Source organism: Chionomys nivalis, chromosome 13 (genome assembly GCF_950005125.1).
Source record: "Chionomys nivalis chromosome 13, mChiNiv1.1, whole genome shotgun sequence".
NCBI classification, from domain to species: Eukaryota; Metazoa; Chordata; class Mammalia; order Rodentia; family Cricetidae; genus Chionomys; species Chionomys nivalis.
The window spans coordinates 72,252,078-72,323,668 of record NC_080098.1 but is presented as its reverse complement, the minus strand read 5'-3'; the positions used below and the strand labels follow the sequence as shown (position 1 = coordinate 72,323,668).

General features: G+C 46.5%; 1 protein-coding gene and 1 non-coding gene across 2 annotated transcripts; both read left to right on the top strand.

Annotated features, from left to right (window-relative positions):
• The first annotated feature begins 14,011 nt into the window (after positions 1-14,011).
• On the top strand, positions 14,012-64,765 carry Slc28a3 (solute carrier family 28 member 3). Its single transcript, XM_057787886.1, has 18 exons — positions 14,012-14,122; positions 35,010-35,099; positions 37,512-37,597; positions 39,542-39,633; positions 41,195-41,384; positions 43,422-43,566; positions 45,884-45,997; positions 46,678-46,755; positions 47,515-47,595; positions 49,197-49,277; positions 51,296-51,421; positions 54,325-54,455; positions 56,219-56,387; positions 57,236-57,433; positions 60,812-60,893; positions 61,419-61,517; positions 61,749-61,860; positions 64,239-64,765. The coding sequence occupies exons 1-18, from the start codon at positions 14,012-14,014 to the stop codon at positions 64,366-64,368; spliced, it is 2,115 nt and encodes a 704-aa protein (XP_057643869.1). The 3' UTR covers positions 64,369-64,765.
• On the top strand, positions 47,820-47,924 carry LOC130886300 (U6 spliceosomal RNA). Its single transcript, XR_009058273.1, has one exon. It is a non-coding gene; the product is annotated as a U6 spliceosomal RNA (small nuclear RNA).
• Positions 64,766-71,591: the final 6,826 nt, after the last annotated feature.

The following is a 71,591-nucleotide window of genomic DNA, read 5'->3' as shown; positions in this document are numbered from 1 at the left end:
TCCTGAAACCACCGCTATATCCGTCAGCATGTTTATCCCTAAAGTTCAGCTAAGTTGGAAGATCACTGTTTGAGGACATCGCTGAAGTCAGTTTATTCAGGCATGTGTTTGTGGAAGAGAAAGTAGCTCACATTCATTGAGTACCTAGTGTGTTTCAAGCTCTGTGTTAGGGTTGGTTTGCTTGTGTCTTCATTAGGGTTTCTATTGCAATGAAACGCCATAACCAGAAAGCAACTTGGGGAGGAAAAGATTTAACCAGCATACACTTCCACATTGCTGTTCATTACTGAAGGAAATCAGGATAGAAACTCAAATAGAGTAGGAACCTGGAGGCAGGAGCTGATGCAGAGGCCATGGAGGATGCTGCTTCCTGTCTTGCTTCTCCTGGCTTGCTCAGCCTGCTTTCTTATAGAACCCAGGACCACCCGCCCAGGGATGACACCACCCACCATGGGCTGGGCCCTTCCTCATTAATCACTAATTGAGAAAATGCCTTATAGCTGGTCTCATGGAGGCATTTCCTCAACTGAGGTTCCTTCCTCTCTAATGAAGGTTGTGTCAGGTTGACACACAAAACCAGCCAGTACTCCACGTCAGCCCCAAATGTGGTGTATCCAAGAATGACCTTGAACTCCTGCTCTTCTGCTTGTCTTCCAAGTGCTAAGGTCACAGGCACAGGCCAGCACGTTTGGCTTGTGTTGGAGTTTCAGATGTGTGACTTGGTTCACTGAGAGGACCAGGAGGTGCTAAAGCTAAGCTAACAATGGGTAGTTTCCTGTCCACACCATTTAAATTCCTGTCTGGTCACGTTCCTTCATCTTGGCGCCTGAGGGCTACATCTGACCTAAACTTCCTTCTCACCTTCTCTGCTTAGATGCCTCACGAGGACCTTAGTATTTCAAGAGTCTCCAGGCCTCACCCAGCCTACCCCACCCCAATGCTCATCTCTGAAGCCACTTATCCCAATAGATGGCAGCCATATTATCTCCTGTGGTTCCTGCTGTCTTTCCTAGTCTGTGTTTCCGCTCCCTGAGTCAATCATTCCGGTTCCTGCCTTGGACATTGCTGTTGTTGTTTCCATAGTTTTAATTTTTAATTAACAATTATTTATTCTAGGAAATCATATTTCATGATGACCCCTGCTCACACTCGCCCTCCACTGTCCTCTTTAGTGCTCTCTTCCCCTGCTGTTTCCCTTCTGTGCTAGGGTCAACGTCACCCTGACGGAATCTCGAGTTCCTTGGGACAGGGTGTCTGGGTATTTCTCTGAAGGATTCTCTTTCTTGATCAATGTGGGAAGGCCCCTCTTCACTGTGGCTGCGACCGTTCCCTAAGCAGGGACCCAGAACTGACGAATTAGCCTGTGTCTCCCCACCATGATGGACTGTATCTTGAATTGTGAGCCAAAATTAAAGCCTTATGTGGCTTTTGTTCAAGAATTTTATCATAGCAATGGGAAACTCTGATGCTTCCTTCCTTTTTCATACTCTCGCTTCTACTTTCATATTTTTTACATATAATAATCAAATATGTATACATAGAGTCTTCCTGCGAGAGAGAAGGTGTGATTCGCCTTTGGAGCCTGACTTAATTTGCTTGTGTTGACACAGAAGCACAACTTTTACCTCAAAGTGGGTACATAATGTATTCAGGAGTCAAACATGAGTCACTGCAACCCAGGAACACAGATTCAGACCGTCCCGATGATTCAAGGTAGTAGCGGCTTTGTTACGTTCTTACAGTGAAAGAATAAAAATTATAAATCGGGTATTTAAAAAACAAATTGATAGAAACATTTGGTGTGCAGGTTACAGTAAAGCAGAATCCACATTAAAGGCTGGGCATGGGGGATGGGGAAGCAAGAAAAGGAGGAGGAAGAGGAGGAGGAGGTAACGCCTTGGTGCAGTGGCGCACTTCAATCCCAGCCGCTGCAGAGACATCCCTGGAAGCCTGGAGAGACCTCTAGCCTGGCCCGTGCAGCAAAGTTCCAGGCCAATGAGATTTTATCTCAAACGAAAAGCGGAGGGAGGCTGAGGAACATCAGAGATTGCCCTTTGACTTCCACACACACGCAGTGCACACACACACACTTGCCCACGCCCACCAACACACACAGAATTGCAGCTAAGTCCCTATGGTCCCAGCATGACACTGTGGGGGTGAAGGTAGAAGGACCAATATACAATGGCAAGTTAGAGGCCAGTCTGGGTTACGTGTATTTTAAAAACATACAACATTCTAATAAATTCCAAAAGAACACACAATAGAATCAGCCACGGCCACAGGCTCAGACCCTGATTCAGCCTCCTCTCTGTGCCAAAGGCAGTGACTACCACAGGACCCATCCCTATCCTGAATACATATCTATGTTCTCCAGCCCTCTGGTCATTTCCAGCTGTTCTTTGTGTCCTGTTTCAGATGCTAGACTGTGACCTCTCCCCTCCACCAAATGCATCCCCCTTGGACCAGGGATGGAGGTGCATCCTCACAGGCACAGAGACCAGCAGAGATGTGAGAGACAAATGGTACCCCCAGGGCCGTGTGGGCAGGGGTCTTCCTTCTGCTCGCCTACCTTGGCTTGGCAGCTCCATCCAGGAGCTCATCACATTTCCTTTGTGATGTCAGCTCCTCTCCTGACCTCGTCCTGTCTGTCAGATCGGGGACCTTGTGCGGTGTGCTTGTCACAATGACTTCTAGATGTCCAATGGTGCTCTGCTCACAAGGGCTTTCAGGAAATATCTGAGATGCCCAAGAAGACAGAGAAAGAATAGGGAAAGCCCACGTCGTCAGGACAGACAGCCCTGGCTTGGGTTACCTGCTACCACAGGTTCTAGCAATACAAGCCAAGATACGGTTTAACTTATCTTCTGGGGGTTGAACCCGTCACAACAGTCACAGTAAGCAAGCACCCTAACATTGAACCATGCCTGCAACCCACAGGGTTTAACTTCTGAGCCTCCTGGCTTCTCTGGGTCTAAACAGGGTGATTCTTGGCTGCTCAGTGATTGGCTGAGCGTGGACACCTGTGTTAGTAGAAACACTGCCCCATCTGCTCAATCTGGGCAGAGCCATACACTAAACACAGTCTCCACTTCCTGAGCCCTTCTCCACCCTGCTGCAAAGAACTTGAGGTTCTGAGCCTCTCCTGGCTCCTTTGTGATCAGCCACACCCAGCTAAAATCAAAGAAGAGAGAGTCAGGGCGGGGGAATGAGGATTCCTAGTCACTTCCTGAAACTAAGCAGGCGGAGTGGCTTGGGGAACTCCGACCTTGCTGTGTGCCTGACAGGCCTCTCACCCAAGCATTCAGCTCTTTGGGTGGTGACAGATGTGTACAGCCATTCTGCAAGCTGCAGACCTATGCCCCGTAGTCGCTTCTTGTACTCAGGACTATGAGATCAAGTTAAGAGTCACGTCACACTCAGTGAACAATTTTTGAGCAATTGAATAAAGATTGGGGCTGGAAGCATGTAGTCCTGGGCTTGTTAGGAGATGGTGTTTAGGAGGCAGAGTCCAGTCTCAGAGCTCTTACATCTCAGGGGTCAGAGCCTTTGCCCAGCGTGCACCAGGCCTAGGGTTCAGGTTCTCTCCACCCTGCCCACCTATCTTCTAGTCCCTTAAGGACCTTCCACAAGGTGGCATTCTGGCTAGAAAGCCTGAAGGATGGATGCATCCTAGTACCTGCTGGAACCCTAAAATCCTGGGATCTGGGCCAAAATGGTTTGAGGAAGAAACATTAGTATTATATATGCTTATCATGACGATCACAAGCATTAATTTAAGAAATAGCAACATTTACGATAATAGTTGATTACTTTGCAAATACCAAGTCCCAATCTAACAATGTTTCAAATAGGATTCTCACTGGATCCACACAAGTCGTTAAAGGCTACAACAGGCTGCAGAACGACTCCAGACCTCAACCTGGATGTGCAACAATCCAAACCAAGCCATCTCTGACTGTCCTCAAACTTCCTACGTAGCCAGGGCTGGCCTCGAACCCTTGATTCTCCAGTCTCCTCTCCCTCCCTAAACATGCATTTCCGGAGACAGCTTTGGTCTTTGAAGTTCTTAAGGAAAATAAGAGGCAAACATAGAAACAGAAGGGACAGAATGGGCCTCTTGTGGCTCCATACTGGAGGCTCACTGCATCTGGGGACCCACTGGAAGCACATGACCCTCTTGAACTGTGACTCTCTGTCATCCGCGGCATGCTGCATCACCGTCCCTTGCATCTTGGCTCTAACAGCCACCTCACCAACGATACAGCCTCGAGCTTAACACCAATTGCTAATCCTTGCCAAGGAGTCCACACCAGGATCCCAGGACTCTCCAAGCTGAAGCAAAGTATTAAACAGTTTAAGGTAAAACTGGGCCACGCAGCAAATCATATATCAAAAAAAAAAAAATTAAACAACCATAAGTGTCCACATTCCCAATGTTCGTAAAGAATTCCTCACCTTGCACATGCTTTACTGCCAATCTGAGAGCCAAGACACCGCCTCATTCTTCTGTGAGGTGTGAAGTAATAAGACACCGCAAAAATTATGGTCATTCAAAATATGATTTGATCCATTTTCCTTTAGACCTACAGTAAATGGTCAGGGCCACTTACAGCCACGTAAGTACTTATCCCTTGTTTACTCTGTTTCCTTTCTGAAATGTTATGTTATGTTATTGTTATGTTATGTGATTGCTTGCCTGCATGTGCACCGTGTATGTGCCTGGAGCCTGCAGAAGTCGAAAATGGGTGTTGGATCCCTTGAAATGGAATTTCAGACAGTTGTGAGCTACCATGTGGGTGCTGGGAACTGAACCTGGGTTGTGGGCAAAAGCAGCCAGGGCCTAACCACTGAGCCACCTCTCCAGTTCCAATCCTTTTTTTAAAAAAATGTAATATCACTAATAGTGTGCTCATAGCTCTGAGACAGACAGCTTGAAAGACTGAGTATGTTATAGATAGGAATGATCCAGAAAAGGTCTCTCTAGAAAAGTTCCAAGAATAATTCACGCCCCCACAGCAGGTTCTCCATCACTGCCCAGCCTCATTGCTTCCCTTACTCTGTCTCAAGCTCATTCATGTCTGCACCATATTGCTATAGCTGCTGTGTTTACGACTAAACCATGTGGAAGCAAATCACACTGTTTCATTCATAAACACTCCAGGGTGTGTGTCCTAAGACCATTCAAAAAATACAATACAATTCTCAAGGTCAGGATGTTTAGCATAAATACATTACCAAAATCCAAAAGTTGGAATTGGTCATCTGACCTTATATTGCAATCCCCTTTTTTCTTTATTTGAGGCAGAATCTCTTTATATAACTCAGGATACTTTGAACTCATAAACTCCTGCCTCAGCTTTACCCACAAGCCCCTGGCGTAAGGTTCCAGGTATAGTCAGGTACCATCCTGTGCCTGCCAAAATACATTTTGTTTACTTGTTTTGTTTGTTTGTTTGTTTTTGAGGCAGTGTAGGCTGACCTGGAACTTTCTGTGTCGACCAGAATGGCCTTGAATTCACAGAACTCGGCCGCCTCTCCCCCTCTCCAGAGTGCTGAGGTTAAAGGCACTCCAGTTTACCTTGCAGTTTGAGAAAAAGTGTAGGTTCTTAGAAAGCGCATGGGTTTTACAGTTAGAATGGAGGATTTTTTTTCCCCTCATTCAGAGCAACTTAGGGAATAACTTAGTTCCAGTCTGCTCTCCTGTAAACTGGGACTACTGAGTCCTATGTCAGAGTTCTTCTGAGAAAGCGAAGTAAACGCAGTTCCTGTGCAGGTATCGAACATTCAGTAGAGGATGAGCTCACAGGACCATGGAGACCGAAAAGTCTAGCAAGTGCCTGCAAGCTGAAGACCCAGGAGAGAGGGTGGTGTCTGAGGCGTCCAGACTGAGAGCCTCTGCTCTGGCTTCCAGTCACAGCGTGAGAACCAGAAGTCTATGTTCTTCTTGTTGTTTCTTTGGTGGTGGTGGTGGTGTTTTGTTTGCTTACTCTTTTTTTTTTTTTTTTTTTTTTTGGTTTTTCGAGACAGGGTTTCTCTGTGATTTTGGAGCCTGTCCTGGAACTAGCTCTTATAGACCAGGCTGGTCTCGAACTCACAGAGATCCGCCTGCCTCTGCCTCCCGAGTACTGGGATTAAAGGCATGCGCCACCACCGCCCGGCCTGTTTGCCTACTCTTTTGGGTTTTTTGTTTGTTTGTTTTTCAAGACAGGGTCTCTTTGTATAACAGCCCTGGCTGTCCTAGAACTCACTTTGTAGACCAGGCTGGCCTGAACTCACAGAGATCCACCTGCCTCCATCTCCTGACTGCTGAATTAAAGGTGTGCACCACCACAACCCGGTATTCTCCTGTTTTTGTTAAAGTACATTTATTTATATTAGTGTATGTGTGTGTGTGTGCATGAGTGTCTGTGTGTTTGTGTGCACACGCGCGTGCATGCATGCATGTGTGTGTGTGTGTGTGTGTACAAGAATGCACGGGATGAGCTAGTGGAGTTGGCTCTGTCCTTCCGTGAGGACTCCAGAGACTGGACTGACATCAGGCTTGGCCTCAGGCACCTTTACCCTCTGAGTCATCTCACCAGTTTCAAATTGTCTTTTGTAATAAATATTTCCTTTACTCCAGGACCCTTACTGTCCTGTAAACCAGAAGTCCCTGCCTTGTTTGTCCCCAATGGTCTTACACACAAGGAATATGGGTCATGGCAGATGTCCCTCAGTAGTGCCCAGTGTCTCTTTATGATTACACTGTCCATTGGGAGGAATAACAGAGGATATGATTTTCAGCCACGACTGTTAGCATCCACTCATTCCTCTTGCTATAATGGTTATAAAATAGTCAATAAAACATGTATTTGAGTATTCACTTCTTTCCAAAGATGATTCTCCCCCCTCAGAAGAGCCAAACACCCAAAAACACTGAGAAGGGACGGTGTTCCCCACAGCAGAAAGGGTTTATATCTTTGGCTGTGAACCAAGTGTGTTCATGGATGCATGTGTTCCAGCATTCAAGATGCTGAGACAGGAGCATTGCAGAGAGTTTGAGGCCAGCCTAAGCTATACGATTCCTTCCAGTCTAAGAAGCACAGAGATGCCCTGTCTCAAAATAACTACAATAAAAAGAAAACAACTTTGGGGGCCTGGAGCGACAGCTAAGTGGGTGAAATGCCACACAGGCACGAGTTCAGGTCCCTGGCACCAAGATAAAAAAACCAGACATGATAGCACATAACCCAAAGTTGAGGAGACGGGGCAGGAGGATTCCTGGCTTGCTGGCTACCATCCTAGCCAAAGTGGCAAACTCTGGATTCCAAGAAAGATCTTGTCTCAAAAAATAGGGTGAGGAGGGATTGAGAAAGATGCCTAACATCAAGGCCTGGCCTCTACACTCATGCTAACAACATACATGTGAGTGCACACATGCACGTGTGCATGCACGCACGCACACACACACACACACACACCTTGGGCTGGGTTGCAGAGGTTTAAGTTACACACAATTGACACGCTATTGTTCCAGAAGAATGTAATGGGCCAGATTGCTAAGAGGCTGTTTTCCAGAGAGACTTCTACCCAAGGTGCGCATGTCTGCTGCCCATTCACAGAGCCAGCTGTTCTCTGAACACCACACACAAGCCATGATACTGTTGAAAGGAAAGGAAAGCCCTTTACCTCAGGACATCGTTTCTCAGAAGGGATTTCCTGGAAGGTCTTTATTGACCCAGAAGTTGACTGTTGCTAAGGCTTTCACCCAGGACAAGTCAGTGTTTGTTCTCCCCTGCTTTTGTCAGCCTTGTTTGAATAGATCAATATTTCCATTCTTCTGACACTGCCAGAATGGGAAGAAGCCCACGCCTCCTCGGGGACTGAGATGAAAGGCAACCACCCAAAGGTTTGTGTGTGGACATTTACTCCATGTGCCCAACTCTCTCCGTGAAGCAACCTCATCCGGTCTCCGACTCGGAGGCCAAGTGTTAACGATAATCCTCACGCGCAACTCACAGCAGCCAGGGCTGTGGCAGTCCCCTCACCTGAGACAGTTTAACACACAGGTAAAGCCCATGTGGGAAGCAGATTAAACCCATTGCTCTTGGTGGAGTGAGCTCAGCAAGGAGCCTCCCATGCCCAGTCAAAGCAGGTACTACTCATTCTCAGTGCAAAGCCTGCCCGTGACCCTGACGGTGACTGCTCCCGTGTGTTTGGGCCATCAGCTCTACAGTGACTTCCAGCTCAGGCTCTTGGGGAGAACTGGCTGCTGTGAACTTAGGTTCCCTAATCACTCATTCAGAAACTCACACCTAGTCCGCAGAACACACGGGAAGGTAAAGATGTCAGACTCACACTTAGTCTGCAGGACACATAGGAAGGTAAAGATGTCAAATGCACACCTAGTTCTCAGGACACACAGGAAGGTGATGATTTCAGAGCAGACCAGTGTTTGCCGTTATGTAGAGCATGGGAAGAAAGCTCTCTGGGGCTAGGCGGGATGGCACACACCTTTGACCTCAGCACTCAGGGGGCAGAGGCAGGTGGAGCTCTGAAATCTGCGGCTTCAAGGCCAGCCAGAGGTACCTAAGACCTTGACTCAAAAAGAAAAAAGAAAAGAGAGAGAGAGACAGAGGGAGGCAGGGAGGGAGGGAGGGAGGGAGGGAGGGAGGGAGGGAGGGAGGAAGGAAGGAAGGAAGGAAGGAAGGAAGGAAGGAAGGAAGGAAGGAAGGAAGGAAGGAAGGAAGGAAGGACTCTACTAACTGGACGTGGTGGTATATACCTGTAATCCCAGAACTCAGGAGCATGAAGCAAGAGGACTGTCAGTTTGAGGCTACTTTGAGCTATATAACAAGTACCAAGCCAGTCAGTGCTGCATAGGGAGATCCTATCTCAACAAACACACAAACATGAAAGGCAGATTAGGAAGGCGGGAAAGAGGGATCCCACCACCGAGCTTCCCCCTCAGTCTCCAGAGTTCCTAGTCCCTTCTTCCCTCACCTTTGTTCAGTCAGTAAGTTCTTTATCACGGAGCCCACCCTTTTCTAGAACTCTCAAAGTTCTGCAGGCAGAGCAGGAATCTCAGATGTGATTTCTGCCCCCTGTGCCTCTGTGGCCCATACTCCAAGCATTCATTTCCGGGGGACCGAGCTGGCTAGTAGTACCTTGCGCTTTGACTAAACACTAAGCAGTTGAGGGTTTCAAAGTGCGTGGACAAACCAGACTCAGCCCCCCTGAGAGGTCTGCCGTTTCCGAGTTTTATTTTCCACTGCTCATCCGCCATGCTGTGTGTGCAGCTTGCTTCCTGCACGGGGGGAACTTGGGGCAGTCTTTTGCTTCCTTTAGGCACTACTTCTTTGTGGAGCCTATGAAGATGTCAGAGACATGAGCCCAAATTCTGACTTTGTGACTTGTTGGCCTGGCTCTCTAAAAACTCCCATTGTCTTCTTGGTTTGGAGGGGTGCCTAATGGCACCCGGTGTGCTCAGTGTATGTTCTTCGTCTTCTTCCCTTGCTTGCTCCAAAACTGTCCTTTTTGGGATTCTAACTGAAGTTAGACTCAGACAACCAAATAAGCCACACAGACAGGCCTCATTCCAGTGCCAAGGGCATTGGCAGGGCTCTACCAGCACGAGCACTCTGCTGCCACTCCTGGGACCTGGTGGCAGCGTGTGCAGTGAGCAGGGAAACCCAGATGCGTTGACGATGCTGCTGAGCAAAGCCTGGAGGTGGTCCAGTCTAAAATATATATTTCCTTTTCTCTAAAAGTTATTTTAGTTATATTGGTTGGTTGATTGGTTGGTTGGTGGCTACAGGCTGAAGGCAGGGCCTCATACATGCCAGCACATTCTCTACACGTCCAAGCAGCTTTATCCCCAAATAATGACGCCTCAGCTGCTGGGTAACCTGGAAATTTAAAGTGGGTCAGGTTATGCCATTTATAAACCATGCAGGAGTACTGTTTTTGAGACAAAAAAATCTCACTGTGAAACCCAGTTTAGTCTCAGAACTCATGATCTTCCTGCCTCGGCTTCCCGAATGTGTGGGTCTCAGGCATGTACCAACACACCCGGCGCATTTTATTCTAGCTTCAGCGTTGATATTACTGTTAATAAGGTTCTTCATCCTGCACAGACAGATGATGGTGTGTGCCACGTGAGGAGTTCCGAGAACAGCAGAGGCAAATATGGCCGCAATGCAGCCCTGACGCCCTGGCTCATCACGGCACACATGTTACACACAGTAGCCTTACTTTATTTTTTCCTTTTGAAAACGCCTTCATAAAGAGGGACTTGGTAACAGAATGACATAGGCAGGAAGAAGAGTGTGTTCTCTGGGTCTGCTTTTGTACTTTCAGTGCAAAGGTTGGTTTCAGTGGACACACACAGGGATCCTCAGCCATCGTGAGGCAAAGGGCATAGTTATCGATTGATTAAAAAGCCCACTGGTTAAAAAAAAAATCCACTGATTTGGTTGCATGGTGTTTTCAAGGTTTAAAAATGAGATTGGGCTGCCTGGTGATAATGGTGCACACCTTTAGTCCCAGCACTTGGGAGACAGACGCAGGCGGATCTCTGAGGCCAGCCTGGTCTACAGAGAGAGTTCCTGAACAGCCTAAGCTACACAAAGAAGCCTAATCTCAAAACAAACAAACAAATAAACAAAAAATTCAAACAAACAAAAAAATGAGGTTGGAGGACTCCAAGATGAAAACCGTCCAGAGGGGTTGAGAGACGCAGCTATTCCTAACCAAGCAGGACTTGCCGTGACTCTCGAGGAATAAACGCTCCTAGAAAACTGGGAAGCCCTCCATCTCTTTTTCTGGTTGCACGGCTTGTTTTCAGAGTGAGAAAAACAAGCCACACTCAGCTCACAGCAAGACACCCCTCTCTGGCGATACCCTCATAAACCCAGTCAGCACTGGGGCTCCCATCAGTTCTTAGTTAAATCTGCACAGGCTCCAGATTGCACATGAGATCAACCTGTCGTCTGGAGGAGACCATTTGAAGCATGCTAGGGTCATGGTTGTATATGCCACTTCCTCAGGTTGCAAGTTTTCATGGTGTGGTTGGGAATGAGAAGCAGTGATCACTGCGTTTGTCTTTGTATGTGTCGGGGGGGTGGGGGATAGGGCCTTGGGACACAGTCCCGTTTGATGGTGAACTCACAATCCTCTCTACCATCTCTCTGGTGTGCCCCACTTTATCCAATGCACTGTATTTTATAATCAAACTGTACACTCCTCTCTATTGCCAGAGGATAGGCTCAGACATATCCATGTATCATGTCTTTAGCCAATGGGCAGAGAACACACTGGATTGTGGCTTACTGCTCCAACTGGGGATTGAACCCAGGGCCTTTTGCTCGCTGTCCAAAAGTCCTACCACTGTGTTACAAACCTAACGTCAGGACTGCCGCATTTAACAGACAGTTGCAAGAATGTCAACCATCAGTCACCTGGCCGCAGTTGTCATACAACAACTCTAAACCATGCAGCAAACAGGCATGCTTGTGTTCCAGGCGAAACATTTTGGACACTTCAATTTTAGTTTTTAAAAAACTCCATTATTGTGGGAGGGGGGAAAGAGTCTGAGAACCAGGGTGAAAAGTCAGAAGACAGTTTTCAGGGGTTGTTTCTCTTCTTCCAACATCTCCAAGACCAAAGCGGGGTCCTTAGACTTAGCCTAAAGTACTTTGATCAACTCTCCCATCTTTCTGCTCCTTTTTTCTTCTAAGATGGTTTTACTACTGACTCTGGCTGAGATGAAATGCACCTGTCCAGACCGTGTCGGCCACAAGCTTGCAGCTACCCTGTCTCTGCCTCCTAACACCAAGGCTACAAGAGTATGCTGCCACACCCAGCTTAAAATTAGAATCTCATATGACTTTCATGTGTCATAAAATATTCTTCCCTATATGTAATAGAAAGTTCAAGAGAAAGATAACTGGAGAAAGGATGGCAATCAGCTGGAGGGTGGATGGCACAATGAGGCCGTGGGGGGAGGGTAACTGTCTTAGTTAGGGTTTTTATTGCTATGAGAGACACCATGATCACGGCAACTCTTATAAAGAAAACGTTTAATTGAGGGAGTCCCTTACAGTTGCAGAGGTTTGGTCCATTCTCATCATGGTGGGGATCAAGGCAGCGTGCAGGCAGACATGGTGTTGCAGGAACACAGTGAGAGTCCTACACCTTGTAGGCGTTAGGAAGTTGACTGAGACACTGGGCAGTATCCTGAGCATAGGAAACCTCAAAGCCCACCCCACAGTGACACACTTCCTCCAACAAGGCCACACCTACTCCAACAAATCCACACCTGCTAATAGTGCCACTCCGTATGAGATTATGGGGGCCAGTTACATTTGAACCACGCCAGCAATCAACCAGGACACCCTAGGACACATGCATGTAAGGGTGTAAGGGTGCAAGCCCAGTACTTGGTGTTCAAGTCTAAAAACATTGATTTAAAATAAAAATAGTGGACTGGAGAGATGGCTCAGCGGTTAAGAGTACTGACTGCTCTTCCAAAGGTCCTGAGTTCAATTCCCAGCAACCACATGGTGCTCACAACCATCTGTAATGAAGTCTGGTGCCCTCTTCTGGCCTGCAGGCATAACGCAGAAAGAATATTGTATACATAATAAATAAATAATATTTAAAAAAATAAATAAAATAAAAATAGTGAAATATTCTTCCCTTTAACTATTTTTCAATTATTCAATGACCTAAAACACACCCTTAACTCCTAGGCCATCTGAAAATGGGCAGTAAGTTGGATTTAGCTCTTAAACTGCAGTTTGGTGACTTGAGAAAGGGGCAGCCAGGAACTGAAGCTACACAATAAGTTTGGCTGGCCCCCTAAGCATTATCTAGGGTCTATCTGTGAAAATAAAAGCCATGGACTCCTTAGAAAAATCAACGTCATGCAAAGGACAATTTAGCAATGATTCATAAAACCCCATCTATATACGGCCTCTAGGAAGAGTTTCTCTCCAATTCTTATGTCCACTGTCTCCCAGTATTAAATTTTATTTTTATTTTGCTTTTTCAAGACAGTGTTTCTCTGTATAGCTTTGGTGCCTGTGCTGGAACTCACTCTGTAGACCAGGCTGGCCTTGTACTCACAGAGATCCACCTGCCTCTGCTACCCGAGTGCTGGGATTAAAGGTGTGTGCCACCACCACCGGGCAGTATTAAATTTTATAATTCTAGTTTTTCACTCAGGAGAAACTACATGATAAGAGTAATGCAGGAAGCTGGGCGGTGGTGGCACACGCCTTTAATCCCAGCACTGGGCAGAGGCAAGTGATCTCTGTGAGTTCAAGGCCAACCTGGTCTACAAGATCTAGTTCCAGGACAGGCTTGGGCAGTCTCCAAAGCTATAGAGAAACCCTGTCTCGAAAGAAAAAACCAAAACAAACAAACAAACAAAAGACTAATGGAGGAGGAGGAGAAGAAAAGGAAAAGGGAAAAGAGGAAGAAGCTATACAGTGAGTGGTTCATTTAAAACACTAGGAAGGGTATTATCAGGGAGGGAACAGTCAGTCCCCTTCCACACAAGTGGCACACCTCTGCATTTCTGTTCTTGGGGTTTTGAAATCCTCAGTCCGAAGCAGGGGGCAGTGAGAAAATTTTCAGGCCAGACCTGCACCTACTCTCCTCATCCTTTTACTGTCTTTCTTGATATTGCACCTATCACGTGCCTGTGTGCCTGGCATTGATGCAGCAACACCTGCCTAGGCCCCAACGCCATCCACAGGAAGTGGACGATTTTGCAAAGGGCTACAGAGTAAATGGAGGTTCCCGTTTGTGATGGAAAGTCAATGCTGGGCATCCCTGGAAAGAGGAAGGTGGTGGGCGTGCTCAAAGAGAGGCTTCACCCCGCCCTCCTGCCCGCCCCGCCTGCCCCACCCCAACCAGGTTACAGCTCAAATCATTTAAAAGGTTGCTGGAAGGGTTTCCAAACTGAGGCAGCAGCAGGTGGCCCTGTGGCATAGCAGAGGCAGTGTTCACTCTCAGGCAGAGGATGTCCAGGTCAGAACAGGGAAAGAATTCTGAGCCCAGTGGCCCCGAAGTGAGCTTGGAGTTGAGGCCAACAGCCCCGGGCAACCAAGGACGCAGCAACGCAGCCTTCCAGGTGAGCAGGGCTGAAGGGGGACCAGGGAACCTGCTGTCTTCATGTCTGGCAAGTTCAGTAACAGGAGCCGTGGACTCCCTGAGCCACAGCGAGAATGTTAGTTCTGTAATGGGCACGCTTTAAGCCCATTGTTTCCCCCCACCCCCGACTTGGACTCCTCTAGTTGGTAAACCTGAAGTGTCTCTCCAGGTCTCCTGCTGATCTGGACTGCTCCCGTCACTCGGGAAACAAGTTCTACCCTCCTCCCTTTTTGCCCCTGGACTCACACCAAGCTTCAGGATTTACCCTTAGGGTCCTCCCCCAAGATCTGGACAGGGGAAGAGCAGGGGCCTCAGACCCCAGGGAGGTAGCAGAAACTTGAATGGGTCCTGAGCCCGGGTGGAATGTGGCCCAGGAGCCTGCCCAGGACAGCCTACTTACGCAAATCTGTGTCCTCAGCCAAGAACTGAGTGATTAATACTCTTAGTCTCAGGGCTGGGTGCCACAGGTGGCCAGGGAGCCAGGCCAGTCCCTGAGCTTGCTTCAATGCTCTGCCTCCTGGGAACCTGGGCTTGAGTCCTCCTTAATTGGCACGGGGCACCGAGAGCTTTGAAAGACAGGAAGCCTACCTGAGCAGGACTCAGTAATCCTTGGGCTCCACGGTCACCTCACGAGCAGAACACACCTTTGGAGCTAGCACAATATGGGGGAGGCAAGCGAGCTTGTTAGCGTGAGCCTGCTCTCTCCCACCACCAAGTTACAGTAAGTTCCGGAAGCCCTGGTCTGATTGTCAACAGTCACGCTGACGTCCATCCCATGGTTTATAGGTAGGAGGAGGCCTGCAAACTAAACTGATAAAAGACAGGTTGGTTGGAAGAGGGGAAAGAATATAGCTTGTATTAGTATTTTAACTTTGACATGCACGGTGTCCCAGAAGAAAAGAGGAGTGGTGTGCGAACTCCGGACCCGTGTATCGTTTTATCCCGCGGCTGTGTACCATAGAGAAGCGACCAGAAAAGACAAGGGGCGGGGCTTTAGGGACCGTAGATCTTCGCAGCGACTAGAACTAGATGGCCAGTTAATGGAAGATAAGCGTTGTGTTTTGATGTTTCTTTATGTGGACTTCTCCGCTGGCGGACTGGCTCGGGTCTCATCCCTGAGTGTGTGTGGGAGGGAAATCCGTGGGCCGCATGTAGAGTCTGTCTGCTCTTCCCTCAGAACCCTCAGTAGGACACATTCATAGGCGTCACTGGCATAAGCACAAAGGGAAGGGGCCTTAAACAAGGGAGCTGCCATTCAGAAGAAAACAAGGTTGGTGCAGGATACAGTCAGAGTGAATGTAGCAGTGATTTAGGCAGAAGGGCTGCAGAAGGTCTGTGTCACCAGCGGCTGGTGACAGAATGTGCAGTGGGGGCTCCATTTTTGTTTTAACCCTTCCTGTTCTCTCACAGCACAGACACCATCCCTAGCAAACAGAGTTCAAATTACTCCTTCCCAGTTTGTTTTACCAGGGTTTGGGGGCTTTTTGTAGGCCTGTATTTACTAGGCTGCCCCCCTAAATATGGCCAGCACTAAGGAAAGGCTAGCTCAAGCAGACGGCCACAGCTTTTGCCCTCAAGAAGCAGAGCAGGGCAACGCCTCACAGAAAGATGCAACAGAAAAGAATGACTTGAAAATGAGGGCGAAGTTGGAGCTGAACCTCCTTGGAGCCACGAGGGCAACGTAGAGGACATGAGGACTTCAGGTGGGGCCATCTGAGGAGCAGGAAGGGGGTCAGTGGAGCATCAGGGACAAAGAGCTGTCTGGGGCATATGAGGAATGCAAGTCTGCTGTGGAGGTGGGCAGGAGCGCAGGGCGTTGAGGAGGCCAGCGACACCAGATGATGAGGTCTCCATGAGCTAAAGTGCTCAAGAGAAAATCTCCATTGATTTAAAGATACATCTTGTGGCCACACCGAAGGACGGACATGTGAGTGGGACTCCAGGGAGGAGGCCAGGCCACACACAGAGGGCGCAGGTACTGCAGTCTCTGGACTGACAAGGAATGAACTGCTCCAGGGTGAAGACTCAAGGTGGGGACAGGGTGTGAAGAGTTCTCCTGCTGAACTTCCAGTTTTCCTGTTAGACAGGATCAGAATGCTACGTACGCTGGGATTGTTGAGAAAGTCCAATGCGCAAATAGAAAGAAGTACGCGTAACACACACGTATTTGTGAAAACCCGTGTCTGGCTCACAGCAGGAACGTAACAGCAGCAAGGGCATTTGGTATTGTGGCAGTGGAAAGTGAAGCTGTCTGGCCCAGGATGTCAGAGATTCCTTTCATTTAACAAGGACATCCAGAGTAAGGTTGGTTCAAGGAAGGAATGAATTCCATCCGAGGCCTGTTGGTTAAGATTCCAAGTGTCTCCACCGAGATCCACTGAGGCTCAAAGAATGGAGAAGCTGGAGGATTCAGAGAAGGAAGCAGGGAGAGCCTCTAGGGCAGCTGAGCGGACCCAGGCAGGGTTGAGGGCAGTTGAGAAAGAGCTGCAGGGTCAGTAGAAAGAATGCTGAAAAGCAGAGAAGCTGGGAGGACCAGGACCTGGGATCCCTAGTGCCCAGTCCCACATAGAGCTGATCCAGGCCAAGCCCTTCTCCATTGACACCCTTAACCTCTAGCTATGGATCCCATACAGCATCCATGCTGCTTTTAAACCTTACAGCCAGAAATGCAAAAAACACATCTTTCGCTCTCATCACACGTCTGTGAAATCAAGCAGAGTGAAGGTTTTGTTCTGATCTTTGGGGGGCTTCCTAAGAGTCACTGTGGTGTTTGAACTGCTCTTCAGTCCCCACGGATGCACTGACATAAGTTCTCTGTCCCATAAATATCACCATGAATGGCCATGTGCACTATCGTGCTGGGGATTTTCTTGGCGCTTCTACAATCAGTGTAGGACTGGGCACACTTGTACACCCTCCTGGAACACCCGGGGCATGCTCACGACATTGAAATGCATCTGTACTGTTTGTTGTTGTTGTCTTGGTGCTTTGGGTTTTGGTTTTGTCTTGAGGCAGGGTCTCATGTAGCCCAGGCCAGCTTCCTCCTACCTCTACTTCCTGAGGCTAGAATGGAGGATGTAGGTGCAGCATGCCTGGATTAGGTGGGCCTGGGAACCAGAGGGAGGATGTTTGTGCATGCTGAGCAAGCCGTCTTCTAACTGAGCCTGGATACTTTCAACTTCACTAATAAGGCCAAACTGGCTTCCTACGTGATTACACCAATTTAGAGCCGTCAGAAGGGTGTGCGTTCTTGTTTCTCCTCCATGGCTTCACCGGTTTTCAGTTGGCTGTGTAAGTTTGGCCACTCTGGTGGGTGTGTAGTAATACAATTATCAATTAACACAGCACACCGAGAAATGCATCATCAGGCAATTTTGTTGAACAAATACCCTCTTTACACAGAGCTAGACAGTATAGGCCAGCCTCTGGGCTCACCCAGGTGAGATGAGGTGAGCAGGAAGTGATGAGTCCTTGCCGGGGTAAACAGCCTCCCTCTGTAGATTTAACCACAATCTAGCAGCGCGGTGTGCCCTGGAGGGGCCAGAGAGATGGCTCAGCAGTAAAAGGGGGCTGCTGCCATCCCTGGTGACTAAGTTCCATCAATAGTAGGAGAAAAGTGACACAAGCAAGTTGTCCTCTGACCTACACACACACACACAAGTAAATAAATAGAAAGTTGTTTTTTATGTATGTGGTGACCCAAGGCTATAATTGTCATACTCGGGAGACCAGGATAGAGAATCATCACATGTGTAAAGACTATCCTGAGTTAACAGCAAGTTCCAGACCAGCTAGGGTCACACAGGGGGACCTTTCGAGTGAATGAGTCTCAAAAGTAGACATGTAGTATAAATGGTCGTGGTGCCACAGGCAAATCCCGGTATTTGGGAGCAGGAGGATCATGATGAATTTGAGATCAACCTAGACAATGTGGTATAATCCTATCTAAAAATTGTTTCAGAAAGAAAGGAGGGAAGGAGGGAGGGAAGAGAGGCAGACCGTGGGCTCTTCTATAGCTCAGTGGTTTAATGCTTACTTAGCCTGCATAGGGTCCTGGGTTCCATCTCACTGAGGTCTCTAGTTTCCCAGGAACTGAGTTTAATGTACACTGCAAACAGGAAGTTGTTTCCGACCCTCTGTTTCTTTAAAGACCATCTTTCCCCCGCTCCATAAACATGTTTGTCAAGTGTCCATACTTGGTACAGTTTCTGGAATAGGAAAACAGAAAGATTTCTCCAAATTCAGAGGAAATGGGAGACAATTCGGGAGAAGACAAGCGAGGTTGACACAGGGAAGCCACACAGTGCTCAATTTCCAAAGGTGACAATCTAGGCAAAGTTTTGACAGATCACGTTTTTTAAAAGGAATCCCTTAGAACCCTAATTCAGCTTCCTTCCTCCTGTGCGGGAGCATCAGCCTTGCCACAGCCGACTTCAGACCCTACGCACCCAACACTTGCTCTGAAGTCATCTGAGCCAGGTGTGGTTGTGCGAGTCCTCAGTCCCCACACTCAGACGCTGGGGTCAGCCTGAGCTACGTGGATGGACCTGTGGTTCGTGGTTGAAGGCTTGCCTGACACACACAAGGCCTGAGTTCCGTGCCCAGCCTCACAAACAACAACAATACACAAGCAAAAGTCCGCTGGGTGGGACCCGCTTAGGCAAGGCTTGGGGCTGGACCAGAGTCGGGAAATCCAAACACCGAGCAGGGCCTGAATGACTCAGTGAATGGGCCGTGGACCCAGCCAGGCAGGTTTGGGAAGCCTGCTCAGCAGAGTCCCAAAGGCAGAGATGGCTGGAGAGTGAGTTCTGCCGGGAGGAGAGCAGCTGGGGAGCAGGTGCAGATGAGTTCACGGCTGGGTGGAATCACACAGAGAGGAGGGGTGCACCCTATCCTAACGGGTCGTGTGCAGGTACTCAGGGCTTTGTCCTGGGGCTCAGGACAAGCTTGGCTCCACACTTGAATTAAAATGCATAAAATGTGGAGGAATGACTTGCTTTTCTTGTTTCTATCTTCGTTTGTTTGTTTTGGAGACAGGGTTTCTCTGTGTAGCCCTGGCTGTCCTGGAACTCACTCTGTAGACCAGGCTGGCCTTAAACTTAAATCCTCTGGCTCCTGACCAGTGGCTTCTGGTAAAGGGAGTTTTCTTAATACTTTTCACTTATCTTTGGCAGTTTCACTCACACACTCTTGACCTCCCTTCTCTGCCTCCTCCCCTCTGCCATAACATGTCAACGTGTCCCCGCTCATCTTCATGTTCATTTTATCTATTTATTTATTTATTTATATTAGTAAAGAAAGTTTTTAAAATATCTACTCTACTGTTTCCTAAAATAGGCATGAGTGTGTCTATGCTAACTTTCATCTAGGGAGAAAGCCCAAGAGACTGAAACCAAAATCCCTTCCATGAGGGCCTCAGGAAAAGCACTTGGGGTCAGACCTAGTAGGCTCAAACACTTCCAAACAGTTCCTTAAGAGAGGCGCTCTTGCTCCCAGTGACGAAGGCCTGGGCAGAGAGCACAGGGCAAGCTGTTCTATCCGACACAATTGCTCAGGGTTTCCTTTTGCTCTGTATTTCTGTCATATGGTGACCTCACTTGCATCCCCGACTCTAGATGTTTCTGTTTTTGTCAGCCTACTGAACAGTTGTCAATTTTGTTCTTTTTAAAATACCAACTTTGGATTTTATTACTTACTCTATTTTTCTAGTTTCTATCTCACTATCTTTATTCTGATCCTATTTTCTTTGGTTTGCTTTAGCTTCTTGTGCCCAGGTCCTTCTGTATGTCAGGCAAGCATTCCATCACAGTCAGACCCCAGTCCTTATTTTCCTTCTTCCTTCCAATTCAGTGTGCTGTTCTTTTTCTAGTTCCTTTCTGTGAACGGTTAGATTATTGGTTAAAGATCTTTTTTATGATTGACTTTTATTTTGTGTGTGTTTGCATGTCTGTCCGTGCGCCATGTGCATGCTTGCTGTCCTCACAGGCCAGAAAGGAGTGCCATTTCCCCTCAGTTGGAGCTACAGACAGTTGTGAGCTGCCATGTGGTTGCTGGGAGTCAAACCTGGGTCCTCTGGAAGAGCAGACAGTGCTCTTAACTGCTGAGCCATCTCTCCAGCTCATGATTTAAGATCTTCTTTGTAATGCAAGCCATTACAAGTTCCGAATTTCCCTCTAGCCCCTACTTTATCTCAAAAGTTTTGCATCTTTGTCTTTGGTTATTTTGAGACAGTCTCTTAGTTAGGGTCACCATTACTATGATGAAACCTCGTGACCAGGGAGGAAAGGGTTCCCTTGGCTTACACGTCCACCTCACTGTTCATAATCGAAGGAAGTCAGGGTAGGAACTCGAACAGGAGGAGCTGGAGGCAGGAGCTGATGCAGAGACCATGGAGGGTGCTGCTTACTGGCTTGCTCAGCTTGCTTTCTTATAGAACCCAGGACCACAATGGTCTGGGCCCTCCTACATCAATCACTAAGAAAATGTCCCACAGGCTTGTCTGCAGCCTGATTTTATGAAGGCATCTTCTTAATTGAGGATCTAATTGTGACTTAACTGTGACTCTAGCTTATGTCAAGTCAACATAAATCCAGCCAGCACAGACGGGGTGTCACTATGGAGCCCTGGCTGGACTGGAACTCGTTATGTAAACCAGGCTGGCTTTAAACTCATAGAAATCCACCTGCCTACACCTCCAAATGCTGCCATTAAAGGCATGTGTCATCATGGCCAGTCACAGATTTTTAGACAGTCCCTTTTTTGAGACAAGGTAGCCCAAGCTGGCTTTGAGCTTGCTACGCAGTTGAAGATGACCTTGAACTTCTGACCCTGTTACCTTCCCTGGAGTTCCTAGCTGGAACACAGGACTTCCAGGTGTGCTGAGAAAGCACTCCGCTGGTGGAGCTGCGTCCCCAGCCCTCTGAGTCTCTTTGCTGATATTCTCTGGTTGGGATATTCTTCTAGCACATACTCGAGGCTTATTTTCAGCCTAATTTCCTTTAGCTTTCAAACACACTGAGAACAGACACCAAAGCCTGTTCGTGAGTCCAGCATCCTCAGTATGACCCATCTCATGTATTTGTGTGGCTCATCACTTTTTTTTATTTAAAATTGAACTTTAAAAGTCTAGAGTGGCAGTTTTAGGAAACAGATTACCCACTCATCACTAGAGTTTGTTTGTTTGTTTGTTTGTTTGTTTGTTTGTTGTTTTGGTTTGTGTTTTTGAGACAGGGTTTCTCCGGGTCACTTTGTGGAACTCAGGCTGTAAACCAGGCTGGCCTTGAACTCATAGAGATCCTCAGATTAAAGGCGTGAGCCACCACTGCCCAGCTTGTTTGTGTTTCTGACACAGGGGCTTCCTTTGCAGCCCTAACTGACCCGGCTGGCCTTGAACTTGGATTGAACTGGCTTCTGCCTCCTGAGCAGTTCATTGGTTTTGCCATTTGGCTGTTGTTCTCGGTTGTCTGGTGACTTGAGTAACTTTTTTGTAATTAGTCTTCTTGGTCACGTGCTCTATGTGACAGTTCCAGGATTTCTGCAGCTTCTCTAAGCCTGTGGGCTGGGAAGAGCACTTGCCTAGCTCTGGAAAGGCCCTGGTTTCAATTTACAATAGGGAGGGAAGTGGGTTTCAGCCACACACACACACACACACACACACCTTCCAACGCCCTTTTTGGACAACTCTGGATCTATTAAGAAACTTAGAGACAGATTAAATACTGGCAGTCTTCTGGGGGAGATTTAATGTGATTCAGCCCTCCGTGGCTGCTCGGTTGCCAGCTTTCTCGGTGGCTGCAGATGTGTTTTCACAAGACTGCCCTGTGTCTTGAAGTGAGACTAGAAGGAGGGGTGGGGAGGGATATAACGTCCCTCAGAGCTGGTTGCACTGACATCTTACTTGATAAATGCCCTTTAGGCCTCAAAAACTTATATATTTTTTCTGAAAGAGTAATATTTATAGTTTGCCCGGAGTGCAGAGGGGTACTGAACATGTTTATAGGTGGGAACACATGGGTACTGGTCAGGAGGGTGGGGGCGGGGCTGAGGTTCAGAGTCATCTCTGCCACTTCTTACTGAAGAGAGACAGACTTTAGCCATCTAGTGGTCACAGGCAAAGGAAAAGGAAAGGCTGGGTGAGAGAGGTGCCCTCCTGAGCCCAGGGAACTTCTTGGGGTGGCAGTATCTACATTTGGATTACATGGCACAGGCCCCAGTTTGTCACCCATCCCTGAATTTAGCTGGACTGACATACAAGTGTCAAGACAATCCCTAGTCAGCCTCAGGGCCAGCAGCTGTGACTGACTCAGACGGCCACGCGTCCACAACCATCAGGGTGTGCTGTAGAACGCTAGAGAAGACAGGCAGGACCCAGAGGAGTTCTGGTTTTAGCTTTCCCTCACAGCTCACAGAAACTCCACTCCAGGGTCTCTGCCAACCAGTCTCATCCAGACACCCTTGGTGAAGGAGGAGTCTGGGATCTGAACACTAACGGAAGAGTTACTTGTTAGATTGGGTTGAGGGAGGATTGGTGTGCATATCTGGAATTTTCTATATAAAAGTTCTTTGTGAGCAGGGACTTCCAGTCCCCACACCTGAAACTCAGATCAGAGATGGCAGATAGCAGTAGCTGTCACTCAAAGCCAGGATCTCAGTCTTTGATGACTTCACTTCCACCCCTTTCCTGGATGAGGTGGTTGACACACAGAAGCAGCTCAGGGCCTCGCTATGACTGATGCTCGTACTCTGGGAAGGGACCGAGAATGATCATATGCAGCCCTGCGTCCTTTGGCAGTAACTGAAATAGAGCCTTTGTGACCTTGTCCCAGAACAGCATCCGTGACTCCCGGGAATGACCGAGGCAGGACCTGCAGACTTCACAGTCTGCTCTCCAGTCTTCGGCTTCTGTGATGCGGGCCTTTGTCTTTGAAGTATGTACATGTCTGTGTGTGGGTATGAACATGTAAGTGTCCACAGAGGCCAGCAGTGTCAGATCCCCCTGGGCTGGACTTCCAGGCAGTTGTGAGCCATGCTGCATGTGCTGATCCCACTGAGCGAGAATGAAAACCACCACCCAGTTTAAAGTCAGCCAAGCCAGCTTTCCTCCCGACGGCCAGGACTGCTTCTCAAAGCGGGACTGGAGAGAGTGGTGTGCGGTAACTTTTCAGGCCTCTTTTGTGGGGAAAAAAAAGTACACACTGGGGATTTTCAGAGGAATTTGGTGACATAGGACTTGGCAAGCAAATTTTACAGAAGCAGACAGCAGACTTATTTGGCAGATCATCCTGGCAGAACATCTCAAGATATCTTAAGACTCCTTGGCAGAAAGCCTTATCAGGATAGGGTAGGTGGAGGTACGAGTCAAACTCCATAGGGTAGGGAGCATGTCAGATTCCAGAAACAGCTTAAAGCACTGTCAACTTGAAATTTGCAGCAAATAAAAATGACGTTACTCAGACCTTATAACAAAATGGCTTTTAACTCGAGATGGAGTCAGGTTAGTCCATCACATAGACACTAGGAGCCGAACTCCAGCAAGCTACAAAAACTGTGCGTCCTCTTAGCTGAGCCATCTCTCCAGCCCTCAAACCTTTGTTTTTGTTTTGCTTTGCTACTGAGAGCCAAAACTGTTTGACTTAAAGTGTGACCTACAAATTCAACAGGAGTTTATTGAGCCCTGACCCTGTGCTAGGCGTTATACTAGGAACCTCAAACAGAAAGCCACTGTTTGGTTATCACCAGTGACAAACTAGTACTACTGTGTGTGTGTGTGCGTGTGTGTGCACATGCGCGCACACACACGCACACACACACACACGATTCTGTTCCCAGCATAGGTGGGACCTTCACCTTGTCTGGGAATCAGGGAGTCACTGTTTCTACTTGTGCCAAATGAACATTTTATCTAGGATTTCCTTCTTTCATTTAATCAAAGTATCCTAAGAGGCTGCCCAGTGCTAGCCAGAAGGAGAACCCTGGCTAGGATGCTATTGCCTGAGCTGTTTTCTATGTTTTATTTTACAAGGAAGAATCAGCTTTGGAATGGGAAGGTGGGAAAAGTTTGGTCCTGGAAATGGACATGGTGGAAAAGGGAGGCAGAGAGCAATGCAACCCACATCCTTCAACTTCCCTCAAAGCGCCTTGCTGACTGAGTACAAACTCCTGGCCGGAAGGATCTAAAATCATTAACCGCGTTAAAACTGAATTTATGTCCGCTACATACTCGAGAGCATTTTAGGATAAACTAGCAAGTGAATGATAAAGAGTTAGAACTAAAGTCACCGTGTGACTTCTCATGAAAAGGGTCAGAGAGCAGTTAGTCCGCTAATGCGAGGTGAGGCTCTGTCTGCCATGGTGAAGGGTCAGCCACAGTGGGAAAGGGACCAAGATGCGCAAATCCGTCGCACGTTCGCCTCACCCCCTGTCTTTGGGAGGGTACCAAAGCAGCAGGAGCTATGAAGTTGTGCGGTTGTCACCTAAGAGTCCCCCGCTTTCCTTCGGGGTACCTCCCTCCAGTATCACAGCTTTAAGGTTAGGTTAGCTTTACAACATTTACAAGGTTTCTCTGTGTGGTCCTGGTGGTCCAAGAACTAGCTTAGTAGACCAGGCTGGCCTCAAACTCAGAGATCTGCCTGCCTCTGCCTCTCGAGTGGCCCCCCCACCCCGTCTCCTTGCTGCACCCCCCATGCCTTCCCATGCTGGGATTAAAGATGGCACCGCCACACCCATCTTAAAAATTTCTAATTGAAGGAACTAAACTCAGAGTTTCCAATGGATCATATTGTGTCAGGAATACTCACACAGAGGAAATTAGAGGACCTTGGCCTCGTGTGTAGGGCCAGGAAGCTTTGAAAGGGGAATGTGTTTCCCTGAGACCCCAGCATGCACAGGTAAAGCCAAGGGATAAAGCAGCGGACGCTTGGTGAATGGTAACAGATCCAGCATGGGACACCGAGAGACAAGCAACACCCACATCTCAGGAACCACCAAACGCCAGGCTTCCTCTTGGTCCACATGCTACTTCCTCATCCTCTTTCAGGTTGGAGAAAAGGAAGAGTAGTCTGGGAAGGTGAGCCAAGGCAGCCCAGGAGCAGGAAAGGCCGCTTTCAGTGCTCCCGGTGCTGACTGTACTCAGTGTGGCAGAGATCTTGGCTGGATATGACAAGTGGCCTCTTGCCAACAGGAAGACAGTGATAAGCTTCTGAAACAGGAGGCACCACAGGTGGGAAAGAGAAAAGTCACACACTTGTGAGGCAGGAAAAGCAAAGGTCGTGCAGGCAGAGTTGAGTCAGGCTGTCTGGATCTGCAGCTTACATATACACACATACACTCACATGCACGCACCCACATATACACACATATACATATGCACACATGCACACACAAGCATGAACATGTATACACAAGTATGAGCATACATACACATATGTGTACACACATACTCGTGCACACACATACACGTGCACACACATACACGCACGCACACACACACACACACCACTCAGGCAAGTTTTCTCACTTTTCTACTTCTTTCTCATCCTCAAGCTGTCTCAGCCTTAGGTACAGGAACTACTTCAGAGGAAGAGGACCAGGGTCGCCCTGTAACTCCAGCTCCAGGGTAGCTAATGCCCTGGCCTCTATGGGCACCTATACGGATGTGCATATCCCCACAGGCAGACCCACACACATACACATAATTAAAAACAAATTCTTAACACTTTAGGTAAAGGGCTGGAAGGGCGGCTCAGTGCGTAAGCATGCTTGCTTCTCTTGCCGAGGATACGTGTTCAGTTTCTAGCACCCACGCGGTGGTTCACAGCCATCGTTACCCCATTTCCAGGGTATGTGGCGCCCTCTTCTGACCCCAAAGACACCAGGTGCGCATACACATATGCAGGCAAAGTACTCATACACAAAATAAAATTAATTAATAAAATAATTTTAAAAGTTAAAAAAAAAAAGGTGAATGGGTGCCCTCATCACAATCCTGTAGAGAAATAAAAGCCCCAAACCACAAGTCCCGGGGGAAATGGAGGTCCTGCCCTCACCACAGGACTCTTGTGCAATGAGTGCAAAGTCGTAGCCTCAGCAAACGCTCAAACATCAGCAATGATTTCACACCACTGGGGGGGGGCAGATGTTCGGGTACAGAACAAAGCAAGCCAGAAATGTATGAAGTCAGTCTCTTCCTGTAACAAACACTGGGGTCTGTTGATGTGGCCCTGTGAAGATGCCACACGATGCTTCCCCGACCAGGCTCCCTACAGCACGGAGGTTTGGTCACGGTTCTTCCACGCGCTCTACCATGAGTTTTGTCCTGCCTCCTCCCTACCCCCATCGCTTTTTATCTGAACCCACGAGTTAGCAATGCAGGCCTTGAATTTACCACCCTCCTTTCCCAGTCTCCTGAGTAGCTGGGATTATAGGTCTGTGCCACCTCCCTGTGTCCGTACCCAGCACTGAATTAATTCATCTGTACAATGTGAAGCTTCTGCGCCTTTAGGTCTGGGCCAAACTGGGAGAGCTTGGCTCCCAGATGTGTCTCGGATAACTTTATGAAGTCTCTCTTCAGAGATCTGGAGTACGTTAGTTAGCTTCAGCGGCTGACTTGACACATTTAAGGAGAAGGAGCTTCAGCGGCTGACTTGACGCATTTGGGGAGAAGGAGCTTCAGCGGCTGACTTGAGGCATTTAAGGAGAAGGAACTTCAGTGCAAAGTTTGCCTCCCTCGTTACTTTGTGGCCATTCGTGTGAAGCACTTCCCAAGTGGAGGCTCGCTCTTCTCAGGTGTGCCAAGTTGACAGCTGAAGCCAACTGTGCCCTGCTCATTTCTGCCTTCCTCCTATCTAGGCAAATGTTTTTCCTAAAATCTTTATGGTATATGAATGCACGCTGTGTGTTTCTGTTTAGTCTACATCTGTTTAATCAGCAACCCTCTGATGTAAGTACTTGGTGGCCAAGTTAACTTAGAAATCTCCACCAAAGAACTGTGTTCCAGATGTAACTTGGTCAAGCACAATGCTGATCTGCTATCAGAACTGCGTGTAATCTCTCCTGTTCTCCTGGGCTGTGGTATAAGACTGTTTTGGAAAAGAGACAGAGAGAGAGGAGGGAGAGAGAAACTGAAGCCATATTTTCTGCTCAGTTTTTGAAAAGAATCTGACCAAACTGTGTTTTAGCCAAGCGTTGTCGGTGTCTGTGGTTCATTTGGTTGTAGATATCAGACAACACAGAAGCATCCGTAGTCTCAAACTTCATCAGGAGACTTAAAGGGAAAAGGCCTTCTTGCCGCTGTCCCGGTGTGGGTACATCAAAAAGACGCTTGCAAACGAGAAAACCAGAATGCATTTTAGAAGTTCTCACGGGGCCGGGCGGTGGTGGCGCACGCCTTTAATCCCAGCACTTGGGAGGCAGAGGCAGGTGAATCTCTGTGAGTTCGAGACCAGCCTGGTCTACAGAGCTAGTTCCAGGACAGGCTCCAAAACCACAGAGAAACCCTGTCTCGAAAAACCAAAAAAAAAAAAAAAAAAAAAAAAAAAAAAGAAGTTCTCACGGGAATATCTTCCTTACATCAGATAGGCAAAGCTACATCCGAGAAAGGCAAGAAACAGTGTCGGAAATTAGAACCAGGCAGAAATCATCATACGTACAACCCGATACAAATGATAAGCACAATAGTCAACCAGCCTTTAAAAATAATAGGAGAGCCAGGCACGGCAATGCATACTGTACTTATGAGGTAGAGGCAGGGGAATTGCTGTCACGAGCATACTATGGCAGAAACAGACTAACATATTTGTGTCTCTCTGTGACATCAGACTTTACAGAATAACAATGAATTTACAAAGTAAGATATAATGGCATCTCTTTGCTACATAAGATCATTTTTCTTAGCCGGGCGGTGGTGACGCACACTTTTAATCCCCGCACTCAGGAGGCAGAGGCAGGCGGATCTTTGTGAGTTAGAGGCCAGCCGGGTCTACAGAGCTAGTTCCAGCACAGGTTCGAAAGCTACAGAGAAACCCTGTCTTGAAAAACAAACAAACAGAAAAAGATATTTTTCTTGGTGACCCTGCTGTCCTGGCTAGTTTTATGTCAACTTGACACAAGCTGGAGTCATCTGAGAGGAGGGAGCCTCAATTGAGGAAATGCCTCCATAAGATCTGGCTTTAGGGCATTTTCTTAATTGGTGATTGATGGGAGAGGACCCAACGTTGTGGGTGGTGCCCCTACTGGGCTGGTGGTTCTGGGTTCCACGAGAAAGCAGGCTGAGCAAGCCTCCTCCACAGCCTCTGTGTCAGCTCCTGCTCCAGGTTCCTGCCCTGTTTGAGTTCCTGACTTCCTTGAAATACGGACTATGACGTGGAAGCATGAGCTGGGTCATGCCTTTCTCCCCAAGTCGTTGTCAGCCACGGCATTTCATCACAGCCGTAGTGACCCTCACGAGGGCACCTGCTAGGGTAAATAAAGATTCTTTTGTTCTTATTTTTGTATTTTTCAAATCTCATCATGTAGCCCTGACTGGCCTGGAGCTCATTATGTAAACCTAGACGGCCTAAAAGTCACCTGTCTCTGCCTCCTGGATGCTGGGTTTAAAAACATGTGCTGCCACAACTTGCTATTTTTTAAACGTTTATTCATGTGTGTTAATGTGTGCTTGTGTGAGTATATGCTACATGAGTGCAGGTTCCCACGAAGGCCAGAAGAGGGCACCAGGTCCCCTAGAGGCTGAATTACAGGTGGTTGTGGACCACTGTGAATACTTGGATTAGAAGAGTTGGGACCTTTGGAAGAGCAGCAAGTGATCTAACCACTGACCCTCTCTGCAGCCCCTTGTATCTAAGTTTTGGTTTTGTTTTTCTTTGGTTGGTTTTTGTTTGGGATTTTTTTTGTTTATTTAGTCTTTTTGAGACAAGGTCTCTCTTGTCTGAGTTCTGTGTGTTGAAGATTTATTTGGGTTTCAGATTTTAGTCATGTATTGGATGCTACAGGCAACAGCACAGCCAGTGGTGGGACTTGTACAGATCTTTTATTTCTGAAAATTAAAACTGTTTTTGCTCCCAAATCATATGAGTAATACACATTTGCCTCCGTCAGTTCTAAAGCAGCATTAGAGATCAGCTTCCTGTGCCTGGCTTTTTCCTTTCTGAAGTGGAGTGAGCTCTTAATTTCCACCTGCCGTACTGTCTGAATCTCAGCTGTCGACCTATGGGTGGGGATGTTAGACAAGTCAGTGGTGTGGGCAGTAAGTGGACGGGAGATTCTGCCTCCAGCTGCATCTGAGCGACATCTAAGAACAGTCAGATGGAAAGGCTGAATTCGGAGCTTTGGGTATTTTGCCCCCAAAGAACAAAGCAAGACACTGGTATCAGTAAAAATCAGTGAGGACTGACTTCACTCTGTGAGCTGGCTTGAGCTTTCTGTTTCTGTCAGGTGAGTTGGCCTTCTGAGGAAGAATGAGGAAACAGGGAGAGAGAGGTTCAGGCCCAGTCAGAGGTGTGGAAGTTGCAAAAAGCAGGAAAGGGTGGGAGGATTTGCTAACTGGCACTTACTCAAGTCAGACTCCTCCTCTGGCCGACTAGAAGGCTGCCTTCCTGAACCTTCACAGAGCGTTTAAGTCAGTTCTTGGCTGAGAAGTAGTCTCTCCACCTTTAGGGGCCTTGGAGGCCTTACTACAGAACGTAAGCTCTTCCCACTCTCAAGAGCTCGGGAATCCACCTGCCTCTTCAGTACCATGCTAGTGGTTGCTCAGGTCTCTTACTGTGAGAGAAGGGGCAAAACAGTTTGTCACAGGCCAAGAGAAAGGTCTGAGGTTTAAGGGCATGGACCTTTTTTTATCATTAGCCACTTCCACATGACTGAAACCACACTGCTGCCCACACACATGCATGCCCACAGCCACGACTTTGCCGTCGCTGGTAACTCTGGAGTTCCTTTTGGGTTCACAGGAAGGTTGAGCCAGGAGCAACAGCCAGTTCAATGACATCCCACGGGCTGTCTGTGGCACTGTTTCTCGGGTATCCCCAATAGCTTTTACACTGATTCCTTTTCCTGGTACTCTGGTAAAATAGCCTGACACAAGCAGGCCCATTGCTGGAACACGCCTTTAATCCCAGTGTGAAGCAGAGGCTGCATACAAGGTCAGATTGGTCTACACAGTGGGTTCTAGGACAGCCAGAGATACACAGAGACCCTGTCTCAAAAACAACTATTACAGAAAGCAGCTTAGGGAAGGAAAGGGCTACCCTGGCTCACAGTTTACTATCCATGTGGCAGGACCATAAAGACAGCAGGTGCTTGAAGCCGACAGTCACATGACACCCACCATCAGGAGCTCCAACGCTGGCGCTTGGCTCACAATGTCTCCTGCAGTCCAGGAGCCAAGCCCAGGGCGTGGTGCTGCCCTCTGTCAGCGTGGGTCGTCCCCCCTCAGTTAACCTGTTCCACACCATCCCTCACAGGGGTCCCTGGAAACTCATCTCCTAGGTGACGCCGGGTCCCATCAAGTTGACATCACTAGTGGCTCGGTTGTGTTTCTTTAGTTTCCTGCAGTTAGCACATTCTCCAGTACTTGCTTGGGTTTGTTCTTCATGGCAGTGGTATTTGGACTTGAGGAAAGGGGGGAAAAGAGGTTGTTTATTCTGTAGAAAAACAGCCTGGGAACATGGGTTGAGGTTACCCCCAAACTCCGTGCTGCTATATAACTTCACTGACGTTTTTACAGTCACAAAGCAAACACTGTCACACACTTTTCAAATCCTTCAGTGAGGTGACCTAACAAAGTGATTGATTTGCAGATCCAGTGCGGTGATCTAACAAGGTGATTGATTGGCAGATCCAGTGGGGTGATCTAACAAGGCGATTGGCAGATCCAGATGAATTAGCTCTGAGGGAGAGGGCCACAGTGCAGAATGCTCATTTGGGGACAACAGAATGTTGCTTCCTGATTTGGTTTGGTTTGATTTTATTTGTATGGATTTTTACCTTAGTGTATGTCTGTGCACACACGCCTGCCTGGTGCCAATGAAGGCCAGAGGAGGGTGTCCGAGTCCTTGGAACTGGAGCTGTAGACGGTTGTGAGGCATGGTGTGGATGCTGGGAGCTGAACCCAGGTCCTCTGAAAAGCAGCCAGTGTTCTTAAGTACTGAGTTATCTATCTCTCTGGTCCCGGAGTTCTTTTGACCAGAAACCAGGAGCTTCCCCTGAAAACTCCATCTTCTTGTATTGTGTCTGGGAGGCGGAGCCCAAAGCTGCTGATGAGGACAGAGTCGGTGCCTGCCTGTCTGTCCAGCACTTCAGCGTGTTGATTCCTAAGCCGGTCCTACGAGCCAAGCCTGCTGAAGTGGAGCTTAGGAGCCACTGACCCCACAGTTCTGGGAGTGGAGCCCCCAAGTGGACACGGCACAGCAACATGCTGGTGCCGGAAGCCATGCCGTTCATACAAACATAACTAGGACTTATAAATGCCAGTGGGTAAAAGCAATCCTGCCAGAGGAATTATGCAATAGGATTTTAAAAACTCAGAAGAATGTTCAATCTGGTCCCTTGCTGTTTCAGAATCTAAGTGATCACAGTGCAAATGACCCCAGGGCTGAAAGCTCTGCTCTCAGACGCATTTACACACTTCCAATGTACTTTCCAGACTGTGGTGTGGATAGAGATAAAACCAAGATGCCCTGCTATGTAAAAATAAAATAAAAGGGCTCCTTTGTGCACAGCTGTGTCCACTTACGATTGTTTCTTAGGGTCTGTGGACATGACTCAGAGGTTAAGAGCCCCGGCTCCTCTTGCAGAGGGACCATTGGGTTCCGGGCACCTCCAATTCCGTGGATCTGAGGCCCTCTTCTGGCTGCCGTGAGCACTGCATACTCACACGATGCACACACACACACACACACACACACACACACACACATGAAGCAAAGCACTCATAAGGATAATCAATAAGTTTTTGAACTAGGATCTAACTATGTAGCCCTGGCTTTCCTGGAACTCACTATGTAGAGCAGGCTGTCTCTGTCTCCCTGCTGGGATTAAAGGTGTGTGCCACATGCCCAGAAAACTTTTTTTTTTTTTTGGTTTTTCTAGACAGGGTTTCTCTGTGGTTTTGGAGCCCCAGAAAACATTTTAAGTAAATGTTTCTTCATGTAAAGACACAATAAGCGGGGGATAGGAGAGGAAGATGTCAACATGGACCAGAGGGAATCACAACATGTTCCCTAGGACCAGGGGAGAGCGTTCCCTCAATGCCCTAACTTTCCCTTGGACCTTGGGGTTTTGTTGTCATTGTTCCTTTTTTATTTCTCACTCTTCTCTTAGGGTTTTTATTACTGAAATGAAACACCATGACCAAAAGGCAACTTGGAGAGAAAAGAGTTTATTACACTTCCACAGCACTGTTCATCACTGAAAGAAGTCAGGTTAGGGTCAGGGCAGAATCCTGGAGGCAGGAGCTGATGCAGAAGCCACAGACGGTGCTGCTTACTGACTTGCTCCTCATGGCTTGCTCATCCTGCTTTCATATAGAACCCAGGACCACCTGCCCATGAATGGCATCACCCATCATGAGCTGGACCCTCCCCATTGATCACTTGTTGAGAAAATGCCTTACAGCTGGATCTCATGGAGGCATTTCCTCAATGAGGCTTCTTCGTCTAGTGATTCTAGCTTGTGCCAAGTTGATACACAAAACCAGACAGTACAACTGTTAATAGAGATGTATCTATGCTCTATCAGAAATATGTTTTAATATATCATTAAATATGTTTAGTGATAGTAAATCATCAATATCCAATACATTTTAAAATTTTATTTATACGTATGAGTGTTTTTCAGCCCCCACTTCATTTCTCTGAGACATGCATGTGATTCCACAACAGTCAGTGTTCTGGAAGACATTTGTGTTCCCTGAGAACAGGCGTGCTCACAGGTATGGAGAACAAAGGTGTCAATAGTCCCACTTATTAAATAGACAGAAAGAAACGGTAGCTAAGGATGACTAGAAGCCTGCACTACAGACCCACAGTTCCAACTTGAAGAGGAAGAGAAAAGCTGGTCATTTTCCATTCACCTACCTACACCCACAGTGACCCCTTATTTCTGTTTTAAACCCTCGAGTGGGAGGAGATTTTCTTCCTGGAAATTTGAAGAGTGAGGCGTGAGTCCATTGGACAGAACAATCCCAGCACACGAGGGAAAACTCAGTCAGTGTTCTCTCTGTGATCGTGCAAAGCATCAGGCACAGCACCCCCAGATACGAGGACCCAGCAAAGATTCCAGATGCCGCCAGTAGGTGGCAGGAGCTGCCAGCAGCTCGCCCAGTCAGCAAAGATTCCGGATGCGGCCAGCAGGTGGCAGGAGCGGCCAGCATCCAAAGGCTAAAGCTTTAAAAGGAAAGAAAGCTCCTCAAGGGAGAAAATCTCTGGGTTCTGGAAAGAACCAGAAATTGGCATTTAGAACAATACGATCCACGGAGTGTCACACAAAGTTGAAAATAAAAAGGAACAATGGCAACAAAACTCCAAGCAGACAAAACCCCAAGGTCCAGAGAAAGTTACTGTTTTGAGGGGATGCTCTCCCCGGGTCTTAGGGTTAGGGGTCAGGCCCATGTTGAAGTCTTCCCCTCCATTCCCTACTTATTGTACCTCTAAATTAGGGACCCTGATTTTATGCACACATGTAATTCGGGATCCTGGAACTTGCTGTTTTCACCTCAGTGTTAAGGGAAATGTGAGAATCCGTGACTGCAGAACCCAGAGGACTCTCCGTGCAACGGCCCCCTTCCCATGCTTTGTACACACACGTCTCATTTCCTTCTATACCATGCCAGGAATTCCTGAGAGCCACTAGAGGTGCCACAGGGGTCTTAGTCTCATAAGAATTTAAAGATGGGAGCGGCGGTAGCGCACGCCTTTGATCCCAGCACTCAAGAGACAGAGGCAGGAGGATCTCTGTGAGTTCAAGGTCAACTTGGTCTATGTAGCAAGTTCCAGGTTAGCTGGGGCCACACAGTGAGAACAGATGACAAAAACAGAAAGGAGGAGGAGGAAGAAGAAAGGAAGGGAGGGGGGAGGAAGGGACGGAGGGAGGGAGGGAGGGAGAGAGAGATTACTTAAGAACAGACCCACAAAAACAGTTTTATTAGAGTTTAAAATTGAAGACCCAGGGCATTGAGCTGTAAATCTCCGCTTCTACCCAGGAGAGAGAGAGAGAGAGAGAGAGAGAGAGAGAGAGAGAGAGAGAGAGAGAGAGAGAAAGCCATACCAATTGAGTTCAACGGGCATGAAGGTGAACAACGCGTGGGCAAACAGCCATGCTGCGAGAAGGGAGCTTTAGAGAGAAGCCGGATGAGTTAGAGACATGGAAAGGAGAGGACAGGATTCGCTAATCAGAATTACTCCGTCATCGGAAGCCGTGAGCTGGGGCTCATGTGTGGGAACTCAGGGAAGGAAAAGTACCTTATCTTATTCAAGGGATAATTATTTCTCCTATCTCCTGAGCATGGTTTAAAGGTGGGTCTGCCTTCCTGAGGGGTGGTCCCTCAGCTAGGTGATGACCTGCCCTGCTGAAGCTTTAGGTCCCCACCCAGGTCCCCTGGTACTGGCTCTGCAGTCGGGGCCAACGGTGGGAAGCTGCTGTAACTTCCTCAATACACGTGGATCTTTCCCATCAGAATAAAATTAAAAATTTCATCCATTTCCTTATGAGCTCATGGTTCCTTGAATCAGGTACCTCACAAGAACACCAAAGCCTGCCTCCTGCCGCTTTTCACAACCCTTCCTGGAATGGTCACGGAAGGACAATTGTGTTTGGGCTCTGACTCTGTGGGTTTTGTTTTGCTTTTTTTTTTTTTCACTCTGCGTTTTTCTTAGGATGAAGACTTTGAAGAGCAGAACACACCAGGAAACAGTGCAGTCAGGAGCAGATCCGTACAGAGCGGGGAACAAGGAAATGCCAAGGAGGTAAGGCAGGTGTGGAAGATGGTTGAGGAACTGTTGCCATGGTGATACTCCGCCACCTGTGAATGAAGTGTGGTTAGTGTGTCTAAGGCAGTCATCCAGAAAGCACATGTACTCTAAAGCAAGGCTTCACTTTTACGGCCTCAGAGTTCCCTGAAAGGAAAACCAGCCCGAGACACAAAGCCCAATCTCAGGCCAGCATGTGAGGTCATCCTTGTAGCCCCAGCTACTCAGGGGGCAGAGGCAGGAGCAGGGCCAGCCTGGCATGAGACCTCCTGGCAGAAAAAGCAGGCACCTAAACATTAAGGTGAAGGAGGCCCGTGAGATGCCCTCCCTTGGTTCCATGGAGCCCAAGAGATTCTTAAGGACTTTAGTTCGTATGTGTCTCTGTTTTAGATTGAGATCTATTGTTTTTATTTTATTGTTGTTTGTTTGGGGTGGGACGGGTCTCATGTTCATGTGACCAACGCCGCCTTCAAACTCAATAAGCAGCAGAGGATAACCTTGAACCCCTGACCCTCTTACTTCAGCATCCCAGGTAGGGGGTGGCAGGCATGGGTACCACATCTGGCAAGGACCTCTATCAGCAGCTTTAGGTAGAATGTCTTCCGTTGCTGAAACAAAACCAATTGCTCATATAGAACACCTGTTGAAAAGCAGGTCCTGAGTCCCTGAAACCGGGGGAGAGATCACAGAAAACTGGATGGTGAAAGTTGTTTTTCCCATCCACAGGAAAGGAATTGGAGCATAGCCTGTGTTTATGCAAGCGCGCTTCTGTGCACATCGCTGTGGGGGTCACACTGCCCATCTTAGTTACTGTTTATCTCAGTTGTGCCATGTTTGTGCCTCTGTGTCCTCCAGCAAACAAACAAGTTCACGTGAGAACCTCCACACAGATGCTTGCAGCAGCTTTTGTTCATAATGGGCAAACCGTGGGAGCAGCCCAGATGCCCATCAGTAAAATGGATGATGCGATGTTTTTCAGTACTGAAACAAATGATGGGGTGATGGGGAGAACTAGTGGAGCTGTCAGTGCTTACTACGGAGTGACAGAAGTCAGTTTAAGATGGGGACACCACACCACCCCCAGCAGCAGCATCCTGGACGAGGCAAAGCCATGGAGGAGTGAAGAGATACTGGTTTCCAGGGCTTAGGGAGAAAGTCGGGTGAGCAACAGAAGTTTTAGGGCACCGAAACCGTTCTATACAATACTACAGCAGTGAAGATCTTATCGAAACATAGGTTGAGCACTTCAGAAAACGACCCATGTATTAGCCTGGGTTCTCTATAGAAATAAAACTCACAAAATGAGAGTGTGAATAGATAGATAGATAGATAGATAGATAGATAGATAGATAGATAGATAGATAGATGAATAGATGATTGATAGATAGATCATAGATAGATAGATGAATGATAGATAGATAGATGATTGATAGATAGATAGATAGATAGATAGATAGATAGATAGATGATAGATAGATGAATAGATGATTGATAGATAGATCATAGATAGATAGATAGATCATAGATAGATAGATGATTGATAGATAGATAGATAGATAGATAGATGATAGATAGATAGATAGATAGATAGATAGATAGATGATAGATAGATAGATAGATTGATAGATGATAGATAGATAGATAGATAGATAGATAGATAGATAGATAGATAGATGATTTATTAGAGTGGCTTACAGGCTGTAATAGAGCTAGTCCACCTGAATGTTCCCCAGCTACGTACAGCAATCAGCTTCACCAGCTGAAGAATTATTGTGGGATGGAGAGAAGGAGCTACTCTGGGAACAGAATAGGCCATGGGTATTTGGGAGAAAGTTTATACTGTTCCTGGAAAAGTTGCCCATGAAAAGTGGCTTGAGTGCATGTTACCCTAAAATAGGGCAAAGGCAACACTCCTGTGAGTCCCAAGGGGAGTCTGTCAGCTCTGGAAGGATGAGGCAGGTGCTCGTAGCTGCAAGCAAAGCCTTGGTTTGGTTTCAGGACTCTGGAAATGAGTCGGTTCAACGTAAAGGGAGAATTGCACAGCCTTTGTGGTTAACTTCATTTAACCCTTCCTAAAACCAGAGCTGGTGTCTGGGGTTGAATGATTACAGCAGAAACAGGAACAAAATCAGAACTACAAACATGTTCCCTTTTCAAAAAAATAAAAGGTGGTGATAGGGGTGGGGTACCAGAGGCTCCTCTGGGAGGGAAGAACATAAGTATGATACCGAATTTCTTATGATTATAAAGGGGAAAAGGTGCCCATGAAGTAGATGAGGGGAGCCATTTCTTGCATAATAATTTTAAAAGGACTGTTGAGCATTCTTTGCCTGAATGCTGAGCTAAGGAGTCCAGGGTCCATGGTGCCGAGATTCTCATTATCCTCTCTGCTCTATGTTTGATCTCCAGGGTGACAGGCAGATCACGATTGAGCAGGAGTCTCTAGGAAACAAAGAAGACATGCAGGAGGATGACCAAGATGAACGTCAAAAAGGGTACAGTTCTTAAGCCAGGGACAGAGCCGCATCTACTCCCTGTGTGTTTTATTCCGTGTTTTGTCTCTTTTGCTTTATTCTCTTCTAAATTAAATTTTACTATGCTTCATTAGAAATTGTCAGCACCTCACCCAACACCACTTGGATAAAATTCATGGCTTTTGGGGTGATGGACGTGATCAGTTAAAAAAGAAGTGACTCTAGGAACCCAGTCTTTATTTTTATATTTTCTCAGGACAGTCTTCTCATTAAAGGTATAAATTACTAACTAATGGCTTCCATACATACATAAGGAGTCAGTTCATCTTCACAATAATCAGTAACACTAGATTTCTCAAAGCCCACATTAAACCTCAGGAACTAGCTCAGGGAGATGGCTCAGTGGGTTAGGGCACTTGCTGCCAAGCCTGGTGATCTGGCTGCAGCCCCCGGGACCCATCTGTTGGAAGGAGAGGACCAGCTACTGAAAGATGTCCTCAGTTTCCCCATTTGCTCTGCGGCATACATGTGGCACATATACACACAAAATAAGAAATATAAATAACATTTAAACTATTGCCTTTCTTACCTTGTAGCCTTGAATGAGTTCAAGTTTTTATAATCACCTAAGACGGGAGACAGCAGGTATGGCCTTGAATTTGCCCTTACCTCCCCTTGCCTGCTCTCAAATGCTAGGGTTATGGATGTGAGCCACCATATCTGTTTGCGGCAGGATGATTATCTTGATCTGAGGTTAGAAAGATGAAGTTTGAAGAGATGACCTACCCAAAGTCAGTCCACTTGGTCTGGAACTTCAGTCTGATACTATATCATAATACATGGGTCCATTTTCTAAATGCCCATGTAAAATTTCATTTAAATTTCTATATTTAAATAAAGAACTTTTTCTATATTTCTATGCCTATATATCTCTAAGGAACTTTTCAAAGATTTCTCTATTTTTTAGTGTATGTGTGTTTTACCCGTGTACATGTCTGTGCCCCATGTATGTACCTGGTGCCGGTGGAGGCCAGAAGAGGCCATCAGATCCCCTGGAGCTGGAACTATAGATGATCATGAGCCATGATGTGGGTGCCAGGAACCACCCCCAGGTCCTCTTCAGGAGTACTGTGTGCTCCTCCCACCGAGTCTCTCAAGCTCCTGTAGAGCTTTTATTCTTATGTCTCAGAACAATGTCTCTCACACCAGTCCATGGACACCATCGAGAACACTTACCAGGTTTCGTCCTTTGTTTACTCCACGAGGCTCTGATCCAGGGGCTGCAAAAGTCTCCCGAGGAGTCACATGTCCTCAGGGTCACTGATATTCGTGGCACTGAAGCAATCACCGGTGGGTTGAGAATGGTTCAGTCTAGACAACCAAATTAAGCAAGTGTCTGTGCCGGCGACTTTGCATTATAGGGTCAGATGTCTCTGCCGCTAAAAGACCTGGTAAAGTTGGTGCACAGCGGGTGGAGGGTCTCCTAAAAGTGGCTCTTTACTATTGCTACTTCAGAAACAAAACACAGTCTCCTCCACCGAGGACAACTGGCTTATCCTGAATAGACCCGGAGAAACTTAGTCTATACCACACTTTGATTCACAAAGTATCTTCTAGAGTGGTATTTCAGATTCTCAGCACACGTTTTCACACGTACTCCTAAGCGTGAACATTCCCCACAGTAATGCATCGTTGTGTATCTTCTGATCAGAAGCCCCGCTTTTGCCCTTTCTGAAGCTTATTGATGATATCCCTGGTGGTTTATAATGGTGACCTATCACCATTTGGTTCCCTCCCTCAGAGTGTGGCACACTCTTCAGTAGTTAATCCACATTATGACCAGTGTCCATCTAAGATGACTGTTCTGTTTCTGCTTTGAGACACAACTTCAAAAACCCAGGCTCTGCACGCCAATATCTCACGTTTGGGTGCTTACTCTGTGGGTCTTTGGCTTTTGTGTTGCAGGTGTTTGGAAAGGAAGTATGATCTGATTTGTGAGTTTTATAGAAAGCACAGAATCATTATTCGGCGTACCATTGGGGGCATTCTATTGACAGGTAAGTACCAAGGGGCTGTGGGAATGCTGCTGTCATTTCTTGGGATCTTTTAAGTGTTAGCTTTCTGTGTAAAGAAAGAAATCTCCCCTTCCCCTGGACCTCACAGACTCACCTAGAGAAGTGGTGAAGTCAATCAAAAAACCCCAGAAGGGAAAGTCTACACAGATTGCTTGCCTGCCTTTCTCATGAAGCCAATCAGAAATTTTTGTTTTTGATTCACCTACTATCTTAGTCCATTTTCTGTTGCTATGACCAAATACTGTGGCCTCAATCATAGATATTTTTTGGGTCCTGGAACAGAGTCCAGGATCAAGTATTGGTGACGGCCTTCTACCCCATCATAACGCGGAGGGGCTTTGCAGCGTGAGATAACACGCGCTGACCCATGTCTCTTTTTATGAGGCCACTAGTAACACCATGGTGGCTCCAGCCCCAGGACCTCATCTAATTCCAATTACTTCCCCGAAGGCCCCGCCTCTACTACTATCACTATTTGAATGTGGAATTAAGTTTCTAACATACAAACTACAGGGGGGTACAGTCAAACCATGGCACTACCTTACTCTTGGGGCTCATAGAGCCCTGTTATTGTGACGTGTTTTCAAGGAAGCACGTTGGCTAATGCAAATGCTGACGAATACTTGGACAACTGGCAGACTTTGCAGTGGACACAGGGTAAACAAGAACAAACATGGATGTAGGCGTGAAGGCAGAGTAAGACCCAGGACCTTCGGGCCCACACTTCAGCTTCCAAAGCAAAAACGTGGTCTAAAAAATGTGAACCTGCCCACTAAGCCCATAGGTATCTGTAGAAGAATACTACACTGTCAAAGCCAAGAGTGTGCTGATTTCCAAACAGCTGGCGCAGCTACAGCAAGGGCGGGCCAGGGCCCCCAGCAGGTCAGAGAGTCTTTTAGGTCTGGCCATACTGGACCTTCAACCTTGCCGTTATAACAAAAATATAACCGCAGATACTGTGTAAGTGGAAAGGCATGGCTGCATTGCGGTAATACTTGATTGAAGGGTGCAAGTACGCACAGCAAATGCCACCTCCCTCGCAGCAAGTCAAACTGAACCTGTGGGTCATTGTTTGCTGACTTTTTAGAAAAAGAAACTTTATTTTTTTGAGGCAGGCTCTCACTGTTTAATCCTTGGAGTCCTGGAACTCATTATGTAGACCATGCTGGTCTTGAACTCATAGAGATCCAACTATCTCTGTCTCCCAAGTATTGGGATTAAAGATGTACACTACCCATCTGGTATTTTTGTCCTGGAATCTGTTCTTTAAATGCGGCAATAGTGACCAAATGTCAGATTCAAGAACTGAGAAGGTAATGTAAGAGGAAAACAGACAAAGACAGCATCCGTCATGGTGAAGTCTTAGGGACTTGCTTGAAAGAAAAGCAAAAGGCTCAGTTCAAGAAGTCTGTGTCCCCACCAAAGCAGCCCTGCATGCCATGGGTACTTAATTAAGCCACCCCTTGCCTAAGTCATACCCAGGCTGGACGCCCAGGATCCCTGGTGTGGTGATATTAACCATCTGAATTTGCCTCCTGGACAGTTTTCCTGGCTCTGGTGATTGCAGCCTGTGTACTAAACTTCCACAGAGCCCTGCCTCTTTTTGTGATCACCGTGGTTACCATCTTCTTTGTTATCTGGGATCACTTGATGGCCAAATATGAGCAGCGAATTGATGAGTTCCTGTCTCCAGGCAGAAGGCTTCTCGACAGGCATTGGTTCTGGCTGAAATGGTAAATACATCTTTCTCTCTTACTGCAGTGGAGGCATGCTGGCTCTCTCCAACACCGTTCCAAAAATGTGTTCTAAAATTCCATCCTCATTTATGGGATGTTGATGCTAGAAATAACCTTGAGAGCAATCTGCTATCATGCCTCCATTTGGCAAACAAAAAATGCGGGGTGAGATAAGGGGTCAGGTGTGCCAGCAAGCCCCTTGGTTCAATGGTAAATGTCCAAAGACAAACTGCTTATCTTCATGTTTGTATTAGAGAAATGCCTAGATTTCACATTAAGAATGAGCCAAGAATATAGGACAAAGCAACATTTTGGACATACAGGGATGCGTTAGTTCTTTCAACCTTGTCCGTAGAATGAGATCATGATCATTCAGTAGTGTCTGTCTTTACCCAGGTCAGAGAAAAGCTGCATGATGCTGTCTGGTTTCAGTGCTGGCTTAAAAATTGGCTTATAAGTCCAACACAGTAAAGACACGATGACTATGTGAGCTCGCACTTTTGTATATAGTTATGTATGATCTCATTAAATTCTTTTAATAAATGGAAATCATGGATTACATTCAACCTTGAATGTTTTGTTTCACTTAATACTTATTATTATATTATATATTATTTATTATTATTTATTTATCTATAGTTTTCAAACAGGAAAGGAAGGCCAAGATGACATGATAACTCAACATTTTGTTTGGGGCTTTGTGTGTGTATGTGTGTGTGTGTGTGTGCATGTGTTTGTGTGTGTTTCCAGTGCACAATGAACATAAACATTATGTATATCTGTCTATCTATATACATATATATTTAAAAGTTGGACCAACTGATACCCATTATTTGCACTTATTTATTGGCTATTGGATTAATAATTTTTAGATTAGGTTCTCAATTCTTCTCATTTCTTTCTATGCCTTTCGCTCCTTAAAAACTAAATCTTACTGGGCAGTGCTGGCTCTCACCATTAATCCCAGCACTTGGGAGACAGAGGCAAGCAGTTCTCTGAGTTCAAGACCAGCCTGATCTACAAAGTGAATTCCAGGACAGTCAGGTCTACATAGAAAAACCCTGTCTCAAAAAAAAAAAAAAAAAAAAGCCTAGCTCTCTAAAAATCTCCTTGATGCTGAAGATTTAGCACACAAGGTTTTGTGTAAGCCTTGGACTAAAATTATGACTTTTTTTTCCCTTGGCACATTTTATTTAGTGGGAAATATCTATCTCCATTTGTACAAAATGTAAAAGCCTTATGACCCCTTTGCTTACACTTAGCTAATGACCCAATGACTACAGGTCTAGTTGCAGTTTGAGGTGTTCCTTCCATCTCTGACTGAAGAAGACTCAGCCTAACACCCCGTCTTTTCTTTCTCCCAATGTCCTTATTCTAGGCTTGCCTCAAAGCCAGTACCAAGATAAGGGCATTGATAGCTCTGACTTGGGGAGGGGCTTCCCGCTCTAGGAATGGGGCTGGCTCCTGGGGACCTGACTCCCCCTTAAAAGAACCCACAACGACTCCCAGGGCTTTTCTTTGGATTGTCACCGCAGGATCTCCTCTCCTTGGAGATGACCCTGTTGGGTGTTCACAGGACTGGTTCTCTCCATTGAGAACCATGTGGGCTACCCTGGACACTTCTCCCATCTTCAGTCTAGGTCATCAGTTCATCATCCCCACACAATGGCCCCTTCATCCAGGAGCCATGAGTCTATCACGTCTACCAGACTCTCGTGAGGGAAGATAGGACCCAAAGTCTGACTCAGCTCTGCTGAGATCCCCTAAATACAGAAAACATGTTCTCTCGTGAAGGGAAGAAGTCAACACCCATCCCAAAACTGACAGAAAAAGATGAATGTGTCTCTCAAAGACCCTATAAACAGAGACCAGACACTTCTGTACAAACTCCACTCTCCTCTGGGATGCTCATGGAGGAACGGATGTTGCTGTAGCCAACCGGCTGAAGCAGAGCTTCCGGTTCTGGGACGTGCTATCTCACTACAGTTTTCACTTGTTAGCGTTGGCCTCATCCTGTTACTCTCGTTCTCACAGGGTGATATGGAGCTCATTGATCCTGGCCGTCATTTTCTGGTTGATCCTTGACACTGCCAAATTGGGCAATCAGCAGCTGGTGTCCTTTGGCGGTCTCGTGATGTACATTATCCTGTTATTTCTCTTTTCCAAACATCCAACCAGAGTAAGTACAGACTGGTCCCGGGACCAGGGGAGCATAAGACTCCAAAACAGTGGCTGAGAAAGAATCTAACTAGGCAAATTTTTCTCCCCACTGCCCCACCCCCTGCAAGTCCTTAAGGTGACGAGCAAACAAAGGTGCTTACCTGAACTGCTTTATTTCTAGCAATTTCCAGTTACACAAGTAAAACATCCCTCGTGCCCACTCAGGGAAAGTCATTCCCTTTGACCCACATTCTACTCAACCCTGTACTTCTGAGTTTTGAGATGGGAACTAATATATCACAGGCTAGCCTTAAATTCTTTCAAGGATGACCTTGAACTTCTGATCCTCCTGCTGGAAATCAAAACAGGTGCAGCAAAACCCAATTTATAAGAGAACTGGGGACCTGAATGCTAGGCTTCGCACATGCTAAGTTGTCTACCAGTCTTCAATCCTGCGTTTTATGGAAATGCTGTTTATGATTTGGGCTTTTTTATTCTCAAAATTTGTCCTTATACACTCCTCCCTTGTTGCATCCAATTTTCAACCCCCCCTTTTTTTTCCCTTTTTGTATTCAGTCTACAGCCCATGAGATGGGTTTGAATTCTAAGACTAAAAGCTTTTACCTACAAATCACAATGGCAGGCTGTAGAAGTCCTAAGTTCTTTCTGGCTGAAAGGATGACCCACAGAAGAAACAGTAATCAGAGACCGAGTTGACCTAATAAAATGAATAGTATTTGCCCTGCTCAGAGGAACATCTCCATTCTCTGTGCCATCAATCCCAAGATCTTAGGTCACTCAGTTCTGCTCTGAGAGAAGTGTAGACGGCAGTCCGTTCTTCTGTCATCCTAGATCTGCAATAGAGGTCTTCACTCCCTTTATTGGGGAACAAGAGTCTCTCAACTGAGCCGAATTTCATCTAATTCAGTTATAAATTGTCAGTTAAACAACCTTTGAACACAGAAAAATCAATTTCTACCTTTCCATTTTCCAAGTGAAGAAATAATTGTACATGTAACTTTTACAATTTGACCAGGTGTCTCAGAGACAATTCTTTGTGTCCAAGGCATTTCTCAGGACTTCACAGTTACATAAGTTCTCAGATTCTGCACCAAGGTTTATACAGAGTGGATGCAGCCCTGATATATGCATGTGTTACAGAACGGTTCTCTGAAGTCTCTTTGTAGTGAGCGCTGGGTGAACACAGACTTGCTGCTCCCTGTGCTGCTGAGAATGGGTGACAGCTGAGGGCCCAGCTCTAGTAGGACATTTCTAACATCCCCTCTGAGGCTCAGAACACTGTGGAAGAGGGTGCAAAACAAACAGAGGATCCAGAGACAGGGAGAAGGGCTTCGAAATGCCATCCAAGGCACGACACAACCATTGCATTGAGCTTAATTGTATGGGGTCTGTCTTAGTTTCGCTTCTTGTTGCTTTGACAAAATCAACTTAGAAAGAAAGGGTTTATTTTGTTCACAATTCCAGGTTATAGCCCATCATTGTTGGATAATTAAAGTGGCAAGAACATGAAGCCGCTAGTCATATTATACACAGTCAAGAGCGGAAAGCAATAAATCAGTGCATTCATGCTTGAGCTCAGCTCCCTTCTCCACCCTTACACAGTTCAGGAGAGCCTGTGTAGGGAATGGAGCCACCCACAGTAGGCAAATCTTCCCACTTCAATTAATGTAATAGAGATAATTCCTAACAAATACGGCCACAGGTCAACCTGATCCTTTATTGAGCTCTTTCCAGATAGTTGTATGTCCATCAAATTCGTGAGTCCCTGAATTGTTACAGGCTATTGATTAATTCTGGGAAAGGCATGGTCATTGTCTTCAGTTATGTGCCCATTGCTGAACCCATCAGACTCAGTGGATAGCTCCAATCCACGGTCACACAGACAGCCCTATTTAAACTCAGTGAGTTATGAAACCAAGCAAACAGACAGGAACGTGAGAAAGATTTGTAGGATAAGCAGGATAGATAGGGTGGGAGGGAGATAGGCAAAGCTGGAGAGTGAGGGTGATCAGCGTGATTATGTACATGTATGAAGTTGTCAAAGAACACATTTAATCAATTGGGAAAACATTCTCTGCTCCTGGCTGCTTGGGCTCCCCCAGCCAGTGAGAATGCTCCTAAGGGGACAGTGGCCCCTTGGACATCTATGTTGAGGTCACCCTTAACTTCCTAATAAGGTAACTACAACCAAAAGGGGTCTGTCGCCACTTCTGAAAGCTGTCTCTGCATGACCAATGTTTTGTTGTTTCTTTAAGTCTCGTTACAATAGTGAATGAAGTTAGCGCAAATTTAACGGTCTCCATCTTTCTCTGCAGGTTTACTGGAGGCCTGTCTTTTGGGGAATTGGATTACAGTTTCTTCTTGGGCTCTTAATTCTTAGAACTAAGCCTGGATTTATTGCTTTTGATTGGCTGGGAAAACAAGTTCAGGTGAGCAGTTCAAAAGAAAACAGGTGGTCAGGAGTACAAAGCCAGCCTTGGCTACAAAGCAAGTGAGAAGCCAACCTGAGCTTCACGAGAGCTTATCCAAAAAGGAATTCTTTGTGTTCTTGTACTTTTAACATTTGGATGTAACCCTCAGGACATTTTTTTAAGTAGGTAATTTATCTGTAATATTGTAGCCTAATTTTAATTCCATAGCATAAATTAGACTTGCTGCTTGTCTCGAATACATTCATCTATGTAGCTGATTAAGCCAGCTGCTGCCCCTACCTGTGTCACCCATTGACCACGCCCATTTCCCTGTCGTCCCATCACCCTGCCCAAGGGGTGGCACACTTCTGAGATAGTTCCCCCAAACAGAGAACGGGCCTTCCTCTGTGTCTGGTGGTAACTAGGGTCATCCTCATGTAGCACCTATGACTTATGGAAGCCGATGAGCACAGTCGGAGCAAGGCAGACTAAGTGTCAGAAACGGCAGGAAGTCTAGATGTTGGGATGTTTTAAAAGGAGGCTCCATAGCGTTCGCTGGAGGAGCAATGCTGAGAATATGAACTTCCCAAATCTGCCTGATGGCTTTGCTGGCCCTCATCCATCCCCTGCTGGGCCTCAGGCTCATCTGTGGCTTGTGGCTCATGGTTTGTAATGACCTCTCTCTCTCTCGAACTCAGACTTTTCTGGGGTACACTGATGCTGGAGCTATGTTTGTCTTTGGGGAGAAGTATACAGATCACTTCTTCGCATTTAAGGTAACTCCAGGTATCTTTTCTCTGCCTGCCTATTAAAATTAAAGGAACGCTAAAAGCTGTAGACACAATGTGTTTTTAGGGATATTTTAATAGATTTTTTACAAATCAGATCCTGCACAAATTTCCCTGGTTGGTGTCTTGCTGTGGGAAGCGGGGAAGGGTGAGGTAGGGCAGGAGCAGACTCCAAGGAGAGCCGTTACTTCTATTATGGCCATTCCATTTTAATGACTTCATCTAATCTTTTTTCTTGGTTCATTTTATTTAATGGGTATGAGTGTTTTGTTTGGGTATATATATATATACATCACATGCACACAGTGCTCACAGAGGCCAAAAGAGGACATTAAACCTTATGGGATTGGAGTCACAGGCAGTTGTGAGTTGTCATGTGGGTGCTGGGAGCTGAAATTGTGTCTTCTGCAAGAGCAGCAAGTGCTCTTAACCACTGAGCCATCCCTCCAGCCCCTGACTTCCTCTAATCTTAATTACTTCCTAAAGAGTCCATCCCAGACGCTTATTTAAATATCTACCATGTGAACCTTAGGAGACACACTCAAACCAACCCCATAAAGAACTTAAAGAGTTGGATGCTGTCCAGAGGACAACTGCTGGATGGAGACAGTCTGTAGCTCAGAGGGACTTTGCTCTGTTATGGCGTGTCTAGGGTCAAAAGGGAGGCAGAGGGGAAGCCTAGTAGGAAATGCATGGTACTTTTTGAATCCACCAGTGACCATGTTTTCACCCCCACCCCACCCACAGGTTCTGCCCATCGTGGTCTTCTTCAGCACTGTGATGTCCGTGCTCTACTACGTGGGATTGATGCAGTGGGTCGTCAGAAAGGTACTGGGATGAGAGGCGCTTTAGAATGGCCTCTCTCCTCTCTCTCTTGAAATCAGACTCTACTTCTCTGGGATGTACTGATGGAGAGTTAGTTCAGATTCAAAGTCCATTACTCAGGCACTGAGAATACATCAGATCTTTCTACGAAGACTCTCCTCTGCCACCATCTAAGTTCTTAAAATCCTACCCATAATCCTTCATGCATCCATATCAAGAATGTTACCGTCCTCGCTTCGACGGCTCATATACTAAAATTGGAACGATACAGAGAGTATTAGCATGGCCTGTGCAAGGATGGCACACAAATCCGTGAAGAGTTCCATTTAAAAAAAAAAAAGAATTTTGCCTCAGTGCCCTTCAAAGGGACTGTGACTTGCAACCCACTAGACACCTCCATGAAAGAAACCATAGACGTTATTTCTGCAGTGAGGGGACAGAGGTCAGATGCCTGCCCTGGGAAGCAGCATTGCTGTTTCCTTGTGGTTTCGACATAGGTCCATAGCCGTGGCTTCTCACAAGGTCCTCCAGGCCTTGCAGGTAGTGCAGAAACAGAAACAAAAAGCTGTTGCTTTTGCTCAGGAGAGAGTTTTATAAGCATAGAATTTTTTTAAGCAAATAAGTCATATTCTTGCCCCCCCAACAATTGACTTCTCATCTTTGCCAGGACACAGGGGGGCTAGAGAGATGGCTCAGTTGTTAAGAACATTTTCTGCTCGAACTGAGTTCAGTTCCCATCACTCAAAACCAGGGGCTCACGGTCAGCTCCACTGACATCTTCTTCTGGTCTCTGTCCGCACTTGTACACACGTGGCCTACAGCCACGTGTACAAAACATACACATGCATAAATAAAAAGTAAAAAATGAGTGTCAGGCAGAACAAAATACTGGCTTCATGCCTAGAAATCAGAACAGAGGGAGACCAACTGAGCCCCGGATCTCTTCAAGGATGCCTTCCAACAATTTCCAGCCTCCCCTTAGGCTCCACCCCTTAAATGCCACCTCTTCCTAGTAACACTGTGGCTGAGGACCAGACCTTTAATATGTAGATATTTGGGGGTCTCTCTATATCTAACTATGCCACAAAGCCATACAAAAGTGACGCCCCCCAAAACATGCTCATTTGAATTAAATAGGGAAAACACTTTCAATTACGTCCGCCTTAGTACTTCCTGTGGGCTGGCCTTGAATAACCATTCTGTGCCTTAGTCTCCTCTTCTGCAATATGGAGAAAATTAGCATCTGCTCCAAAGAGTCACGAATAGATGGACTACTCAGGTCTGTTGCTTACAGTCCTTCTCAGACCACAGAAAAGTTTTCTGTCAGTGGTAGTAATGATTTATTCATTACTTTTATTTAATCTGCAGAAACCCATTTCTATAGTGCTCAAAATGATACAATGGTGCAGACTTAGACTCCAGTAGGAAGACTTGGGTTGACTGACTCTGTAGTTGGAGGAGTCTCACACATGTTCAGCCAATCGCCAATCTGCCATCAACCGTTAATGACCTCAGTGTCTTAACACAGTGAGATGCTCACTCGACTGTTAAGTCTTTGCTATATAAACAGTTCTTTGCTGATTTGGTCCTTTTCTTCCTTTTAGGTTGGATGGTTGATGCTTGTCACTATGGGGTCATCCCCCATTGAGTCTGTTGTTGCTGCCGGCAACATATTTGTTGGACAAGTAAGTCGTGATCACAGAAACCAAGCAAAGCAAAAAGGTTACTGATGGGGATGTTCTCTTTCCAAAACAGATGAAGATGAGTTCATGGATGTATCGTCTCTTCAGGGTGGAGCAAAGAGCATGAAATAGGAAATCCCTTGCACCATGCATACATGTGTGCGCATGCGTGTGCGTGCATGAGTATATGTATAGAAAGGGGAAGGAGGGAGGTTGTGTTAGTATGGAATTGGGCTACTGAAAGCTCAGAGAGAGAACACCATTATTTTTATCAAATCATAGGGCTTCTTGTGTACACATTCTCCACAAACCTTTATCCATTCCTGGAGCCTTTGGCCAGCTCTGCAGAGGCTCGTGACTGTTCACCTCAGACGTCTGAGCTACAGATAGTGAGTAGGGACCCTCTCGCTCTCCACTGCATGCCTGTGACGATGAAGAAGACAAGGCTACCCACCAACAATCATACAGGCACGCACTCAAACCTCATCCCTGACGTGTTTAGCCATTCACCTTCACTGAGCCTGCAGAAAATGCCTCAGATTTGTTTCTTCTCCTCAAAGATAAGCTTTTCGTCTACCATCCTCACTTCTTCAACCCATCAGGTGAATAAACACCCCTTTGCCTGAGGGCCGTTTAAACAAAGAACTGAATCCGCCAACATTGAAGCAAACCTAAGCCACGGACTAGTTAGGAATGGCAACTAGCCGCACCACTCGGGATACATAGCCTCGGGGGAAAATGGAATCCCCCAATGAGGGCGTGGGAATGCTGCCAGCAACTGCCCAAAGAAAGTGGACTTGAAGCAAAAATCATACCACAGAAAAATGCATGGCCCCAAATCCCAGGTTTACAGTGTTCAAGGCAGGCTGAGCCTTCTTGGGAAGGCTGGCTCACTAGCCTGAAGCGGTCTTTAGTGTGTGTGGTGGTAATGCTTCCTTCCCTAGGAGCTGAAATTATAATAATTACAGTCATAAACTCTCTCAGGACTGATTAAGGCACCATCTTGAGATGATTGCTGGTACCTGTGGGGTAAAAGGTCTCGCATACTGGGCTCCTATTTAGTCTATAAATTGAGACTCAACACATTCAATCTCACAGAACAATTAGACATAATGAGCAGAAAATTGTAAGATTGCACGCATGCGTCTGTGGCGCTCAATTTGACAGTTAATATGCCCAAAGTGCTGCTGTTATTGATGGAGAGCCCCACATTGCGGGCTGCCTGCCCTCTGTAATGAGATTCAAGCCTATTCCACTGTACCCCGGCCTGTCAGAGTCTCAATATGAAAGGGCCCGTAGATACCTGCTCCTATTCTCTTATCCATAATGGTCTCTATTTCCCCAAAACATGCATGAGTCTGTCAAGATCAACCTGAAAACAGAAAGTTATAGTGATTTGAAAATCTCCATTCTATAAGGCCAGAATACCAGGTGGAGATACTTGGCCAATCCTCAGGAAAAATATCCCAAGTCCTCATAGCATCCAGCCCAAAGTAGGGTGGAGGACTCTGTTTAAATAACTCCAAATATTACAAGATTTACCCAGGACTACACATGCACACTGATCTAGAGTTTAAATGACCAGGACAGCAATGGTTCAGGACGTGCTGCAAAAGCTGAAGCACCTTGGGCGCATGGATTCTCTGCGGTGAGAATCTTTGGAGTCTAATTAACTTACACAACATTCCGTCTCTTCTGTTGTTACCGCTCTTATTTCTCATCACTGTTGGAGAGACCAGGAAACTGCCCCTTGTGAAAATATGAACAAAAGTTGCCCCCAGTTACTTTGGTATTTGAAGGCAGAAACCCCAAGGAGTTGGGTACCAGAATCACCTGGAAAACTGTCAAAGCACAGACTGTGGGAGGCAGGGGGCGCCCTTAGAGTTTCTGGTTCCAGATGGAGAATTTGCATTTCCAGAGTTCCTGGTGACCCCTGGAGAAGGTCTCAGAGTCTCTCTAAGACTGCAATAGGGAATATAGTGTCAAGCATCTGAAAGATAACATTTAACTTCTGTTTCCAGACGGAGTCTCCACTGCTGGTCCAACCATATTTACCACACGTCACCAGGTCAGAACTCCACGCCATTATGACAGCTGGCTTCGCTACGATCGCCGGAAGCGTATTGGGTGCCTACATCTCTTTTGGGGTAAGAATGTTTGGGATATAATTAACTTAAGTAAATCCGATCTCCTACTTCTTTATTGTTTCTTTTCCTTTCCTGTTGCTTATGGAAAATGACACCAAGAAAGTTTCCCCCTTGTTAGCGTGACAAAAGTAGCTGCTGTGGCTTTAGTATTTGAACATAGCAACCCTAAGGAGACTGATGACTTCGCTTCCATATTCCTGTCACCTTCCTGTAACTATGTCAACTACCACAAAGTGAAATTACATGGCAAGGTTATTTTGCCTAAAAATTTTAATTTGGGAGAAACCCAAAACCCATTTACTGACATCAGCCAAGACAGTCTAAACCAGTGGTTCTCAACATGTGGTTGTGATCCCTTGGGGTTGGATGATCTTTTCAAAGGATCACCTAAGACCATTGGAAAACACAGATATTTACATTACAATTCATAACAGTACCAAAATTACAGTTATGAAGTAGCAATGAAAATAATTTTATGGTTGGGGTCACAACATGAGGAACTGTATTAAAGGGTCATGGAATTAGGAAGGTTGTGAGACCCCTGGTCTAAATCAAGGGTAAGCAAACTATGTCCCATGAGCCAAATCTAGATCCTGCTAGATTTTTCTAGAAGACTTTGTCAAAAACCAGATCCTCCTCATTTTTTTGTTTTGTTTTGTGTGGGTTGAATAGTTTGACCAACAATGTCAAATACGCTTACTTACTTGATCCAGAGCAGTGTTCTTAAACCTTGGTTCATTAGGGTCCCCTGGAAATTTATTTAAAATCCTAATTTTCTGTAATACACCTATGAGTAAATAAACAAGAATTTCTTGGAATAAGACCTAGTCATCAAACCCAAATTCAAATGCAGAGCCCATTCTGAGCTGGTGGCCGCTTTTTAAGGCTGGGGAATGCTGTGGTCCCACATTGATACAGAACCCAGCAGGGTAACGAGCAATGCAATGTGTGTCAGGACTTCTTACATGTGAACTCCATCCAAGATGACCACAAAGGCCCAGGAGAACCCAAGAAAGACTTGCTATGTGAATAAGCAATCCATGAAGTTCACAAATGGTCCACCCTTCCCCTACTGTAGGCAGGAATGCTGCCTTCATCAATGAGCTTGGTGTAATGGTGATGGGGGTGGGGGAGACTCTGAAAAAATAGTCAGGATTCTCTAAAGGAACAGACCTGACAGAATGGTGTGTGTGTGTGTGTGTGTGTGTGTGTGTGTGTGTGTGTGTGTGTGTACATATGTATATATGATTTATTAGACTGACTTATAGGATATGGTCCAGGTAGTTCAATAATGACTGTCTTACACTAAAGAGGCCATGAATGTGGTAGTTTTTCCATCCATGAGGCTGGCTGTCTCAGCAGTCCCAATCTGGTATTGAAGACCTGGAGGATTCTGGCAAGCCGCTGGTCTTCAGTCAGCACTGGAAGCCAGATGAAGTAGGAGGAGTGCCACAGCGATGGATAGATGGACTTGTCATTGAGAGAGAGAGCAAACAGGCAAAAAAGCAAAGTCTACTTCTATGTCCTTCTATCTGGGCTGCCATCATAAAGTGAGGTCCATGATTAGTGTGAATCATTTTGCTTCAAATAAGCTGATCAAGAAAATCGCTCACAGGAGTGCCTGAGGCTAGATGCAGTGTCTTAGTCAGGGTTTCCATTGCTGTGAAGAGACACCATGACCATGGTAGCTCTTATAAAGGAACAACATTTAATTGGGGTGGCTCACATTTTCAGAGGTTTGGTCCACTATCATCATGGTGGGATACAGGCAGACAGGATGCTAGAGAAGTAACTGAGAGTCCTACATCTTGTAGGCAACAGGAAGTGGACTGAGACACTAGGCAGTATCCTGAGCACATATGAGACCTCAAACCCACCTCCACAGTGACACACTTCCTCCAACAAGGCCACACCTCCTAATAGTGCCACTCCCTTTGGGGGCCATTTACTTTCAAACCACCATATGCAGTCAAGTTGACAAGATTAAACCTCCCAGTGGGGAAGAATAATCCAGAATAGTTCCAGGGTTGGACAGGCTAGAAGGGTGTAGACCAGCAATGGGGAAGAAGAAAAAGTTTACACCACGAAGGAGAGAGGTGAGTTAGTGACGTGTGAAGACAGAAAGGGTTTCGAGAGAGAAGAGGCAGTGGGAGGGACCATCCATCTCTGCACATGACCCAAAGGCCCTTTCTCCATCTTCCTTCCACCTCAGACTCCAGCATCTGAACTGAGGATGTGACAAGATGCAGGCTACAGGGGACAGCGGTGAAGCAGGATTAATAAAAACTCAGAGAGGGAAACTGGGGTTCAACCTGGAGATCAGAAAAGCAAAGCAGTCAGCCACTGGCTCTTACCTGAACCTCAGTCTGAAATGGCGATCCTGCCTCCAGGATTCTCAGAATGAGACTGTGTGTGAGAGCTGTCTCCTCCCATCTCATAATCCTCTCTAGGGTTGGGTTTAAATGTGTGCACCACTGAGATTAAAGGCATGTACCACCCGGTTTCTATTGCAACTACTTTAGCTACTGGGATTAAAGGTGTGTGTTATTGTGGTCTGGTCTGTAAGGCTGGCCAGCATGACTGTTTTACTCTCTGATCTTCAGGCAGGCTTTATTTATTGAAATACAAATAAAATGTCACTACACAACAGAATGTTCAGAGAGACAACAGAGGGGCTAAGAAATCTTTGAAAATTCTTACAATGCAGGATTAATTCTCAACCCAAATGACCAGATTTGGGTGTTGTGCTTTTTCCAAGGAGGTGTCAATTGACATGAATTCCTGTCCTGGCCTCTGACTCCCGAGGCGGCAGGACTGGGCACACTGGGAGCGGCTATTCTACCAGACCTCCCGGGAGACCCTTTCTCTGGCACGGGATGGAATGGGCCTCTTCTTTTCCGCAGGTGTCTTCCACACACCTGCTAACCGCCTCAGTCATGTCGGCACCTGCGTCCCTGGCCGTAGCCAAACTCTTCTGGCCAGAAACAGAGAAACCCAAAGTGACCCTCAAGAACGCCATGAAAATTGAAAATGGGTAAGTTGACAGATTACTGAATTTATAATCGTACAGGCTGGAGAAGGAAGCACAGCCGATCTTGGCTTTAGAATGATACGACATTCAATTTCCCAGTGACTCCTTAGAGTTTAAGAAACAAAACAACCTCTCTTTCAATACTCAGGAAAGTCTCCCTACACACCTGCTTCTGAAGCGCCCGTTATGAAGGTGCTTCTGTGTAAATACACCAGTGTTCGCTGAGCCCTGCTTTAACACTGTTGGGAAGTCACAAAATGGGAACCAAAAAACTGCTTCATTCTCCTCTGTTCTATGAAAAAGAAATAAACTGGCAAAGGGACTCCAAGAACTAAGATGTTGATAAGTATCCCGTTATGTCACACAATGCCACAAGTGGAAAATTCATGCCACTCGGCTTTGTTTTATGCACGGGTTATTTAAAATATTGTATAGGGCTTGCGGGAGGGTTCAGTAGGTAAAGCCACTCACCATCCAGGCTTGAAGACCTGTGATCCCCGAGGGCACTGAAAGGCAGAAGGACAAAAGTAACTCCATGACCTATGTGTCCTATGTATGTGTCCTATGACCTTGGCACATTCATCATGCTCATATGAAAAGTAATAGAAAATAAGAAATATCTAATTACTCTCAAGTCATGTGTATTAGGTACATATAAAATAACAGTTTAAAAAGTTACATTTTAAGCCTTACCCTTGTCCCACAAGAGCCCTTGTTATGGATAATGCAACTATCCCAAACACCAAAATAGGAAATACTTTTGGCCTAAATAATGGGGATAAGAGATAGCACCCTGAAGGCTCCATTTTAGAGTCAGAACCATGAAGATTTGCATGGCATATTACATAAGGCATGCTGTGTAAGGATACAGCCATGTAGGTGAACAGTATAGTGGGGGAGGTGGGTAAATTTAAGGGTAGACTTCTGAGATTACAAGAGTTAACGGGAGATCAGAGAAGAGCCCACAGTAGGATTCAATCTGTTCGGGGGAGGGTTTCAAGACAGGGTTTCTTTCCTTGTCTGTCCTGGAACTCACTCTGTAGACCATGCTGACCTCAAACTCACAGAGATCTGCCTGCCTCTGCCTCCTGAGTGCTGGGATTAAAGCGACTCAGTCTTAAAGGAAGTGGAGTGATACAGGCTTTGTTTCAACTGCTAGTTTTTAGAGCCAGGAGATTCTATAAATACTCCCTGGTAACAACTTTTGATAAATAGTTTTTAAATTTATACAATTTCACCACCTCTGGGTTTTTTATTATAAATGTCCCCAAATTAAAAAAGCACTATTGGGGGATGGAAAGATGGCTCAGAGGTTAAAGAGCACTGGCTGCTCTTCCAAAGGTCCTGAGTCCAATTCCCAGCAACTACATGGTGGTTCACAACCATCTATAATGAGATGTGGTGCCCTCTTCTGACCTGTAGGGATATATGCAGGCAGAATACTGTATACATGATAAATAAATCTTTAAAAATAAAATAAAAGCACTATTGGATTAGTGGTGGTAATGGGTATGATACTTAGCACGCATGGAGCCCAGGATCCAATCTCCAAGGGTGATGCAGCAGTGGTGTCCACATCCCCACTGGGGGTAACAATCCTGAGCCCCATGGTGATTTTGAGGCTGTAAGAGCCTGAGGACTTTGACCAAGGCCTACGTCGAAGGGTTCACCTCATGCCCGGCAACTGTGATTGGGCCATGGCTGAGCTGGAGCATCCATTCAGAGATACTGCGTGGTAATTCTGGAATTCCCCTTTTTCAACAAAGTGATTCAAGAAATTTCCTGGAGGCAGCAACACAGGGCGCATCCTCGTCCATCCCCCTGGTGGCAAATATCGCCGTGAATCTGATCGCCTTCCTGGCCTTGCTGTCTTTTGTGAACTCAGCCCTGTCCTGGTTTGGAAACATGTTCGACTACCCACAGTTGAGTTTTGAGGTATGACTCCATCATGTTTTGTTTCTGAATATCTTGGAGTTTAGAAGCCAGGTGTGGTGGCTCGTCTTTCATTCCATCACTTAGGAGGCCATGAGTTCAAGGCCGGTGTGGGCTACAGAGGGAGCCCTGGTTCCAGAAAACAAGTCATGAAAGCGCAGTTGCCTTTCCTAACCAACTACGTCATGCTCTCTCATACACTCTGGACACACCCCCATCACACACACATACATGCGCGCGTGCACACACACACACACACACACACACACACACGTCATCTCGCCCTGTGCTGTCTTCTGTCACCCTCTTTCCCCAGAGCAGTTATTCTCTGCTGACCTCCCCAGAATACGTGCTGTTCCCAATGACCCAGTTCTTGCTTCAGTCTGCTTTCTATGCTGTAACACAACACTTGATTAAGAAGCTTATCAGGAAAAAAGGATTGTTTATCTTGCCATTCTGAAGGCGGAAAATCCACCATCAGGGTCATATCTAGTAAGGGTCACATGCAGACCCACACATGACAGAGAAAATAAAAAGGGGGACCAAGAAGCTGACCCTCTTCAAACAAATGTTCTCTCAGATTAATGCATTTCACAGAGAGCTAATGCAATATCTAAGAAAGATACTCATTGATTTTAAGGGCTGTGTATCCATTAACACCACTATATGGGAATCAAGCCTTGACACCGGTTTTTCGAGGATCAAGCATATGTTCCTGATACATAAAGAAGGGCAGCTCAATGTAAGAGGTTCCTTGTGCCCAGAAGAGGCAGGAACAGTCTAGTCACTGCAGGGGATGGGGTGGCAGAGTTAGAGGCAAACCACTTAGTGCCAACACCTGTCTCTTGCAGCTCCTCTGTTCCTACATCTTCATGCCCTTTTCCTTCATGATGGGAGTTGACTGGCAAGACAGCTTTATGGTTGCCAAACTCATAGGCTACAAGACATTCTTCAATGAATTTGTGGCTTACGACCACCTCTCAAAATTGATCAGTTTGAGAAAAGCAGCCGGACCCAAATTTGTGAATGGTGTACAGCAATATATGTCGGTATGTCTGAATTTTATCATATTAGTACGTGGTGACTGTTGTTCTGCCTGTCGGGAGCTTGATTGACAGCAGAGTGGAACAACCCAAGAACTTGGTCTCATAGCACTCGTAATGAGCACAGCATAATTTTCAGTCGGGTTTTTTTGACCGTGTGATATGTGTGTGGCAAAAGAAAGAAAGGGAAGAGGGGAAGGAGAGGGGGAGGGAATTTAAAGACTATAAGCACATCTGTAATGAGGTCTGGTGCCCTCTAGAGCAAGAATCCTGGCCAGTCATCCTCACCAACTTAGACCATGAAACCCAACATGAACATGGACAAGTTCAACAGAATCGCCATATAAGGGCTGCCCATGCATGCTACAGCTTATGCCAGGGCATAAATTTTACTTTTTTCAAAAGCAGTCCAAGGGTCATATGAGTAATACTGCACAGATTGGTCAAGTGCCCTCTGTATTCAGAGTGGAAGGTACTAAGGCAACAGCACTGAGGACACCACAGGCCTCTGCTAGCCACCCTTGTGTTCAGGTAACTTAACATCCAAGGTTGGCAGCTTACGAGAAGGTAGGCTCCTCTGGGCTCACAGTTTCCGAGGTTTCAGCTCGTGATCCTCTGACCTTGTTGCTCTTCTGTACAAAGTAGCTCATCAGCGTGGGAGCATAGAGCAGGGGGACTGCTCACCACAAAGCAACTGGGAGGTAAAGAGAGAGGAAGGGACAGAGTCCCAATATCCCCTTCAAGGGTGTGGTTCGGCGACCTAACTCCCTTTCCTGGGCCTGGCTTCCTGTCCTCGTCTGCTCTTCTCTTGCTGTGATAAACATAATGAAAGCAACTTGGGAAAGGAGAAGGTTGCACTTCCGGAAAGTTCATCACTGAGAGAAGCCAAAGACAGGAACCTGGAGGCAGAGCCCATGGAGGAGCACTGATTCCTGGCTGCTCCCAGGCTCGCCTTCAGCACCTTTTTACACCGCCCAGGCCCACTTGCCTAAGGATGGTACTGCCCACAGGGGGCCAAGCCTTCCTACCTCAAATAAGCGTGTATCAAGTAGGTCGGCTGTCACACCTGAAGATTCTAACCTCCCGCCTTCAGCACCGAGGTCTTTGGGAGCGGGACTGACTTCTTGGAGCTGATGGCTGACTGTGAAGGCCTCTTCAACACTCTGGTTTTGGAGAAACTGACTACACACCCTGTACCTCATCAACCTCAAAATATAATGAGGTGCAATTGCTGGTATGAAAGGGAGGAAGGGAGATAAAATACTTCTGTCTGTGAGTGGAAACCGTGGGTCAGTCACCCCATAATCATGCAAAGAGGCTCTCACCTTCTTGGGCTTTGATGGCGTGTGGAATTTAACTTGGATGAAGATGTCTTTGCAACTGAGTGTCCAATTTATTTCCTTCCAAAGATCAGAGTCATCACCTCAAAAAAAAAAAAAAAACCCGGAGAAATGAACATTTCTAACTATGAAGTCTGTCTCTGGAACAGAACACATGGAGTGAACACTCCCTGCATTAAAGCCTATCGCCCAGTATTGAGATGCTCACCCAGAGACCTCCACTTCCTCCCTGGACTCCCAGAAACCAAACATAAGAATTATATAAGCGGAGTCACCTCCCCAGGGCATCCTCATGAGAATGACTTTGTGGTCAAGGGCTCTGTGCCCCCAAATGTGATAGGAGTGGGTTCCTGGGTCTTCTGTCCTCACAGTTCATTTTTCTGGTAAGCCAAGAGCGGGATGTGGACAGCCATCTTCATTGTCTGGCTGCCGTCTGAAGCAGTTTGTTTCCCTGCCCAGAGTAAACAATGGGCTAAATTAACCGACATGTTTGCTACTTCCCTGTTGTCAGGAGAAAGCACTTTTGTTAATGAGCAAAGCAAGCTGCCAGTTCTGGCAGCACTAATGGCTTCTCTGAAAAGCTTGTTGGAAAGGCAGAGCCCCAACTGTAGAAATGATTCCATTTGAGAGAGCCCAGCCAAAGGCAGGCACATGGGGTACATGTGAAAACAGCTCGGCAGCCTCTGCTATTGTCGGGTCGCAGTGGGAAAAGCAGTTACCCCAAATTTCTGAGCGTCTTGGCTCACACACAGGAGACCATTATCTTCTTAGTATGGCCCATCTCATTCCATTGTATAATCATTTATGTTTGGGGGCAAAAGAAAGTGGCATTGGCCCAGCCTCCGTTTCTACTGGTAAAACCCTACACAGCCTCGTCTGCACACACCTCTGCCAGGTTCCTGCTAGAAAGAGGCTGGTGGGCTCCGGCTGCTGAAGTGTGAAATGTCTCCTATGGGGTCTGGGTCAGGGTGCTGCACCTTTTCTCAATCTGCTGTCCAGGGGCCTCTCAGGCCTGGATCCTGGTGTGAAGTTGATGTGTCCATTTTCCATACTTGCTCTGACAAGTGTATAGGTGACACCGTTTTTACTTTTAGGGTAAGTGACTTATCAGTCTGGTCTCATTGATGGTGCCAGGTAGACAGTGCTGTTTTGAGTGTGATCCTGTGTTCACACTCGCATTCCTAAGCAGTCTTCTTGTGGCCTGCGTTTTTATGTCTCCCATGGCTGTAGAAACAGACGGTGACGGTTGAGGGTGACACTGTCTCGTTGATGGGCTCTTCCTTGTAACCACTGGCGTGGCTGTGTTCTTCTCCAGGGCTATTCAGGCAGCATGTGTCCCCTCGATGAGACGCCACTGGTTCACCAGGAGAGCAAACACATTGTGTGACTCCTAATGCAATGCATAAGCAGCCCAGACGCTTTACATCCTGACAAACTTAGGATAGGCAGTCGCTGCTTTTTAAATTTAGTTCTTTCAGTAACTGACAAAATACCTAAAATAAATCCACTTAAAGAGGATTTATTTTGGCTCTGCGTGCAGTGGTTGGCACCTCCCCATTGCTCCATATGCTTATTGCCAATTTGCATATCCTGTAGCAACGCTTCCAAAACTTGGACAGTAGTCTTCTTATTGAACTATAGCAGCTCTTTATATATTCCAAGTAAGTCCTTTGTCAGCACATATATAGTGTAAATATTTCCTGAGACCAGCTTCTTATCTCCACCAGCTAGTACTGTGCCTTCTACAATGGGGCAGGTAGCCAAGTCATATGGAACATTAGAAGTTATTAATGAAGGAAGTAGCTTTTCTAGACGTCAAGGCCTCTACTCCCCCAGCCTGTTGTCAGTGTTCCTTGAACCTACACCCTTCTTTCTGCTCTCCTTCAAAGGTAAGGAGCACAAGGAAACCATCAATGGTTATCTGACAGTCTGCAGGGTGTAGTTAGCAGCATTAATCCTGTAGCCAATGAGGCCCAGCTGGGGTGTCAGATTTCTGAAGGGTTGGTCAGATCATGTACACATCAGTGTTTATGCTTGCTTACAGATTCGTTCCGAGACCATTGCGACTTACGCCCTCTGTGGTTTTGCCAATTTTGGTTCCCTGGGAATAGTGATCGGCGGACTTAGTAAGTGAAAAGAATATTCTTCCACCACAGCTGTGGACTTCACAAGTCCATCCTGCTCTCTAGTGTTCTGTCAGAAAAATGGCTCTTCAGCTGTGAAGTCCCCTGGGGCCTGTGTTTATCTCTGCTCTGGACTAGTTTTCCTATGTACACTCTAGCATTCAAGATAATTATGTTCAGGCATACAGATGCTTCTCTCAAGCCAATACCATCAGTCACTTGTTTACCAGGGCTCATAGAGTTATAACAGCCATCTGAAGGGTTCTTGGGGGCCCATGGCATTTGTTACTGATGTCTGCCATGGGCACGGACATAGATGGTGACAGCAACTAGACATCATCTTGTTGACTGTTTCTTCCCGGTAACATTGACATAGCCTTGTTCTCAGTGTTCTGCGGGCCCTCTGGATAATTTCATGATTTGTTTCTTTTTGGTTGACCTGAGTCCAGTCTCTAAAGAATGATCAGAAGCTAAAAATTTGGGTTTCTAAATTGACTTAATCTCCAATTAAGTCTCTTTCCCTTCCAGCATCCATAGCTCCGAGCAGAAAGCGCGACATTGCCTCTGGAGCAGTGAGAGCCCTGATCGCAGGGACCACTGCCTGCTTTATGACAGCCTGCATTGCAGGTATGACACCCATCCTTCGTGTCCTGGGTGCCCATTGGATGGCAGGTTCTGGGAGGCAGGCTTCCAGGCTGCACACACAGCATATGCTGCCCCAGGAAGCTGAGAATTGGAGCTGGGCTACACACACTGTAAAGTGAAATGCGTGGGATGGAGTGGAGAAGCCGAGAACAGAAGGAGGGTTCTGGGATTTTGCTAAATTGCGACAATAAATGGCACTCTGTTCCTTTCCAGGCATACTCTCTAGCACCCCCTCAGATATCAACTGCCATCACATTCTGGGGAACACCAACTTACTCAGCAACACAACCCAAGTGCTGTCTTGTTGCCAAAGTCTGTTGAGCAGGTACTTTTTTATTATTCCTACAATCTCTAAGTAATAATCAAATCCATCTTTTGTGTGCCCTTTCCTAAGGGAGGTGTGGACAAATATCTGTTCACCCCAGATAGGGCTCAACAACAGACAAAAGTGGACAGTTCCTCGAGGCCCTGCTTGGTGAACCAGTGAGTCTATTAGGTTTCCTTATAGAAGTGTGGGTGGCCCCAAAATGGTAGTATCAATGCGAACTGTCATGCCAGTATGGGTGATGACTTACTGAAGCCTTTGTGGAGTCCCTGGAGTCCCCGCCTTCAGTTGACCTTCCATGAGCTGCAGAGTCCAGCACCCCCCAAGGTCGCTTGCAGTTGAGAGGTGGGAAGTCGTAGATGAATTCCAGGTGGCCTCTTGACCTTCCTCACCCATCTTCTTAGAGGGAATGCTAACCGCTCTCTTACTAGTACCATAGACCTAGCTATGGTGGTATTACTGCACTTATTTGGTTGCCATGACTACTGGGCCACGCTCCATGACGATGGGCAGAGAGGCAGATAGTGTGATCATGTTATTTTTGGAGAGAACAGCCCTCCTGTAGTCCCAGCATAGAGACTGGAGCGAACAGCCCTCCTGTAGTCCCAGCATAGAGGCCACATTCCTGTGTTTTCCTAGCTGCCTTTCATTTCAATTGTCACATGAGAAAACTCACAGTATTTCGGACAACCTTGGATCTTGCTTTTTCCGAGAAGACTAGAAAACCAGAAAGTAAAACACTTCTAGGCTGCTCACAAGTGTGTAGTGTGTACCCCTGTGCATGGTGCTCTTTGTGTGAACAAACTCACTTGAACCTTGCAATCACCATGTAAGTTCAGCACGACCACACTTTTCCTTTGCATTTGAAGCTTTAGAGAGGCTGTGTCTAGTCAAGCAGTATTAGTCCCAGCATTATCAAGACAGGAACTTCCGGTCTGTCCCCAAAGCCAATGTCCTTGATTCCTGCTGCTAGGATCTCACTCTGGCCTCCCCTCAGGTCCCCAGTGCTAGTGATCTCAGTTGAACTTGGATGAGATACCCAGAGTGTAATATTTATTCCAGAGTGGCGTGGAGCAGCCTCAAGGGGTGAGAGTGGACAGTGGCCAACCCACATTTTTTTGATAAGTTTTGTATTTATGTTATTGTTTAAAGTCCTTTCCTGAGGAGTGTTTTTTGTCTGGGTGATTTGCAGCCCTGTCTAGGTTAGTTCTTAAAGGGGAGGGCCATAATTTCTTCTCTACAGAAACCTTCTAACTAGATAGAGCTGTCAGGATCTTCTAGGAAGTTTATAAAGGTCCTGTCTCCACCCGGGGGCAGAGATAGGACCAGACCTCACTCTCAGAACCACAGAGAATGTGTGGCAGAGCCGATGAGAAGAACTAGAGAAAGAAATCTGTAAACTCAGCCATGCTTCACCAGGAATTGCCTTTCTTGGGCAGATAGCAACAGAGTCAGCTGCCTCAACCTGCGCCACAGAGCCTGCTCCCTCAGCCTATGCAACAGAGCCCGCTGCCTCAGCCTGCAGACCTTCTATCTGTGTCTCTCCTCTCATACAGCATTTTAAAGTTCAAGGCAGTGCAATTGTGATACGTCACCATTTCTGTCACTAATTCTCACTAACAAAATGAGCAGGGGCACAGGACTTGGGGCAGAGCCTGATTCTGCAGGATGGAATCAGGCCTAGGTGACCTCAAGATTGCTATTTTCTAACTATCTACCCACCGGGTTTTTTGTTTTTTTGTTTTTTGTTTTTCCTTTTACTGCCTCGTTTTCAAAAGCATCCAGGTGATCCTGATAGCTTGCTAAGGCGCACTGGTGAATGAGAGGCTAGGCTCCCAGAGACCCACGCCATCCACCTCCACCCTCTGCAGTTTTGATTTGCAAAACTGGTATCTGCACATGTTCTTATTAATGTACAAGCAGTCTTAAATTTTTTTGAGGTTTTGGTTTGATGTGTATGAGCAGCTGCATGTGTATCTTTTCACTGTGCGTATGCAGTACCCACGGAGGCCAGAAGAGGGCATCAGGTTCCCCAGGGCTGGAGTTAGTTGTGAGCTGATGTGTGGGAGCTGAACCGGAGTCTTCCCGAGGAACAGCCAGTGCTCTTAACTTCTTACTCATCTCTCCAGGCCTCTGCAAGTGTGTTTGTTTGTTTGTAGAAGAATTGATGCTATCCTGTTATTGTTATTCTGAGATAAATAGGGGCCACCCAGAGTTTGAGAACCAAAAGTAACCCTCAGGAATCTCTGCCTTAACCCGTCCTATCCAGCCTGGGAACGAGGAAATCAGCTTCCTGTCCTTACCATTTTCAATGCGTCACTGTCTACTCCCCTCCTGTGTCCTGAGACCCAGCTAACGGTTTCACTCTGCTTCCCCAGCACGGTCATCAAGGGACCAGATGAGGTCGTCCCAGGAGGAAACTTCAGCCTCTATGCTGTGAAGAGCTGCTGTGAGCTGCTGAAGCCAGCGACTCTGAACTGCAGTTGGGTCCCTCCAGCTACACCATGAGCTCAGCCATGCATCTGGCGAGATTCTGAATGCAGATACTGGGTTTGCTGCTCTGGAAGGGATAGCAAGCATTGCTCCCAGTTGATGACTCCAGCATGGACTCAGCTTTAATGGCAAAGAAGGAAGAAAGTCTGGAGTGCGTCCTTCCTGCGACAGTGTGTCCTGCTTCCTCCCTTCTCAGCCCACCTCTTCCCATGGAGAGCTCCTATGATGACATCCCAAACCATGGTGTGTGATCTCCAGTCCAAATAGTGTTCTATTTTCAAGGATTTCATGAGAAAATATGTGTGTGTGAGCATCTATGTGGTAGCTATCAACAACTGAACTATGACTCGGCCATACCCTCTTACAGTGCTCTAAGTATTTCAGAGTGATGGGATTTAAACACATCTCAAGGAAGGCCATCCTGCCTTCACTCAAGGCAATCTAAAATACCTTCAGATTAGCCCTTTGGGAAGAAGGGCTAATCTGCAATGACCTACTCATTGGTTACCCTCTCCTTAAATCAAGAGTCCTTCAGCGAATCACGGAGACCATGTGGAACCCAATCTAAGTTCGTAAACTTCAGAGAGTTCTAAGCAATCAGCTTACAGAAACTTTTGCTGCAGTTCCTCCCCCAAACTTTAACGTCTCGCACATGTTTTTCTCCTATATGTAAAATGCTCGGTTTCAGGACTGAAGTTTCGTGAACTTCAGGAATTTGTAAGCATTCAGGCCACATCTTCTTTAAGTTAATATATTTTCTTAAGAATACCTTTTACTTGTTCTTTGGCAGTTTTACACGTGCATATAATGTGTCTTGATCATGCCTAGCCCCAGCTCCCAGTCTCCCTTCACTCTCCTCTCAGACACGGCTACCATGCCCCATCTCACCTGCGTGTCCTCTCTTTGCTTTGTAACTCACTGAGTCTCTCACTACCTGCTGGGATTGACTTGATCTTCTGCAAGTAACCATATCTATATTAAGCTCGGGAAGGCAGGCCCGAGGCGTGTCCGGAAGACAGTATTTCCCTGTGATCTTCCCATTGCCTGGCTCTCACAGACTCTCCACCCTTGTGTGTTACTTCTGTGTCTTGAGGGAGTTTGTAGAAATGCCTGGTTTTTGGATGAATCAGTAGTCACTAATTCTCAGCACATTTATCAATTAGGAGTCTCTGCATTGCTGAATTTGGACTTAATCTATGTGTCCATTTCTAGTATCCAGGCCAAAGAAGCAGCCCCTATAGGGGGCTCGCGGACCTTAGGGAAACATGCAGAAACAACATGACACCTCCTAAAACTTCTGCTGGGAGCCAGATTTGGCCCACTCCTGTAATCCCAGCACCTGGGATCGGAGACAGGAAGATTATGAGTTCCAAACCAGCATAGGGTACCTGGCAGGACCATGTCTCCAAGCAACAACAACAAACTTCTGCAAGGTCACAACACCCTTCCTTTCCACAGTATGCTATGAGCCAAGTAAGACCTGTGGCAGTCGTGGTATCCGTGGCCACAAATGAATTCTCCCGTCACAGGAAGAGAACAGTGACCACTTTAAAGAAATAATACAGTGGACCTCCAAGGTGCCTGATAGCCATCTCTGTCCTTGGGTAGACTGTATTTACAGGCCTGTGAATTATTTAATGCGCAATTTTGTTATGTTCTTGGTGACAAGATTGTAAAACATTACTCCTCAGTCAGAAAGGCCTGTAAGGACCAACCACGAAGGGAAATCAATGCTGACCGAGATGGGAATGACTTTCATCGATTCTCCCATCAACCAGCAAGACATCACACATGCTTACTGAACTCTGTGTTCGGAAGAAGTCAGCAGAGCAGTCAGACACCAGGCCGAGGGAAACCTCAACACCTCTGAGTCTCACAGGGACTCCAAAGGGAGAGCCTCGCCGGGGAAAGGGTGATGCAGCACCTTGAACGGTTTATTCTGTCTCCCTTCTGAGCATACACAGGAGCAAATAATCTACATGTAAAATAGAATTATTTGTGGGTTTTGCTTTATGTTTGGTGGAATGGAAGGAGGAGTTGCTTATCCATAGGATGTTTTATTCCTGAAGTAAAAAGGTCAAGATAATTCTAGTTTTTTATTATTTACATCAGTCCCAATCTTTAGACTTTAGGAAAATCCGTTCGCATGTCTTTGTAAACCTTAAGGTTTCATTGCAGCCTACAGTACATCACGAGTGGCAATTACTCCTGCGTTGTCTGTTTTTTGTCTGCTGTAGCTATTGTCTTCTTTCTGATGCTTGCTAACGCACTGATTTTTTTTTCTCTAGTATGTTTTTCTTCCTGAGAACCACTAAGAGAACCTCTTGGCTGCTTTTAGTGTGCCTGTCTGTCAAGCTGGTTTTTTTGTTTATTTGTTTGTTTTTAGTCATTATGGTTCCTTGAATGTTTAACTCTTCTCTGAACCTACTGGCTTGCTTCAGGGAAATCAATTACCACTGTGTTTGTCAACAGGTTTTCCTCCTGAGTTTGTAAAAATGGACATTTGTGATGAAAGCAATGATTGTGTTAAAAACTGGAAGAGAAAAACCTAACATATGTAATAGTTTTATATAAATATAACTAAGCATCTTTCCACTCTGCTCAGCAGAGTCAGAGAGATAATTGACAGGTATCCGCACCTTGCTTCTCGTTGATACAACATACAGAAGCATGAGGGAGTGGTGACAATGAAGACCAAGCATTTGCAGGCTACATCCCACTTCCTCTTTACAGCTGGTGAAATTCCTAGAATACTCCTCCACTTTTCCGTGTAGAGTTCTGACTTTAGCTCTTCCTTCTCTTTTTTTAACATGTGGTACTCTGTAAGTGAGATAACAATGCCAAGGAGGGGATGGAGTTAGACATTCCCCAGAGTTCAGATCTTGAGTATTTCCCAAAGGTCTGTGGGTTGAAGGCTTGGTTTGCAGCCTGTGACCACTGCCGGAAGGTGGTGGACGCTCTATCCGCCGTCCCCAGACCGTGTAAATAGAACCAAGTTCGATCACCTGGTAAAGCGGCCACTGTCACTATGCAGCCCTCCCTGGCCTGGAAGTCACTATGTAGATCAGTAAGATGTTCCCTAAAAGGGAGTGGGATACAATCAAATAATGTGTAATTTAAGATTCCCAAATAGCCATCATGTTTAAAAAAAAAAAACAGTAAAGCATAAGATAAATTTTAAAGTATCATTTCAAGGAGATGTTTTATATTCCCTTATCAAATGAAGTCTTTAGGATCCAGTGTGCCTACCTCAAACGAGGTACTGAAATTTTACCAGAAGTGTTTTATCTGTATTTAGATTGCATAAAATTTAAAACTAAAACGTAAATTCACATACCCAGGTTCTAAGCATGCTGAGTCTCCAAATAATAGAAATTAATAGTTTTTAAATATCGGCTCACTGCTGCCTCCTCCTCAGGAAACTGCTAAGGGAGGTGTTCGGGGCCATTTGGTTTTCTCTGGCTTCTGCGGGCACAGAAGCAGTGCCATCCTCTCCCCACCTGCTCACCGTTCTGTGCCCCCAGGGGTCCCAGGCCTCAGCTGGCCCACATCGGGACATTCACTTTGGAGAATTCTACAAGATAAAGGTTGCCAAAAGCCACAGGATATCAAATAAAAATTGTAACATCGGGTGTGGAATACCCGCCTGTAGTCGGACCACTGGCACCCCAATAATGACACGGAGACTTATTAATTACGAGAGCTCAGCCAATAGCTTAAGCTTGTTTCTAACTAGCTCTTATAATTTAATGTCTATTAATTTGCTTTTGCCGTGTGGCTTTATTACCTTTATTGTACACTGCCCATGTCTAGCTGTGACTCCACCTTCTTCTCCCCAGTGTTTTCTCTGCCCCCAAAATCCCACCTAGCTATTGGGCGTTAATCTTTCTATTAAACCACTCCAAGCGACACATCTTCACAATGTACAAAAAGATTATTGCACAACACCTGCCTTAGGGTTTGTTGGCCAGGGGTGTTCTGAAGAACCCCCACTGTCTTTGATTGCTCACCGGAACTTAATTACTTTGCCCACAGGATGTAGAAAGTCAACTTGGTTCTGACTGAGAAGCTTCCTCCCTGCTGGCTAGCTTTTGTGATTCTAGAAGGCGCCATGCAAACCGCTGGGGAAGAAACATCACCAACAGTTTTGTTGACTGAACCCTAGAAGCTACAACAATGACTGAGGCAAAGGTCGCCCTTGCACACAATAGTGACACAAGGTTATGGGGGCAATCAGCTGCTCTCTTAATTGAGTTAAGGCCTGCTCCATGTTTAGAAATACGTTCTTGATGCTGTCCATGATTCCTAGACCCCAAGAGCGAATCTGCTCCTACTATTTTCTAAGTACATATTTCTCTGCCCACAGATTAGTGTAGCCCTCAGACCTCATCAGAGAACTTCCTCTGTTATTGGACAGTGACTAATGCAGAAACTCACAGCCAACTAAGGTGCAGAAAATCAATGTCTGTGGAGTACTCAGCCTTAGATGAGGAATTTATATCTACCCTTTCCCAATGCTCAGAGAGCACCACAGAGAGAGGCCAGTGGCGAAGGTGCAGTCTCAATAGCAAAGAACCCAGAATAGAGGGGATCATAAAAAGGAGGTATATTGAAAATACGTTGGGCACATGCATGATATTTTCTAAAAATATTTATTTATTTATACAATATTCTGTCTTTGTGTATGTCTGCAGGCCAGAAGAGGGCACCAGACCTCATTACAGATGGTTGTGAGCCACCATGTGGTTGCCGGGAATTGAACTCAGGACCTTTGGAAGAGCAGGCAATGCTCTTAACCACTGAGTCAATTCTCTAGCCCATGATATTTTCAGAAAATTAACAAAAATGTGTTTTTTTTAAATCCCCAACTTTCTCTTTACATTGTATGAAAGTGTCTTTTCATATGTGGCATTATGGTCCCAAATGTGAGAGATTCCCAATTTTGTAAATGAGCCCTCCATCTCTGGGGAGACCTTAGCATCTGAGTCAAGAGTAGACTAGAGTCATGAGATACACATCATTTTCTTTGTTCTCCCCTTCCCCGTTGGTAAAATCAGCATATCCGCACACCTGAGTGACAGGTCCCTGGAGCTAGGCAGAGCACTAATCTGCATTCATTTTGCAAATATCCCCACCTAATTGCTCTCAGATTTCTGTAGTTTAATTAGGCTGCCAAGGAACTCTAAACAGCAGTGATGTGCCCTGCCCAGGGGGCTAAGCCCCAATTCCCAAATGATTCCATCAGGCATGAGTATGAAGAAAGGATTGAAAGCCAACAAAGACCCAGGCCACCAGGAAAAACTACTGCCTACTAGGCAGGGCCTGGGAACTAAGGAGGGATAATCTGGTTCTCCTCAGCCTTGTGTTCTAATGAACCAGTGATCCTGAGAGAGGTCATTTCCTGTGTTTCTTGAAGATTTATTTGGATTATTTTTTCGTGTTGTATGAGCATCTGCCTACATGTATGTATGGGTACCACAAGCATACTCGATGCCCACAGAAGGCAGAGGAGAGCACTGAGTCTCCTGGAACTGTATTAGAGGAAGCTGTGAGTCACTGTGTGGGTGCCAGGAACTGAACCCAGGTCTCGTGAAGAACAGCAAGCACTTTTAATCATTGAGTCATCTGCCTCTCGACCTCCGAGAGGCTACTTTTTATAGGCTGCTACAAATTTTGTTTTAACCCCAAGCAAATGAATACATTTATTCATTCTATTTCCTGCTCTAAAGACCATACAAGCCTCTAATGAAAGGCTATTACCCTTAACATCCCACTGGCCAAATCACTACATGCCGTCTGCCGTGAGCCCTTCCGACCCTGGTCGTAGCCAGTGCTGAGTTTCAGGAAGCGCTGAGAAGTAAATCAATTCCCACCAAGTAGGCCCTTCCAAACTACTTTGCATTTTGCAAAAATGGAAGGGCAGCTCTTGTGCTGGCTGGTTTATGTCAACCTGACACAAACTACAATCATCTGAGAGGAAGGGCCTCAACTGAGAAAATGCTTCCACACGAGAAAGCTGTGAGCCATGCATGGTGGCGCATACTTTTAATCCCAGCACTCAGGAGGCAGAGGCAGGCAGATCTCTTTGAGTTTGAGGCCAGCCTGGTTTACAGAGTGAGTTCCAGGATAGCCAGGGCTACACAGTGAACCCTGTCTCAAAAAAGCAGCAATAATATTAGCTCAAGCTGTGGCCAAGTCTATGTGGCACTTTTGTAATTAGTGATGGATATAGAAGGGCCCAGTCCACTGTGGGAGGGGCCACCCCTAGGCTGGTGGTCCTGGGTTCTATAAGAAAGCAGACTGAGCTAGTCAGGGGAAAAGCCAGTAAGCAGCACCCTCTCCATGATCTCTGCACCAGCTCCTGCCTCCAGGGGATGGGGAGGGGAGGGGGAGTCCTTGACCTTCACAGTCAGCAGAATGACAGCAAGAAGGCAGAAACCGGTGTGAGAGACTTGGAGACCCTCTGAACTTACTGGTTTCTTTGAGAGATTTCAAAGTTTCCTGGATTCAGGAGGCAATCAGGAAGGCCAGTGTGATGATTCATTTTCATCCACTTGGCACAAACCAGAACGACCTGGAAGGAGGGAACCTCTATTGAGAAAATGCTCCCACAGCTTGATCAATCTTGCAGGCATTTTCTTGACTAATGATTGGTGTGAGTGTGACTGTCCCCTGAGGGCAGTGCCACCCTTACGTTGGTGGCTCTGGGCTGCAGAAGAAAGCAAACTCAACAAGCCATGGAGAATGAGCCAGCAAGCAGCGTTCCTCCATGGTCTCCACATCAGCTCCTGCAGCAGCGTGCCTCCATGGCCTCTGCAGCAGCTCCTGCTTCCATGCTCCTGCCTTGGGTTCCTGGCCCTTGCTTCCTTCTGTGATGGATTGTGGTCTCTCTGTAAGGTGAAATTAAACCCTTCCTCCTCGGGCTGCTTTCGGGCTGTGTTTTATCACAGCAACAGAAACCAAACTGAGACAACCAGCGATGCCTAGCTTCCCAAAGGAGCAAGACCACAGAGTCCCTTCATGCTGAAGGGGATGTGGGAACTGTCTCCCACAAGTTTGAGAAAAATCATTTGGCTTTTGACTTTATGTGGATATAGTGTAAGAACAGTAGTGGAGGTGGAGAAGAAATGTGAAAAGGGGGTGTTCAGAAGTGCTAGAGAAAAGCCGCTGTGCACGCATCCTGAACCCTGCACAACAGAGCACACCCCCAGCAGCCTGTGAGACACAGAGCACCACCA

Excerpts from the sequence above, each read along its gene's own strand:
- Slc28a3 (XM_057787886.1), top strand. The coding sequence starts at position 14,012 with ATGTCCAGGTCAGAACAGGGAAAGAATTCTGAGCCCAGTGGCCCCGAA. Across the intron at positions 37,598-39,541 it reads CAAGATGAACGTCAAAAAGG|GTGTTTGGAAAGGAAGTATG; the intron begins GTACAGTTCTTA and ends TTTGTGTTGCAG. Across the intron at positions 45,998-46,677 it reads GGCTGGGAAAACAAGTTCAG|ACTTTTCTGGGGTACACTGA; the intron begins GTGAGCAGTTCA and ends TCTCGAACTCAG.